The following is a 72089-nucleotide window of genomic DNA, read 5'->3' as shown; positions in this document are numbered from 1 at the left end:
TCTAAGTACTATATCATAACCGGAATTATAATACATTCAGTTTAATTGATTATCTATTTATTTGTTTGTTTATTCATTTGTTTGTCAATTTATCATTTACTTGTTATTTATTTCACTTATGTCTGTGTATGAGTGTAGGGGTCACTTTTTTCTGTATCTGGACATCTGTTTGTATTATCTACAGGTATAGACTTTAAAAGAAGGAACCACATGTTGCTGCTTTCATTCAATTCAATTTAATTCAATTTATTTCCACAAATCTGATAAAAGAGGCAATTACATTGTACATGACAGCATACAAAGGACATCATAAAGGCAAAATAAAAACATACAAAACATAGGCGTTATATCAAGAGAAGTGGAGGAATCAACATAGGCTTAAATCAGCCTTTCAAGGTCAATCCACAAGAAATATACATTCAATTATACATTGACAAGACAAAACACACATCATAAAAACTTAAACAGAAGACATTACAAAGTGCAAAACTGACAAGAGACAGAACAACCAGGCAAGTTAGCATAATATGTTAAACCTTATACTTGTACATAACAAATTGATTAAAAATCATACAAAAGCAGAAAAATTATTGACTTAGTAAATGTATATTATATCTTTTCTTAAGTAAATTCAGACTGTTGATACACGTTAAGTCATTTGGCAAGGCATTCCATTAAAAAGGACCAGCATAACATATTGTTCGTCTGGAGTGATTATATCAATAATTTGGGATATACAAATTATAAAATTGCCGAGTATTATATGTATTTCTAACCCTTAGTAAAAGTGAAATAATTACCGAGAAATTTGGGGAAGATATTATTAACGTAAGAGTACATAAAAATACAAACAGCAAATTCATTAATATCACACACTGTTAATAACCTAAACTTTTTAAAGATGGGCTGTGTATGAGTTAAGGGTTGAGATTTTGTAATAATTCTGATTGCAAGTTTTTGAAGAACATAAATACGTTTAAGTAGATAATTGGCACAATTTCCCCAAATAATGTTACAATACTAAATATGAGGTAAAATCATAGTATAATACAAATTTGAAAGAACATTTGAAGGTACTATTCCACTTATTCTGTTGATTGCACCAACAGCTCTAGATATCTTACAGCAAACTTCATCTACGTGATTCTTCCAAGTCAAATGATCATCTAGTATTACTCCTAAGAATCTAGCTGAATGTACAATGGGAATAGTAGTGCCTGCAATACATATATTTACATGTTCCGTATCAATTATTCTATTCTTGGTTCTAAAAATCATACAAACAGTCTTATCAACATTCAATTTCAGCTTGTTAGCTAAAATCCATTGGGTTACTTTATTCAATTCAGTGTTTAATATTGCACTTGTGTCCCTGAAATCTTTCCCAGAAATAAGTAAATTGCTATCATCAGCATATAAAATGGCTTCTGAAATGTTACTAGCATATTGCAAATTATTAATGTACAATATAAAAAGCAAAGGGCCTAAAACAAATCCCTGAGGTACAACCTACATTGATAGACTGTTATAGGAGAGGAATGTCCATTAACACAAACATACTGCATACGATTCTGAAGATAGCTCTTGAACCAGTCTAAGGTTATCCCTCTGATACCATAGTACTGTAATTTCATTTCATTCATGAAATAAGAAAAAAAATCGAGTATCGGTCAATAGCAGAGAAAAGAAATAAGTTCGGTGTCCACCATCAAGTAATGGTCTTTTGCTATTGGACATGCGGACCTCAACACTAATTTTCGCTTTTTAAAACTCCCTTGACGGGGAACTTACCCGTGCACGTCATGTGATCACCTTAACTTGTGAGTTCTTCTCTTATATACCGGCAGTTGTGACGAATTACCAAAAGGCTGTTCGTCATCAGCTCATGTTCAGTTCAGTTCAGGTCAGTTCAGTTTATTTTCATTCATCATAAAATACATAAAAATACAAAGACACATACAACTACAAACTTAGACACACTTGTTTCACGTGAATGGGGATCAACAAAAAGAACTTTAAAGTCTTATGACACGTTAACCCCGGAAATACAAAATATTACACTAAGAAGGATACAAAACACAAACACAACCGTACGAACATAAAAAATAGATAATATTACAAAAGCAGCCTTCAAACAAATCAGTGACAGGAAGAATACAAACTCATACGATGATCTTTATATGCACGTTTGAAACCATTAAGGAAGGGATATTTTGAAGAAGGAAAAAACTATTCCAAAGGATTTTACCTTTAAAAAAGATAATGTTTCTATAAGCCTTTGTTCGGACTAATGGAAGGTGAAAATGACCGGAGTTTCGCGCATGATAATTATGAATACTATTATTTAACTTAAACTTTCTTAACATAACTACAGGCAGCAAACCTGTGGAACATAAGTACATAAACATGGCCGTGTTCAACATAATAAATTTCATATACGTTTATTGTATAAATTCACGGAAAATTGGCAATGTACATAATATAAAATGTGCACATTAACTTGGCAAAATCTAATGACTTTTTTCAGTTGGTTAGGCACTTTACTGGTTATCAAAGCGACATATTCATGTATATAAAGGAGGACTTTTGTGGAATTGATATTAACATATCGACCACGTGCCTCACAAGAAACATTGAGGTTAAAATGCCTGTTGGGATTTGGGAACATCACATTTCTGTATTCCATACAGGGTATACGTATCTCACATTACAGTTTTTAATGATTTTCCATTGACGTCGTTAGAATAAAGTAAGCCTTTCGTAGGCGGTGTGAATTTGAAGAAAAAAAAAACTGTGCATCCGCACTCATAATTGTGTTGTGCATTAGATTGTGCATTCATAATAATCATGGCTTGTCCATTTCATTGTGTCAAATTCTGAGTGTTCCCAGTCGGCTTGAAGTTATGATTGATATGTCAAGACAGAACGTTGTGTATTTTGATGCTGGTTGTTATATCACGGAAGAACGTGTATAAACTATCTGATTGCGTTCTCTCGTCTTTTACTCCCTCATTTTACAGCTAGGCAGGTCCAACGTTTGAGCATTTTCGTACTGTAAGTTACGTGAACCTTGTGTAAAATGTTGATCCATCAATCTGTTATTAACAACAAACAGAGAAACGAACAAAATAAGTAAATTTCTCTGGTTGGTAATATCTTTATGAGTTTATTTAATGCCATATCAGTGTATCTCAAGGTATATACAGTATAAGAATTGCAACTGATTGACAATTAGATTGCCCCTCATCGACATAAATAAACAACGATAATCAAAGTTTAAGTGCTGCCTATGATAAAAAACAACAACAACAACAACAACAAAGAAACATTGGCACACATACTCGGTTGGGAATCGAACCGACGACCTCTGATTGCTAGACAGGAGTTAATCCATTTATAGGCTACCAAGCTTGCGCCCTATAGCCAATGTTGGTTCGTATCCTCTCTCACAATACCGATGGCAGCGGGTTCTGCATATTATATATATATATATATATATATATATATATATATATGGGTCTAGGGCAATTACCCCCTGGGCAATTACCCCGGACCGTTCTCCTGGCCCTAATCCTAATCCTAATCCTGAACCTAATCCTATTCCTAACCTAAACTCCTAACCCTAAACCTAACCCTAACCCTAATCTTAACTCTTACCTTACCACTAACCAGTATTTAGCCGGGGGGTAATTGCCCTCTGGGGGTAATTGCCCGGATACGATATATATATATATATATATATATATATATATATATATATATAAAAATAAATAAATGAATATATATATATATATATAATATATATGTATATATATATATATACATATATATATATATATATATACACAAATTTTATTTGGGATTGCAGGTTTTGATAACTGACTCCGCACTAGAAGTGATCTCAAGTTGGGCGGTTGTCTTTAGGAATGTAGTGGGGGTTCCCCGAATGCTGCAGAAAGTTGGGGGTCAAGCTGAATGTTTCCAAAACCAGTTACCAAAACCTGCAATCCCAAAAGATAACAAGAGGTGAGGCAAACTACGGTGACAAATTTGTAACCACCTGGTGACGGAACCAAAGGTACATAGAAAAGTCTGCGAGTGGTTGGAAAAAGTTCTTTCATTAAATACAAAGGAAACAAAAGTAATGTTAGTAGGCTCCAAACGGAAAACAATGGGCATTTCACTTTCAGTGAAGCATGGAAACGAACCCATTGAACAAGTGCATTATTTTAATTCTACCTTGGTGTGATAATAGACAGTCATTTGAAATGGGCCAAGTATACATTGACCACACCGTGCAGAAAATTTATAGTACAATTTGTTACCTTTCAAGGACAAAAGGTTGTTTTCCGCATGAAATGCTTAATAATTATGATATATGATTATACTCCACCTCGATTACTGTAGACATGGGAAAATGCCAATTACTGTAGGCATGGGAAAATGCCGCCAGTTGGTACATAACCAGGTTACAGAAGCTCCAGAACAAATTCGCACGATTAATACTTAAGGCAGATTTTTTTTTTTTTTTTAAACCGGCACAAGATAATGTTTCAGAGACTAGCAATCAGTGGCCCAAAGAATCCAGTACCAATATTGTGTTCTTGTTTACAAAGTTGTTAATGGACTGCCCCAATGTATTTACAACCTTTAATAACAAAACGATTTTTTTTTTCCAAACTAGATATACAATTAACTGTCCTCCTGAAATCAATCTCCCTAGAACAGAATATTACAAGAAATCTTTTCATTATCATGGACCTAAAATTTGGAACAATTTACTTGATTTTATTCGAAACGCTACCTCCGTTAACTCATTGAAACGGCATCACAAAATGCTTAGTTTGATTTATAGACTTTAGATACTATTCGCAAGCATGTGTGTGTGTGTGTGTGTGTGTGTGTATGTCTGTGTGTGTGAGTTTGGGTGGATGCTGGTGTACTGGCGTGGAGGTGAAAGCGCGCGCGTGTGTGTGTGTGTGCGTGTGTGTAGTTTTTTTTTTCATTTCTCCCGGACTTTTTGATTGTATATTTTTTCATTGCCTTGTGTACAACCGTTTCTCGTGTGCGCTCTTTAGATTTGTATAATCTGTGTTTGTGTTTCCTCTTTGTTTACTTGTCTGCAAATTTGTTTCTATGAGGTTTGTTTTTTGTTTTTTTTTAAAACTCAAATTGTATTTTTATATGTGATGCAGGACCCCTTGGCAGAGCAGATCAGTGTGAGCTGACAGGTTTACCCTGCTGAAAGAAGACGGAATAAATATATAAATAAATGTACAAATAAAAGGGATTGCGCATAAGTCACACTATGTATAGGCCTAGTCATGACTTTTTAGTTTTAGACACATAATGAGGAAGACGGATTAAAATGCCAAAAATTTCATCCCTTCTCCAAAATTGATACCACGACCCCATTGCAATTGCTCCCAGGCTCAGTTTTTTGTAGCCATGTCTACAGTTTTCGTGTAGGCCTACGTTACATGTGATGGGTGACCACTGCATTTAGCATAGACTATGCATGTATAAGGTACAGTTGGTATACTTATGGACGTGAATGTGGGTCTCGCACAGCAACGCTAACACCGGTATTGTAGATTTATGCGATTGTACCTCAGATTGTGTGCGCAAAGTTTGCCGATTTTTGTTAAGATTTAGAAAATCATGCACGGGAATATAAAGTCCACGATTGTAATGCATTGGTGCTGAAACTACACGAAGACATAAAAAAGAAATGTAAGCCAGTCCCCCGGTTTCAGCCCTCGTCCGAATAATAGAGAGATTCCAACAAGTAATGGCCGGATAACTGTGGTCAAACTGTAACAGTCATCAGTATCATTATTATTGTTACTGTCATTGTTTGTACTGTCCATTTTATTTCTTTCCACTCATCATTTTGAACAAACTTTCGACAAGAATCACGTCTGTAGTTATCTCACCAAATCATAAAGCCTAGATCGAAATTGTTTAGGATGTAGTCCTTATTTTTTGGAACTACAGTGTATGAAAAATAACTTACTTTGATAGCTAAATATGGAATATACTGTCAGATATATACCGCAACATCACACATGATCAATTCATTTGTGAAAAATTTGTTGTTAATCTCTCTATCCAGAATGTTTGAAGATTTATTTTACTTTTAACATTTCTGCAGGCGACATAAACATTTTTATGCTCGGCTGTTTCCTCAAATCACGCAATATGAGATATGTGATCATCAGTGTATTACTGCAGACAACAGACTTTTAAACCTACCCCCATAGTCAATTATAAACTTCGCCTAGGTCAAATAAGTCAGGAAATTGGATAAGTCAAAGAAAAATTCTGCCAAAGATGGATACAAGCGCGATAATTGTATTGTGTAAGTTAAAATTCACGGAAATCAAGGTTTTATTTTTCTTTTGACTTAAAATCCGACATTACCGCATCTACTGATACGAGTTTTGTTCTCTACCGGTAAAGTAACTGGTGATCCATGAGAGCGCACTCTCACTATAAAAGCCATACAGTTTATCAAGCAGAATACTATAACTCACCGGATCGAAGGCGCGTTTAAGGTCAAGGAAAATTGCACCGGTCAGGTACCCCCCCCCCCCCCTCAATATTTCTCAGGGGAAAAAAATCATTCAGATCAATTAATGCATCGTGTGTGGAATGCATAGGTCGAAAAACACAAATACCAGTCACTTTAACAGACTATCATTTTCAAAATAAGTGTGTACAACTGACCATGAACAAGTTTTTTTCAAGAACTTTCATTAGAATATGTGAGAGTACTGAATTAGGCCTGGAATTACCAACATTCTTTTTGTTTCCACTTTTATAGATTGGCGTCAGGCTGCTCTTTTTCCACTCCTTCGGTCATTGCCCGTTTTAAGTGAAGTATTTAGAATATACGTAAAAGGGGGTACTGTAGCTTATAAATACTAGTACTATACCTTCTTTAAGTATAGGCGTGGGTGAATATCATCAAGTCCTGGGAGTTTATTCTCAATTAGATTTCTCAATGCTTTTATAAAATCGTCTTTAGAAATATCATCAAAATGATATTGCGTATCAGTGTTCTGAACAACTGCTTATCGAACATGTCGAAGAAATGGGTCCAGTCTCTTTGCACAATGAAGTAAAATGTTCATTGAATAGATTAGCTACATCAGCTGGATTGCAGACATCTGTTCTTTCCTTGTCAATTTGAACTCGTTTGTTTTCATGTAATCTCTTTCGTAGTTTTCCATGTTTTGCTTGAATTTCCACTACACGACTTAAACTGTTCATAATGATAACGCTTTTTTAGCATTTTATTTAGTTTGTTTAACATGTTGCGTTTTCTTCGATATTCTTCCCAGTCATTTTTTTTTTTTTTTTTTTTTTTTGGTCACCTGAAGCAGCAAATCTATTTTTCAAGAAGTTTCTCTCTCCTGCGAGATCTATGTAATTACGGTGCACATTTCATCTTTTGCTATTAAACTGATATTCTGGGGGTATTATCATACACACGCGCCACACGCACACACACACACGCACACAGGTACAAAATCAAATCTAGTCACGCAAATAGAGCATATTTTTGAAGTATGCAAAATACAAACGACTAGGGGGTCTTGCGCTCACCCGAGTATCGCAAGTTTACCTTCCACGCATTCTTGCAGACTCTTACCCGAGAAAATTGGAAACTTGGGGTGGGGGCCTTTGAGCACTGGGGGCATGGTGTCCATTTGCACGCTGGTAAATACACCTGTCAAGTACACTATACATGTACTTTGAAAGTTGGACTATACAGTTTGGAAAAAAAAAAGATTTAAAGCTCTATCACTTTTTATTGTAGAGAAGAATATTACTGAATATTCTGTAATTTGGGAGGTTTGGGCCCCCCTGCCTTGAGCACCAAATGTACAATCTAGGCCCCCATTAGGCCCCCCCCCCCACATCCCCCCCCCCCCGGGTCTCAAGGGGGGCATCCCTGATTCCGCCATGAACAACCTTGAAACTACAGTCATCAATGTACTATTCAACTCACAGTATCAATTTAGCTCCATCACTTCTGGTTCTAGAGCAGAAGATTTTTTTAAGATTCCTTAATTGGGGCGGGGGTGGGGTTGGGCTCCCCTGGGGCCCCAGGGTAGGACACGGTACCAATTTGAACAAATTGAGATCCTATTCCCCTAGGGATGCTACCTGCCAAGTTCGGTGAAAATTAGTCATGGGGTTGTCAAGAAGAAGATGAAAATGTAAAAAGTTTAATACGCATGACGCACGACGAACGCCGGATGACAGACGACGCACGCCGGACGCCGGACGAAGAGCAATCACAATAGCTCACTTGAGCCTTTGACTCATCATAGGTGAGCTAATAATCACCGCACCAGACAAAACACCAAAAAACTCATTCCATTTCATGATTCGCTTGCCGAGTTTTATTAATCTAAACAATTGTGCACAAAATTCACTTCTGACATCAAGCACAGTACAGTACCAAGTACCAAATATGGTGTATTCGCATATCATAGCATTTTCTATGCGTGTAAAGTTGACACAACTGCATTATCCTAGTGGACCAACTATACAACTGTATGTTGAAACATAGGTTGTCTATAATATTGAATGTATCCTTTCCCATACTGTGTGTTTTGAGGAAATATTTGAACAACATATTTGTTGCATGATGTAGTGTTGCAAGGCAGTAGGAGGCTTCACAAAAATTCTTGATGTAGGAATTAACAGACCCTCTTTTAATACATGATGTGGTCATTCTGTGCAAAGTTGTGCTTATGTGTATCAAGAACTGTATTTCATGCTTTGCTAAGTACATTTTCAAAGCTGCAAAATTTACAGGATTAAACAAATTTGATGAGTGACTTAGTCTATTGATTGAATATGGATTTCATCACAGCTCTGGAGGTTTATTAAAAATGACTGAAATAAATAAATGATGGAGGAATTCAACGATCATAACAAAACTGATGGTGATTATTGTTACTATCATTTCCTTAAACCAAGATTATCATTCATTACTCCTGCATACACCATTTTCATTTTTATGACAAAAACTGTTTCAATATCCTTATTCAAACCAATGACAGAGTTTTTGAGTGACAACTTCATGAACTCATCTGCAATGAGGTAACGTGACACGAAAAACACACTCTTTTTTTTTTTACTTCCTTGGTGATGATGTGGCAGTTGACATTTCCCACACTGTCCACACTACATGTCCTATACACAAGGTTCCCACAAAAATTTGAAAACAGAATTCCATGACTTTTCCATGACTTTTCCATGACTAAATTGCTGCTTTCCATGACTTCCTTTCTGGCACGGTTTCCAAAATCAGACACGTTATGATGGCCTCCACCTCCCCTCACAGCCATCCATTCCACCCACTATCTTACTCATGACATGTACAGTACATCTATTATCATTAGTATATGTCCCGGGAGTTATGTAGAATTTGGGATGTCACAAAACTGGGAAAAATGGAAATCATGAACACCAATTATAATAGCAGAGTATGATTACAGAGTATGAGAGTTGCAAGACACGACAAACTGGAAAGCTGCCATAGCCAAGAGTTAAATGCAATTCCATGACTTTTCCATGACTTTTCACAAATTTTCCAAATTCCCTGACTTTTCCCCGACTTTCCATGACCACAAATTTTTCCAGGATTTTCCAGGATTTTCCAGGATTTTCCATGACTGTGGGAACCCTGTATACATTAACTCACTTTTGGAATGCTCCTATCTGATTGCTCAACTGCCAGAGCAGATGGAATCTCCTTACACTGAAAAATATCTCCTTGCCACAGAGAGAGAGTAAAAATATACACTCAACCTTGCTTAAAGGACAAGTTCACCTTCATAGACACGTGGGTTGAGTGAATGCAGCAATATTAGTAGAACACATCAGTGAGAGTTTGAGCAAAATCGGACAATCCATTAAAAAGTTATGAGTTTTTGAAGTTTCTGCTCAGTCACAGCTGGATGAAAAGACTACTATAGCTTGTGATGTCACATGAGTACAACGATATAAGGAAAGAATAAAGAAAATTCAACATATTTCCATTTTTCTCGCATAACAAAAGAACACTCGACTTCTCTCTTTCAGAAGGCAGGGGGAATAATATTACCCTTAACATACGTCACTAGCGAGTCGAAGAAATGTGCACTTTATTCAAAAAGTAAAGTTTTGTGAAATTCTCTTTTTATTTTCCTTATATAGTTGTACGCATGTGACATCATACACTGTAGTAGTCTTCTCTTCCAGCAGTGACTGCACAGATACGTAAAATATTCATAACTTTTGAACGGATTGTCCAATTTTCCTCAAACTTTCACTGATGTGTTCTACTAATATTGCTGCATTCTCTCAATCCTTATGTATATGAAGGTGGACTTGTCCTTTAAGTCGACCTTGCATACTCATAGTCCAGCGGATATAGAGCACATATAGGGTGAATCATGCACATTATGGTAAAAGCACCATACTTGGTACACATGTACATGATGCCAATACAAGTCATTTCTGATATGGAAGCCACTCTGATTCTGCCTGTGGCGGCCGTGGCGGCCATTTTTCAAAATGGCCGCCATGTGATATAGCAATGATGTGTATTTTGGAAACTTCAAGTCCGATTGTCGTGATTCTTGTACCAATGTATAGGTTTTGAGGGTCAAGGATTCCAATAAAATAATTTTTGAGAGGATAAAACCATGGTAACCTACTTATTAGCGGCCATTTTGAAAAAAGGCATGGCTGCCGCTCTACATTCCATTCATATATCTTTAAAACCAATGGATGCATCTTCATGATTCTGGTACAAAAATATGTTTTTGAGGTTCAATTATTTATATGGATACATCTTTTCGTGTATACAACCATCACATCCTATATGTTTTGGCTGCCATTTTAAAACATGGCCACCGCAATACTATACTGTACGTCTTTGAAACTAATTGGGTCAATGATTTTAAACAAGCATTTGCTGATGAATAGAACTAACACATCTCGTTTTCAGGTCCATTTTGATAAATATGACTGCGACACTACATAGAGTATACACACACACACACACACACACACGCACACACACACACATTATAAACAGTGTGGCATAGAATTAATGGAAACGCGAGTTTTCGCAAATAATTTGCACATTTGCATTACTTTATGCAAAAATGAATGACATAAAGTTATAGAGAATTTATCTAGAAGAAGAATGACACCAAAATCATCCGATTTGGTTGAGTAGTTTTTATTCTACAGATGTTTTTGTAAAGACGGGTTGAGCGTAAATTTCTTAGCTCAATTCAACAAATTTCAGCATCGAGCAAAAGCCACTGCCTTGGGAGACTAACAGAGAATTGAGGCCGCACATCACAATGTGGAATGCTTGAATAGGATTATTGTCGAAAATTCACCTTCAATTGTTGGGTAGTCTCCGTTGCTGAGCTTTGATAAAATAAAGTAAAAAATTAATGATCAACAAAAACATGTCTAGAAAGAAAAGAACTCAACCAAATTGGACAATTTCGTTTTGGTTTCGAAAAAAATATTCCTTTCCGTTTTCTGAGGGGCCACCATATATAATTATTATATATATATATATATACATATATATATATATATATATACACCCTCACTTGCCATATGTATTGTCCCATTGACAAGAATCGTTCACCTTTTATTGGTAAATGAACCTCCTTTGTTGTTGCGGCGTTTAGTTCTTTATTGTTCATTGATTGTTGTTGATTGATCATACCTCTATCACATTCACTATTCAAGTATAGGTATTGAACATCACATAAGTACAATTGTTACATAACTGGAATACTATAAAGATAATTATGTTGAATATCAGTTAGGTAGAGTAAATGGTGAGAATGGAATAGAAGACTTTCCCCCCAATTTTGGATGCATAGACAGGAGAGCACAATAAGTATAATGTCATAGTTTCCAGCCACAAAAACATGATTATTGCAGTCTTATAAGACCTATTGATTTCTAAAGTTCTCAGTTCTTTTTCATTATTTCATAGTATGACCTTGTCAAAACTGTTACACAAAATTATAAGGAATCATATAAAGGAATCGAATGAGCTCTGACAATCCAAAACAATTATTGTTCCTGATCATCCATTGATGAGCAGTGATGAACGTTAATGCATAATTACGTAGATGCAGGTGCGCTTTGGAGAATGTCTTAAGTATTTCTACTGGTGCTGATGGTAAGTAGAAAGATCGATATACTGAATATTTCATTCTGCAGTTTTATCTTCCAATAATTATGAATCCCAACATTTGTATTTCTTTGAGGTTTTCCTTAAATTCATAAATTAGCATAATTTTTCTTGTAGTTTATATTTTGGATGGGTGCTGTTACGTTATAAAATTGCGTTGAAACGCCCACTGTCCATTTACCTGTAGAGGTTGCTTTTGAATTATGAAACCTTAATCCTTATTCCATATGAGAATGGCAAATGCATGAAATATATATTTGTATAGTTTCTTTGGGGTTAGGGCAGGGTGAAATTCAGTTCAAGAGGCTAACATCATTGATAAAAATTAATGCATATAGATCAACTATAACAAGTAATGTATTCAGAGTAGAACTACACACAGAAACAGATGATTTGATTTTTCCTTGTTCTTGTTCTTTACAAATTACTGTACATCAAAAGGTAAAATTCACAACCACAAATCCATTTAACGAAAATGTTTGTCACATTTCTAGAAAAAATGTACACATAATTTTTTTTTGCTTTACCTCTGTGAAGCACATTTACATAAAATGTTATCTTTTTAAGTAATTGGTAATTGGGTTTATTTGTAGGATAACATGGCTTCAAAAACAAAGCTCATTTCAACCGAGACAAACCAGCTCCCAGGAAAGAAACAGATTGGACCAAGTACATCATATTCATATGTCAAGATGATGACACACAAAAAAAACCTATCATGTACAGCTTTGTCTAAAAGAAATGATGTTGGTATAGGATACAAAACTTTGGCAGAAGATCTGATTTCTTTTCATGAGGCTGATTCTTTACCCACTACGCTGCAAATTACAATTAGATGTAAACCTATAAAGATGTATTGTATACTACCTATTGTATTTACTTTATCGTTTGATGTATAAGATTCAGTGTAGTTGTAAGTATCAGAACAGCCTGGTCAATCATGAATTTTACAGGCATACATAATTGTAGTGTGTTTACATTTTATGTAAGTGACCCAATAAGCTTTAGAAGTTTTCTCACACTTAGTGTCATATTTCCAATGGAAACAGATGTACTATATTGGTTGGAAACTATGATTTTCATTCCATGGTCCAGGAACCAGAGAAAGCGAGAGTCTATATTTCTAGAAACTGTATAGTTGTGAGAAATATGTACTTCAGACATGAAATTGTGAAGATCACAGGCATACATAATTGTAGTGTGTTTACATTTTATGTAAGTGACCCAATAAGCTTTAGAAGTTTTCTCACACTTAGTGTCATATTTCCAAAGGAAACAGATGTACTATATTGGTTGGAAACTATGATTTTCATTCCATGGTCCAGGGACCAGAGAAAGCGAGAGTCTATATTTCTAGAAACTGTATAATCGTGAGAAATATGTACTTCAGACATGAAATTGTGAAGATCATGTTTTTCACATACACTGTACACACATAAATCCTATAAAGGAAGTTGAGCATATTTTCCAAAATGCTTCCAAAGTTAACTATGCCCAGATGTTCCACATTAGAATACTAAAAATGAGTGAATAAGTAATTGTTGAACTCTAAGACAAACGCTTACACCAGAATCAATCCACAATGGGCATCCCGCTTTCATAACACTCGTACGCTATATAACTGGAGGGAGGCCATATTTATCAAATGGCCGCCAAAACAAAGGATGTGATGAACCTATTCACTTTGCTAAAACATCATTAAATTGAAAACCTTCACCCCAAAATTATACTTTTACACTTGAATCGTGATTATATATCTTTTGAGTTCGAAGGTACACAATATTCATTTTCTGTTGTATGGCAGCCATATGCATTAAAATGGCCGCCAAAACGAAGGATGAAGCGATTCATATTCACTTACAGTTGAATTTATGGGAGTCCTTGACCCCAAAAACATATAAGTTGGTACCAGAGTCATGACCCTTTGTCCATACGTTTTAAGGATATGTTTTTATCTAACATGGTGGCCATATTTTTTCAAAATGGCCGCCAATAAGTTGGTTGCCATGGTTTTATCCTCTCAAAAATTATTTTTTTTGCAATCCTTGACCCTCAAAACCTATACTTAGGTACAAGAATCACGACAATCGGACTTATAGTTTCCAAAATACACACCATTGCTATATCACATGGCGGCCATATTTGGGAGGTTTGGGCCCCCCTGCCTTGAGCACCAAATGTACAATCTAGGCCCCCATTAGGCCCCCCCCCCCCCACATCCCCCCCCCCCCCCCCCCCCCCCCCGGGTCTCAAGGGGGGCATCCCTGATTCCGCCATGAACAACCTTGAAACTACAGTCATCAATGTACTATTCAACTCACAGTATCAATTTAGCTCCATCACTTCTGGTTCTAGAGCAGAAGATTTTTTAAGATTCCTTAATTGGGGCGGGGGTGGGGTTGGGCTCCCCTGGGGCCCCAGGAGGACACGGTACCAATTTGAACAAATTGAGATCCTATTCCCCTAGGGATGCTACCTGCCAAGTTCGGTGAAAATTAGTCATGGGGTTGTCAAGAAGAAGATGAAAATGTAAAAAGTTTAATACGCATGACGCACGACGAACGCCGGATGACAGACGACGCACGCCGGACGCCGGACGAAGAGCAATCACAATAGCTCACTTGAGCCTTTGACTCATCATAGGTGAGCTAATAATCACCGCACCAGACAAAACACCAAAAAACTCATTCCATTTCATGATTCGCTTGCCGAGTTTTATTAATCTAAACAATTGTGCACAAAATTCACTTCTGACATCAAGCACAGTACAGTACCAAGTACCAAATATGGTGTATTCGCATATCATAGCATTTTCTATGCGTGTAAAGTTGACACAACTGCATTATCCTAGTGGACCAACTATACAACTGTATGTTGAAACATAGGTTGTCTATAATATTGAATGTATCCTTTCCCATACTGTGTGTTTTGAGGAAATATTTGAACAACATATTTGTTGCATGATGTAGTGTTGCAAGGCAGTAGGAGGCTTCACAAAAATTCTTGATGTAGGAATTAACAGACCCTCTTTTAATACATGATGTGGTCATTCTGTGCAAAGTTGTGCTTATGTGTATCAAGAACTGTATTTCATGCTTTGCTAAGTACATTTTCAAAGCTGCAAAATTTACAGGATTAAACAAATTTGATGAGTGACTTAGTCTATTGATTGAATATGGATTTCATCACAGCTCTGGAGGTTTATTAAAAATGACTGAAATAAATAAATGATGGAGGAATTCAACGATCATAACAAAACTGATGGTGATTATTGTTACTATCATTTCCTTAAACCAAGATTATCATTCATTACTCCTGCATACACCATTTTCATTTTTATGACAAAAACTGTTTCAATATCCTTATTCAAACCAATGACAGAGTTTTTGAGTGACAACTTCATGAACTCATCTGCAATGAGGTAACGTGACACGAAAAACACACTCTTTTTTTTTTTACTTCCTTGGTGATGATGTGGCAGTTGACATTTCCCACACTGTCCACACTACATGTCCTATACACAAGGTTCCCACAAAAATTTGAAAACAGAATTCCATGACTTTTCCATGACTTTTCCATGACTAAATTGCTGCTTTCCATGACTTCCTTTCTGGCACGGTTTCCAAAATCAGACACGTTATGATGGCCTCCACCTCCCCTCACAGCCATCCATTCCACCCACTATCTTACTCATGACATGTACAGTACATCTATTATCATTAGTATATGTCCCGGGAGTTATGTAGAATTTGGGATGTCACAAAACTGGGAAAAATGGAAATCATGAACACCAATTATAATAGCAGAGTATGATTACAGAGTATGAGAGTTGCAAGACACGACAAACTGGAAAGCTGCCATAGCCAAGAGTTAAATGCAATTCCATGACTTTTCCATGACTTTTCACAAATTTTCCAAATTCCCTGACTTTTCCCCGACTTTCCATGACCACAAATTTTTCCAGGATTTTCCAGGATTTTCCAGGATTTTCCATGACTGTGGGAACCCTGTATACATTAACTCACTTTTGGAATGCTCCTATCTGATTGCTCAACTGCCAGAGCAGATGGAATCTCCTTACACTGAAAAATATCTCCTTGCCACAGAGAGAGAGTAAAAATATACACTCAACCTTGCTTAAAGGACAAGTTCACCTTCATAGACACGTGGGTTGAGTGAATGCAGCAATATTAGTAGAACACATCAGTGAGAGTTTGAGCAAAATCGGACAATCCATTAAAAAGTTATGAGTTTTTGAAGTTTCTGCTCAGTCACAGCTGGATGAAAAGACTACTATAGCTTGTGATGTCACATGAGTACAACGATATAAGGAAAGAATAAAGAAAATTCAACATATTTCCATTTTTCTCGCATAACAAAAGAACACTCGACTTCTCTCTTTCAGAAGGCAGGGGGAATAATATTACCCTTAACATACGTCACTAGCGAGTCGAAGAAATGTGCACTTTATTCAAAAAGTAAAGTTTTGTGAAATTCTCTTTTTATTTTCCTTATATAGTTGTACGCATGTGACATCATACACTGTAGTAGTCTTCTCTTCCAGCAGTGACTGCACAGATACGTAAAATATTCATAACTTTTGAACGGATTGTCCAATTTTCCTCAAACTTTCACTGATGTGTTCTACTAATATTGCTGCATTCTCTCAATCCTTATGTATATGAAGGTGGACTTGTCCTTTAAGTCGACCTTGCATACTCATAGTCCAGCGGATATAGAGCACATATAGGGTGAATCATGCACATTATGGTAAAAGCACCATACTTGGTACACATGTACATGATGCCAATACAAGTCATTTCTGATATGGAAGCCACTCTGATTCTGCCTGTGGCGGCCGTGGCGGCCATTTTTCAAAATGGCCGCCATGTGATATAGCAATGATGTGTATTTTGGAAACTTCAAGTCCGATTGTCGTGATTCTTGTACCAATGTATAGGTTTTGAGGGTCAAGGATTCCAATAAAATAATTTTTGAGAGGATAAAACCATGGTAACCTACTTATTAGCGGCCATTTTGAAAAAAGGCATGGCTGCCGCTCTACATTCCATTCATATATCTTTAAAACCAATGGATGCATCTTCATGATTCTGGTACAAAAATATGTTTTTGAGGTTCAATTATTTATATGGATACATCTTTTCGTGTATACAACCATCACATCCTATATGTTTTGGCTGCCATTTTAAAACATGGCCACCGCAATACTATACTGTACGTCTTTGAAACTAATTGGGTCAATGATTTTAAACAAGCATTTGCTGATGAATAGAACTAACACATCTCGTTTTCAGGTCCATTTTGATAAATATGACTGCGACACTACATAGAGTATACACACACACACACACACACACACGCACACACACACACATTATAAACAGTGTGGCATAGAATTAATGGAAACGCGAGTTTTCGCAAATAATTTGCACATTTGCATTACTTTATGCAAAAATGAATGACATAAAGTTATAGAGAATTTATCTAGAAGAAGAATGACACCAAAATCATCCGATTTGGTTGAGTAGTTTTTATTCTACAGATGTTTTTGTAAAGACGGGTTGAGCGTAAATTTCTTAGCTCAATTCAACAAATTTCAGCATCGAGCAAAAGCCACTGCCTTGGGAGACTAACAGAGAATTGAGGCCGCACATCACAATGTGGAATGCTTGAATAGGATTATTGTCGAAAATTCACCTTCAATTGTTGGGTAGTCTCCGTTGCTGAGCTTTGATAAAATAAAGTAAAAAATTAATGATCAACAAAAACATGTCTAGAAAGAAAAGAACTCAACCAAATTGGACAATTTCGTTTTGGTTTCGAAAAAAATATTCCTTTCCGTTTTCTGAGGGGCCACCATATATAATTATTATATATATATATATATACATATATATATATATATATATACACCCTCACTTGCCATATGTATTGTCCCATTGACAAGAATCGTTCACCTTTTATTGGTAAATGAACCTCCTTTGTTGTTGCGGCGTTTAGTTCTTTATTGTTCATTGATTGTTGTTGATTGATCATACCTCTATCACATTCACTATTCAAGTATAGGTATTGAACATCACATAAGTACAATTGTTACATAACTGGAATACTATAAAGATAATTATGTTGAATATCAGTTAGGTAGAGTAAATGGTGAGAATGGAATAGAAGACTTTCCCCCCAATTTTGGATGCATAGACAGGAGAGCACAATAAGTATAATGTCATAGTTTCCAGCCACAAAAACATGATTATTGCAGTCTTATAAGACCTATTGATTTCTAAAGTTCTCAGTTCTTTTTCATTATTTCATAGTATGACCTTGTCAAAACTGTTACACAAAATTATAAGGAATCATATAAAGGAATCGAATGAGCTCTGACAATCCAAAACAATTATTGTTCCTGATCATCCATTGATGAGCAGTGATGAACGTTAATGCATAATTACGTAGATGCAGGTGCGCTTTGGAGAATGTCTTAAGTATTTCTACTGGTGCTGATGGTAAGTAGAAAGATCGATATACTGAATATTTCATTCTGCAGTTTTATCTTCCAATAATTATGAATCCCAACATTTGTATTTCTTTGAGGTTTTCCTTAAATTCATAAATTAGCATAATTTTTCTTGTAGTTTATATTTTGGATGGGTGCTGTTACGTTATAAAATTGCGTTGAAACGCCCACTGTCCATTTACCTGTAGAGGTTGCTTTTGAATTATGAAACCTTAATCCTTATTCCATATGAGAATGGCAAATGCATGAAATATATATTTGTATAGTTTCTTTGGGGTTAGGGCAGGGTGAAATTCAGTTCAAGAGGCTAACATCATTGATAAAAATTAATGCATATAGATCAACTATAACAAGTAATGTATTCAGAGTAGAACTACACACAGAAACAGATGATTTGATTTTTCCTTGTTCTTGTTCTTTACAAATTACTGTACATCAAAAGGTAAAATTCACAACCACAAATCCATTTAACGAAAATGTTTGTCACATTTCTAGAAAAAATGTACACATAATTTTTTTTTGCTTTACCTCTGTGAAGCACATTTACATAAAATGTTATCTTTTTAAGTAATTGGTAATTGGGTTTATTTGTAGGATAACATGGCTTCAAAAACAAAGCTCATTTCAACCGAGACAAACCAGCTCCCAGGAAAGAAACAGATTGGACCAAGTACATCATATTCATATGTCAAGATGATGACACACAAAAAAAACCTATCATGTACAGCTTTGTCTAAAAGAAATGATGTTGGTATAGGATACAAAACTTTGGCAGAAGATCTGATTTCTTTTCATGAGGCTGATTCTTTACCCACTACGCTGCAAATTACAATTAGATGTAAACCTATAAAGATGTATTGTATACTACCTATTGTATTTACTTTATCGTTTGATGTATAAGATTCAGTGTAGTTGTAAGTATCAGAACAGCCTGGTCAATCATGAATTTTACAGGCATACATAATTGTAGTGTGTTTACATTTTATGTAAGTGACCCAATAAGCTTTAGAAGTTTTCTCACACTTAGTGTCATATTTCCAATGGAAACAGATGTACTATATTGGTTGGAAACTATGATTTTCATTCCATGGTCCAGGAACCAGAGAAAGCGAGAGTCTATATTTCTAGAAACTGTATAGTTGTGAGAAATATGTACTTCAGACATGAAATTGTGAAGATCACAGGCATACATAATTGTAGTGTGTTTACATTTTATGTAAGTGACCCAATAAGCTTTAGAAGTTTTCTCACACTTAGTGTCATATTTCCAAAGGAAACAGATGTACTATATTGGTTGGAAACTATGATTTTCATTCCATGGTCCAGGGACCAGAGAAAGCGAGAGTCTATATTTCTAGAAACTGTATAATCGTGAGAAATATGTACTTCAGACATGAAATTGTGAAGATCATGTTTTTCACATACACTGTACACACATAAATCCTATAAAGGAAGTTGAGCATATTTTCCAAAATGCTTCCAAAGTTAACTATGCCCAGATGTTCCACATTAGAATACTAAAAATGAGTGAATAAGTAATTGTTGAACTCTAAGACAAACGCTTACACCAGAATCAATCCACAATGGGCATCCCGCTTTCATAACACTCGTACGCTATATAACTGGAGGGAGGCCATATTTATCAAATGGCCGCCAAAACAAAGGATGTGATGAACCTATTCACTTTGCTAAAACATCATTAAATTGAAAACCTTCACCCCAAAATTATACTTTTACACTTGAATCGTGATTATATATCTTTTGAGTTCGAAGGTACACAATATTCATTTTCTGTTGTATGGCAGCCATATGCATTAAAATGGCCGCCAAAACGAAGGATGAAGCGATTCATATTCACTTACAGTTGAATTTATGGGAGTCCTTGACCCCAAAAACATATAAGTTGGTACCAGAGTCATGACCCTTTGTCCATACGTTTTAAGGATATGTTTTTATCTAACATGGTGGCCATATTTTTTTCAAAATGGCCGCCAATAAGTTGGTTGCCATGGTTTTATCCTCTCAAAAATTATTTTTTTTGCAATCCTTGACCCTCAAAACCTATACTTAGGTACAAGAATCACGACAATCGGACTTATAGTTTCCAAAATACACACCATTGCTATATCACATGGCGGCCATTTTGGAAAATGGCCGCCACGGCCGCCAAAGGGAGAATCAGAGTGGCTTCCATATAAGAAATGACTTATATTGGCATCATGTACATGTGTACCAAGTATGGTGCTTTTACCATAAAGTGCATGATTTTTTCTAGATCCGCTGGACTATCAGTATTCAAGTTGAATGATCGCCAAAGTCGAAGGTCCTTTCAAGGTCTCTTCGCTTTACATTCTATTGATTTTAATCCCTCAAGTCGAATTTTCTTGCGAAGCTATTTCTGCAGTCCAAATCAATTCGACTTTGCCATGGTTGACTGTATGTACAAATGCCTGGTTACCCTGGTATTGCTTTCATAACAAAGTTCCTAATTTTGTTCGGTATATAAGACAAATATTGACTACTTGTCACTCTGGTGACAAGGTTTGTGGGTTTCACAGCGCATCTCCCAGAATCAACTTGTGTCAAGGATCTGAATTCAAACCTTACTGCGATTAATATTATGTAACACATGACACTCCCCATTAGGATCTATACGTTAAGGTTTTGAGAAGAGAGATATTCTAATCTTCTGCCACCCAAGATATGGTAATTTCTCGACAGATGCAAGACACAGCACACCACTTTAAAGGCATATGGGGGTTAAATACCGGTAGTAAGCATGCCAATAATAATGATAATTACCACAGGAGTATTGCCATGACAACAGAGCTACGATGTCATGCTTTTTGTGCAGTCTGGTTTACTAATGATTGCTTTGCACGATACCAGAATTTATTAAGGGGGAGTGGGGTGGTAGAAAGGAGGTGGGGAGGGGGAGGCGAAGGGGGAGGGGGAGGGGGAAGAAGGAGTGTCATGTCACGAGAAGAGAGATTCCTGAAATGTGTGTATCCTCAAACTTCCGTCTGCACCGCAGCTTGCCAACTGAAAGCGGTCTTTTCGCTGGGGCCTCTCTGAACAGGGCTTGTCCCCTTCTCCGTGCCGTGGGCGCCACCTCAGTCTCTTGACAGTCTGCGTGTGTGTCATACTGCATTGTGTGAAGAATGGGAAAAATTTAGACCGTCACCTTTCCAACATCACAACACTGTGTTGCAATCCATTTTGATGAACTGACCAGCCACACACTGATGCTTACCCTTTCACTAACAATATATGTACATGTGAATGACAGCTACTACATGTACATGTATATGAGCAATATATATAAAGTCAACCTTGCTTAAGTCAAATAATTGCTTTTAAAGTCGAAGGTCTTTTCAAATCCTCTTTTCTTTACATTCTATTAATTTTTATCCCTCATAAGTCAAATTTTCTCTCAAGTCAAAGCTACATCTTCAGTTCGAATAGATTCAACATTAATAGGTAAGGTTCACTGTATTTTCTTTTTTTTTTATCAAAAAAAAGAAGATAAATAAGCAATATCATATTGCAGCACGAGTTGGCCATCATGGCCTGTTCAGCTGGTACTTGTGTTTCAATGGAATGAACTGACTGACTGCACATGATTACCCATGGACAGGAGACTACATACAGTCTGTACATACATACTTATCCAGGGGCGGATCCAGCCATTCCATAAAGAGGGGGTGCCTTTACAAAATTAAAGGTGCCCCCCCATTTTTTCTTTATATTTCTTTTGTTTTTGAAAAAATAAAGGGCGCGCGCTCAGTGTGCTCCCCCTGGATCCACCACTATTATCGCAGAGTCACCTGTTTCATGCCAAGGGTAGTGAACATGGACACATGCCTATATACAATGCTGGACACTAAGTTTTTGCTCTGGTGGCTGGTCCACCAAAATCATCAAATCTCATTTTTTTTTTTTTTTTTGTGACCCAACGATAAAATTTGGTGGCCCCATAAACTAGAGAAAATCAGTAAAATTAAAATAATTTAACTAAACATCAAACTAACGCAATAAACTCTGATAATCAAGTGAAATTGGCAGGTATGAAAAAGTACTTCAAACACCATATGTTGTTACATTTTTAAGGAGTAAGGAAGAAAAACATTAAAAATGAAATGATCTAATATTAAGATATTTAATAGTTATGAAACGTATGTGAATATTGGCAGGAATGATGAAGGATTTCAAATACCACATATTTTGACAAAATTCACTCAGTGTAACCTATCATGCAATATTGTTCTGAGGCATTAACACAATTTTTAAACAACACCACACATTCGTGAAGTTATATTCAACATAGGGGTATACCTACCTCTATTTTAAGAAAGATAAAATTTGACCATAAGAAAAAAACAAGAATTTGGCCGAGTCAGCTGGAAAACATTGGCCATGATGACTATTAACAGATAGCTGAAATACATTGTATGTGCACTTTTCAAACACTGAGCTACGAGTATTCTCTCTCTCTCTCTCTTTTTACATGAAATAATACATACAAACAATGTACATCGGCACATTTTTGGTGGCCTGATTGAGCCACCAAAACATATACAGTGCACTCCTGTTATAACGAACATGGTTATAACAAAATTCCGGTTACAACGAAGTAAAAATTCAGGCCGCAACATCATCCGTTCTATGTTATTTCTTGTTTGTTTGTTCGGTTATAACAAAATTTTGATATGATGAGCTGCTGGTCCCAAGCACTTTGTTATGATGGGAGTCCACTGTAATTCTCTAAATAAGGGTGGCCTAGCATCTAGTTCAAGTGGTCATCGGGCTACTGTTAAAGGGAACCCAAACCCCAAGAGAAATGTGGATTGAGTGAAAGCAGCAACATTAATAGAACATATCACTGAAAGTTTGAGGAAAATCAGACAATTGATGCAAAAGTCATGAATTTTAAAGTTTTGGTGTTGGAACCGCTGGATGAGGAGACTACTAGAGGTTATGACGTATGTGTAGACCACAATATGAAGAAAATGTAAAGGGAATTCCACAAGAATTCACTTTTCTAGCATAATGAAAGAACACTTGACTAACCCCTTTCAGAAAGCAGGGGGAATTATTGCTACCCTTAACATATGTCAGTATCAAGTTGATGGTATGTGTAATTTTCATGAAAAATTAATTTTTGTGGAATTCCCTTTATATTTTCTTTATATTGTTGTCCACACATATTTCATAATCTCTAGTAATCTCCTCATCCAGCAGTTCCAACACTGAAACTTTAAAAATTCATAACTTTTGCCATCAATTGTCTGATTTTCCTCAAACTTTCAGTGATGTGTTTTACTAATGTTGCTGCTTTCACTCAATCCACATTGCTCTTTGGGTTTGGGTTTCCTTTAATGCTGAGTCAAATGTTTATCACAAATTAACCTGAGGCTGTCACCCTGAACTGATTATGCCATGATGGCCTAGCAGATAAAGTGAAATTTAATGTCTCCCTCAAGGACTTTATTATTCAAATGATACATAGCAGTAACGGCACTAGGAAGAATTACCCACACAAGGTACCCTCTGAACAGTCTTACATGCCAGAGGTGATAGCTGAGGGCGTTTGGACTATCTTAAAGGTACCATGTGAAAGTGAAAGATCCATATTATTTGCTTTATAAAATGATGAAGCACATCGTTGTTGTTTGAAAAATCATTCTCATCGCGAGGAAATAAAAGGATATATCCTGTAGACAGAGAGAGAGAGAGAAAGAGAGAATAAATGTTGACATATAAAAGAGCACAACATGGACAGAATTACGTATGATGTATCTATTTCATGAACTTGAATTAGATTGGAGATCGTTTTACTCACTGTTGTGGAAGTGAATAGAGATGTCTCCATGACGACGGTCTAGCAGGACTCCATGCATGAAGTGATATGTTCCCAGATTCCGTCCCAACTGCAACAATGTAACTGCAGCCAGAAGCCAAAGTGACGCAGAGTTGATGTACATGTATGCACCCAAAGATATAGATGATCATATATAAAGAAAAAACAACATAAAGAAAAAAAAAATCCCAATGTCAAAGCCTAAAGAACTAAAAAAGCACTCTTGGGCCCGAATTCACGAAGGTGGTACAAATGAAAACATGGTTTAAACCATGGACAAAAACCATGGAGGGCCAAGTGTTGCATGGAATATTTCGCTACAAAATCAGTCATTTCGTTGATGAAATGATTATTTTGTAACGAAATTACAACATTTTGTAACTAAATGAACATTTCGTCCACGAAATGTTAATTTCGTTAACGAAACAGTCATTTTGTCGACAAAATGACCACTTTCGTAACAAAATATTCCGTGCGATACTTGGCGCTCCATGGTTTTTGTCCATGGTTTAAACCATAGTTTAATTCGTACCACCTTTGTGAATTCGGGCCTTAGAGCACAGACCTCCGCCATTTCCCAATATAGAAGCCTTTTGTTTACAGCTGTTTGTCATTAGCTTCCAGCTGCGCAGCACCGCTTTAATGCGTGTATGTAAACCTCGAGTACACACAGCTTGAACTTCCAAGTTCATTGACCTTATATGCGAAAAGAAAAAAAATCTTACAAAAATCTATAAAATTTCCTGAATCACTGTTAAAATTCAATCATCTGTTCCTTGCGTCATTAGCGACTATTCCTGCAAGTTTCATGCAAAATCCATTCACAACTTTGTGAGTTATTTTGCAAACAGACAAACTAACACCAATGATAGCTTAACCCCCTTCCTTGCCGGAGGTAATTAAGAATATCATGCATCCATCTACAAATTTCAGCGTAGAACAGAAATTTCTATGGAAACAAGAAACAAAAGCTCATACTCACTTTCATAGCATAAGAATGATTTAAACCTATAGTCTATGGGGATTCAGCTGAGACAGTTGACAAGTCTGTCGCGATTTCAAAATCTCACAGAGAACAGTTATAAAAGTAAAATGGACTGTACAGTATATCCCCCCCCCTTAAAAAATTACAATCGGATTTGCACATTGATGACTTTCAAAATGATTAAACAATCTAAATGCTATTTCAGGGTATTAAACTATAACTCCTTACCTACATCTTGAAATGTGGATCATTGTACAGAATGTCATGGGTCCATTCTTCCAAGTTTAGCACTTGGATGCTCTTGGCATTTTGTAAGGTGTGAGCACAATGGACAAAACTAGGAGGGAAGGAATTCCTGACATGCTCTACAAAGATCCCAATTTCTCTGTGACACTGAAGGAAATCAAATGGGTTTTTCTGTAAGATGTACATATCAAGTTATAGTTTCATACCTTGAAATTGCATTTTTATTGATTCACCATTTTTGAAGTTATCATTGCAGAAAGTTCAATTGTTTTTTTTTTTTTTTTTTTTTTTTTTTTTTTTTTTTTTGGGGGGGGGGGGGGGGGGGGGAGGGGGGTTGCATAAGATTTATTCTCTTGATTCCACATAAGACTCTACATGTACCTCTTGTCATTGCTCATTTGTCTAGCAAAGTCCACTGCTGTGACTGCATCACCAATGTTCAAGGGAGATGAGAAGGCCTTGTAGTTTCCCATGCCACTCATTGGAGCAGACTGGTCCAGGGGTGGTGGCTCCTTCCCCCAGACAATCACCTGTATGGATCACAAGATCGACGCATACTTTAAGGAATGTGACAATCAACGTTTTAAGCTGACTTTAAAGGGGGTGGTATAGTTTTGGTTGAGATTGGGTTTCAGGTCTCCAACTCTTTTGTGAGATAATGAGAAATCTGATATGAAATATGAAATAGCATACACTTCTTAGAGAAATTCAAAGTTTATTTCATGAAAATTGGTTTTGAAATGGCTGAAATATCCAAAAACAAAAAGGTCCTAATAAAAGGTGGGACCCACCTTTTATTAGGACGACTTTGTTTTCCCCTGTTTTTTGATATCTCAGCCATTTTCAAACCGATTTTCATTCAATAAACTTTGAATTCCTCTTGTATTGTATGCTCTCTTAAATAATTCATACATGGTGTCTAATCATCTCACATAAAGTTAATATCTGAATCCCCCATCTCAACCAAACTATGCCATCCCTTTAAAGCATTTGGCTTAAACCAATTTAAAAAATACCAGTGAAAGACTCATCGAAACTGGTCAGAAATTATAAATTATGAGGTATTATTACATGTTTTCCAAAAAGAACACAATTGGCAACACTTTCAGTCGCAAATTAGAGGTGAGGTGATGAAATAATTGTGTCAACAGTGTGCCTCTCAATTCGGTGCAATCTACATCAAATTTGCCTTTCTGAACACAAACTCAAGAGGAGAGTGTAGTTATGAAGTACAATTGTAATGATGTGTGGGAGGTGAATAATCAACAACCCAAGTTTTCATGCACAAATCAATGGAAGCACATTGAGCCAATAACATTATGGCTGCACCCGTCTTTGCTTATATCATTGTCATTTTAAAATTCCATAATTTTTCTTATTTCTGATCAAATTTTCATGAAAATTGCACTGTTCTGTTTGTACGACTCGACACTCAAGTTATCTTGTACATGGTGTAGGAAGGGCTTACAGTTTAGATTTGATTTCATGAGGTGCCTACCTTACTCTTTAAGGGCAAGAGCTTCCGAAAGGAAACCGAAACTTGAATATCATAATGTGGATTGAGTGAAAGCAGCTAGATTAGTAGAACTCATCAGTGAAAGTTTGAGGAAAATTGGACAACGATTCAAAAGTTATGGACTTTTACAGCTTCGGAGCCATCATCGCTAGATATGAAGACTACTACAGTTAGGGCCATTAGGGACAACAAGTACGTGCATTCAGTCACAAGACCAACAGGGTGACATCATAACTGATTAGGGAAGCATACAGGGGTACCAGCAAACCGCCTGTTGATATTCAACTGACTGTATCTAGTTGCAGGAAGCTATTGGATCCTGGTGTATGGAACATCCTCTGCAAAATATCTGTCTCAACACTAACCAATCACAGAATTGGATTTGGACCCCCCTCATATAAAACAACAACAACAAAATAAACAAACATAGTATGAAAGACATCATTTACAAGCACTTTTCCCGCTCCTTTCTTTTCAACACTTGATAGGCAGAGGAAGCAGAACTCTTGACAAGGCTTCACTCTGCTTTCAGAAAGAGTGTTAACATCAACTTTTTGTACCATTAAAGACCCTGTCAGACTATAATTGTACATGAAATTATGTCCCTCACAAATCATTTCTTGTCCTCTGATTGGTTGAGGGCATTGAAAGTGACAAAACGTATTTCCACCAGCAGCACAATGAAAATCCTAGTCCAACTATTTCCCTGGGGAAATAGTAAAAAAAAAAACAAACCAAAAACTATATCATGCTGGCATGGCAATATTTGTTAAGCGCATGCGAACCACTCTTGTCACATGCGCGTATTTTAGTGCGTGAGACATCACGTCACAGTAAAGTTTTCCACCAAATGCACGGCGTGTACACTTTGCAAGATAAATGGCATCGCGCAGTTGATGCATACATGTGACATTGTAAAATGTTACTTTGCTGTTACTCTTAAAATTCATTGGGAGGGAAACAAAAGAATTATACTAGGCCATTGTTCAAGGTTCTGGTTAAACTATGTGTCTTTGGTGACTTCTGTAGCACCTACATGTACATTGTACATTTGTACTACTGAAGTCACCTCATGCACATATTTTCAACCAGAACCTCTCAGGCCTGATATATATGCATAGTTTACATTTCAATGACATCCTGTAATTTGCGCAGGCTATAACACTGCTCATAAAACTTCCTTTGCACGTTGTTTGAGCCATGTGATACTACCTGCAGTTTCGGTTTCTCACATGCATGCTCAACTTGACACAAAAATTGCATGCCTCACATAAAAATTAAAAATGCACAACAGGGAGCAAAATAATACACCATGTGTGCAAACTTCCCAAGTGCATGCAGAAAGTTTCTCATGAAGTTTTGCTAGTAAGCTCTTGAGAAGTTTTGCTTGTAAGGTCTTGAGAAATTTGCAGTCAGACTGCCAAAACTACCCGGTACTGAAACTGACACTTTGCCTGCTACGTCTTTAAAAGCAAAGGAGCAAGAAAGAATTTCTTTCATACCATATTTTCTTTTATTTTTTACACATGGCAGCATTTACATACAATTTTCTTCGTCAAAAAGTAATATTTGATACTAATTCAGCAGCTATAACTCTGTCATCGACAGGTCATCATCATCAAATCATGGCAGCTCCAAAATATGGTGACATAATTATAGTATATAACGTCTACTTTTTAAAATCATTTCATATCAATTTCCCCACAGAAATGATTTCTTGGTGAGCTGTTTAGATGAGATTTTGATGCCACTGACATTGTGCCTCATCTAACTTGTATACATTACAACAAATTTTATGCATTTAAATATAAGCGTTGGGATGCGCGCTCAAGCTTGTCCAAGTGTAATTGAGTGTATGGAGTCTGCGTGTATGAGTGTGTGCATGTGTTGACTTCATTTCTGGGGATTAAGTGCATTTTTTGATAATAATATGAAAATAATTTTGAAGAGATCATTGCATACACAAAGAATTTTCACACTTTTATTACTATTGTAAATAGTTTGTAAGTTACATTTTGCTGTGAGTTTCTACAAAAAAAATGATACACTATATATTTGAAAAGAGATGCTGAAAACCCATAATGCGTGAGAGGATCGCAGCATTCAACAGCCTATAATGTCTGTGATAATGTGAAATGGTGACTATGCATTAGCACCTGCACCTTCACCCCGGAGGACATTCTCAGGACCATCCCGTGCAAAATGCGATCGATCATATTGACTATAAAAAGATATACTATCCCCACATGCCGGTAACCTGCAAAGATTCGGCAAATACGTCACGGTCGATAACATCCATGGGCAAACCTGAACTGAACGTTGCCATTAAACAATAACACTCAAACAACTTTGTTTGCACAGAACTGCTGGCTCAAGTTGAAAGCCACACCATTCAAATATGGATTCCAATAAAGCAAATGCCTCCAGGTGGCACCCAGCATGAAAACGGTGGCTATCAAACGTGAAACCCAACTGCTGTAAAGTACCAGCATGCTGCCCATGAAAGAGAGAAGTAGGCGAAGGTTTATAGGCATGCTCTGTGGAGCTGGGTCTGCATGATGGCAAATCAGATCTATCTTCAACATCTTTTTTTTTTAGATATATATTTAATGTTATTGTATTGCAATGATGACGGTAATGATGATGATGATGAAAAAGTTGTTTGAGGGTCCCATATCATACAAGCTTTGCTTTTTAGTGGGACCCTCCATTTCCATTCCCATCTTTAATTTGCCTATACTATATGCATTGATAAGTATATATTTGAAAAAAAATACAATCATGTTTTCTTCAGTGTCACTCATTTTCACATGTTTTTGTAAAATCACATTTTTGCAATTACTACAAATATGTGCTGCTTATACATTGTATATGATTTCTCTGTTTATTATATGGAAATGAAAATAAATTTGAATCTTGACTCTTGATGATGATGATGATGATGATGAAATTCAGACTGACTGTCACTAACATTGATGCATCATGCCATGATGGTCACAGTCATTTAAAGCAGAGTTACTACCGTTACCACTTGAAATCTAGCACTACTACAACCATGGCTATCTTACCATATTTACATTCTGTTACATTCATAATTATCATCCCATTATCATTAATCAATCTAATAATGCTAAATGCAGCTGGTATCACCTTTACATTACTGTGCAACCCAGTATCATCATTACTCTCACCATTACCATCATTATCATTTTATAATCTATGGAAATGATATTAGCAATGCAAGTCTAATCAACATAATCTTAACGATGAACTGCGCCCTTTTTCTGTTTACACAAAATGACGTTACCTTCTCCACACAAAAAAAAATTATAATCGAGCAGTAGATGCTATATTGGACTGTGCATCACAAAATTATCACAAAGTTGCCAGACATCGATTTTTAGTCAATAAGACAGAATGGGTAATTCACTGTAAGTCCTGAAATATTTTGCCCAATTGACTTACCACTGGTATTCCATTTGGATTTTTTTGTTACATGTCATGAATTTTGCAGATTGTGACTATAAGACCAAGTGCGGTATCAAACACACACATACACACAAACACATGAAAAAAAAAAAAAAAAAAACCCACACCTCATTCCACCATCTTCACTCTGAACCAATCTCCTGTGATGATTTAAGTCTCTTTGGTGAAGGAAAACTTAGCACTGATTGACAGATTGCCTTTTACTGACATAAAAACCACAACAATTATTCAGTGCATTGAGTAAGAGCCATGAGAAGAATCATTAATTTTGAACAAATATGCAGTTAGCTGCTGCTACAAGGGATCAAAACCATCACTGGCCATTGGGTTTTAGTGAAGCTTGGAAGTCTAGTTGATATGACGTCTGTCTAATGATCAAGAGGTCATAGATTCAAATCCCGCCTGAGTATATAAACCATTGATTTTCATAATGGCTATTACTCAAATACTAAATAAATAATCACTCTTTATTTACGTCGATGAAGGGTAACTTGGCAATCAGCTGCAACAAAAACAGCAAAATACAAAAATTCTTCAATTTGAGTAAATGAAATCTGACTCGGTACCTTCTTATCGCGGGATGCCGTGGCAAAGAATTGGTCGTCATGAGACCATGAACAGGCCCAGATAATGCGGGCGTGAAGGGACGTCTTCTTGTCCGTGTGGGCGATGAGGCGGTATGGACAACCTGACGGGAGATAGAGATAGATGCGGAATTTTACATAAATATACAGTGTATGGCTGCATTGATAACTTGGTGAGTTGCAGACCCGGCCATTTCAACAATGTCAGGGCAAATTAAGCAAAGTTGATACGACACATATGATTTATACAGACATTATCAACAGTATGACAGCTTGGCTTAGAGCATGGTGACAAACACACACACACACACACACACATACAAAAGAAAGCTGACATACTTAGTAGTGTCCTGCTGCACACACCTGTACACACACACACACACACATATGTACAGACAAAAGTTACGTTCAGACGGTGATCCTTAACCTCGAGGATAAGCTTGCAGTTAAATATGGGGCGCCAAGTGTCGCATGGTCTCTTTCGTCACAAAATGACAGTTTTGTGACAGACTTGTTTTTCCATTGACAAGTGACAACATCAAATACAGTGTATGTCAACAATATGACAACTGTTATTTCGTCAAGAAAATGACAATTTAGTTTCAACATTGTCATTTCATTGACAAAATTGTTATTTCGTTGATAAAGTTGTCATTTTGTGACAAAACTTTTATTTCCTCAACAAAATTGTTATTTGGTTACGGGACTGTTATTTCGTCAACGAAACTGTCATTTCGTTAATGAAATTGATGTTGTCACCTGTCAACGAAAAAACAATTTTGTCACAAAATTGTTATTTCGTGTGATCATGTGACACTTGGCACCCCATACACAACTTGTACTTGATGGCGAGCATTTCCTTGAGGTTAAGGATCACCATCTGAACATAAATAACTAGGAACTTACTCAGAATTTGATGATGATGTAATGACAAAGATTTTTTTTTTTGGCATAACTCTGTTGTAGCTTTAGTTGATTTTTTTTTTCTGATGATGTACATGTACCAACACATATCACAGTCTTTACCTGATTCTCACTCTGTTCTTCCTTAACAAATGTCCCTGTCCTCTCCTCTCTCATCTCTGCTACTGCAACCTCAACTTTCAGCTCACCGCTGCCCTTCAACTTTCACTATTTGCCTTCTTTACACCCTCCCTACATCCCTGTCTTCCTCCACTCTCCTCTTATCAGGTCTTTTTTTTGCCAAACAAGTCCTTTCAAGGACTACTGTATAAGCTGTCAATTCGCGTACAGATATTTTTGCAAATGAGGAGGTCACAGACACTTTTTGCGAGATGTTGTCGCGAATTGACACCGAGGTTACCATAAGTGCACTATAATGCCTTAGCACAAGACAACATTTTCATGTTTTGTCAAATTCGCAGTACAAAAGTGATATGCAAAATTCACAAAAAATAACCCTCGCGAAAATCATAGCTTATGATATTACACATGGTGCTACTGCAAACCTCTCTTCCTCATTTACATCACCATGCAGTCTTTGGAACAACAGAAAATCTTCACCAAAAGATGCAGATGAGAGTCAGTACTACTTTTGAGTGGAAAGAGTGGTGGAAAAGGATCCTACTTGGAGGACAGGACAAGCCTAAGTCTCCATTCCAAGTCGGTGGCTGGTTATAGTTTGACCACTGACCTTCAGAGGGGCTCTCTTCGAAGAGTGACCACGTCCTGTCCCGAGAAACTGCAAGGAGCCGGCTGCCGTCGTGGGAGAATGCCAGCTGTGTGACAGTCAGCGAGTGGACCATCAATTGCCCCAGCTGTTGCCATGACGATGTGTCCCAAAGAAGAATGGCTGCATGCTCAGGTTTTGCTGCCTGTGAAAGGAAACAGGAAAATTGGGTGATAAGCACCAAACTACTTCTATACAGAGGAACACTTCTTTCCTTTCGTTTTACACCTAATATACAGAATATTTGAATCGCTGTAAAGTTCTGCACCATATTCAAGTTGGCTTTAACCCACTGAAGACTACCATTAGTATACTGGATGTCTATGGGAAATGAAATAGCAAAATATGCTTGTCCTCAATGGGGTAATAACATAATAACAGTAACAAAATGGACGCTAGAGGTTTTATCAAACCTGGACCTGAACTGCAAAAAGCTTTGGTATATCAAAGTTTCATGTGAGTTAGTGCAACAGTGAAATCAGAAGGAAGAACATTTACATATTCAAATTAGATAAGGTGAAGATGTCACCATTTCACACATCTCCCTATGACTAATATGCAAATCCTCATTTCCTTTTTTTTAACCTAAAACAAAAAACAACAACAACAACAAATTGTACTCTGTGAACAAAATCTTTCTTAGCTTGTAATAACCTAGAAAAACTTATCTTTGATTTTGTTTGTCATGTCATCTGTATATTATTACTATTATTTCTTCTTCTTCTTCTTCTTTTTTTTTTTTTGGGGGGGGGGGGAGGTTCCACCAAAAGCATAAAATTTACAAAACATTTTTTGCACAACCAATGAGAGAATTGTGAGTTAATGACATTGTCACTTTTAATTCATGGTAATATTACCATCAGTAAAAACATATGATACCTAGCACTGTGTAGATGTTTTAGTTTACATGCATTTTGTATGAAACTTCTGTCATTCCATTTGTCTGAATTTATTCTATTTCGCAAAGCCAACAGAACTTTCCACTTTTCTTTTCCCCTATCTGTAGCACATAAAGACCATGAAGACCTAGATAAAGTCACCATGTGCTATATAAGAATGGTCAAAACATTGTTACTACCATTACAATTACCATTATCACATTCATCGTTGTCGTCGTCATCATCATCATCATCCTCATCAATGTCATTATCACTACCATGCTCATCAACATCTTTCATCATCATCACCATCATCCTCCTCCTCATAAACATCATCATCATCATCATCACCATCATCCTCCTCCTTTTCCTCCTCCTCATCAACATCATCATCATCATCATCATCATCATCAGTAGCAACATCACCACTCATCACTATCGTCAATTATCATTATCATCATCATTATTATCATCCACATAATCGATCACCATCACTGTCGTCTCCATCATCACCTCTCTAATGTGACACTGATCACCGAGTGAAATCTGTCCCATTTGATGCATACCTTGCACGCCGATGCCACAAATTTCCCGTCGGGACGGCTTGCTACTGTGAAGACCTCGTAGCCGTGCCCGTAGAGCTTTTGCGTCTCCGGCCACAGCGTGTTCTGCAAGAGGTGGTCTTCGGTGGGTGGTCCTAGTTTAGATCAAATACAAGCATCATCAGTAAATGCTATTATAATACACCATTGTACATTTCCCTTGGAAACTGTCGGAGAAGTCCAAATGATTTCTTATTTTCAATGTGGTCAACAAACAATACCTGGGGGGCGTTTCATCAACGAGTTCGTCGGAGGTTTTCACCGACAAATTTGCTATCAGCCAATCAGACGTAAGGATTTCAGTAGCTTTTAACAGTTGTCAGTGTAAATCACTGACAAAAAGTTTCATGAAACGGTCCCCTGGTCCACTGAATTGGAAAAAAAACAACAACAACAAACAAACATACTGTTAACCTAAAGAGGAGGAGTATCAAAAATGAATATCAATAGATACTCACTGCTGAGCATGACTGGAGCAAAGTAGATTTCTGCGTACTGCTCGCTGGGGTGATTAATCTCTCGGTCGGGTGTTGGCATGCCCCCCTCCCCCTGATAGACAGCCTTGTTGGAGAGGCCCAGGGCGGGCACACTTGCCCCTTCTGGCACCTGTTTTGCTTCCTGAAGATTTCAAGAGAAAAGAACGTCACAGAATCAAAGAAGACTATGATAACTTTTGTTAGTGATATTTCTACCTCAATTGCATGACATTTCTTTTCTTCCATTCTTTCGGCATTCGTGTATCATATGTGACCGTGCACCTCAAAACGAACATAAAGTCGCACACACTGATTTTGCGTGAGGATTGAAAATAAGTGAAATGGGTCAAAGTAGCCGAACTTGACTTTTTCATACTTTCTGAAAGAGCGGGTCTTCTAATACATTATGCTAAAATTTGGTATCATAAAACGGGAAGGAAAGTGTGTTTTTTTAGCAGTTTATCTCGACCATTTTTGGTAGAATAGTGTGATTAGGTGTTTCTTTAGAATCCCTTTTTCATTTCTGAAAAACCTTGTCCACACTCTTCACTTTCAACTCTAATAACTTTTGAAAGGATAGTGCTACTGCTTTGAAAGTTGGCATTAATTATGGACAGAATGTGTTAATGAGGCCTGCTTAATTTCAGTTTAATCTAATAATCCCTTCATTGTTGTTACTATGGTGGTTTACTTCCTGTTTTTTGTCCCATTCATCGCACAGCCAGCACGGTTTGGTAAAGATTAAGCGCTTGAATAGACACTGTACTTTAGAGCCTCTTTTCTCAGTTCACACTTTTCCTGAGTTTGTGCTTTCTTCCCAATATTTAGATAGGTTAGGAGAGTCAATTTGATTTGAGTTATACATCATTTTAAAGCTTAAAGTCTGTTCTTTCAGAATATGGTCTTAACTAAAAATTCATGTCTGGCGACTTTTTGTTTGTTTTGAGGTGCAGGGTCACATATGTTTGTGAAAGCTTTTACAGGTTACAATCTTTATAATTTGACCCTGAAAGTAGATCAGAGGGTGAAACAGAAATATAGAGATGTAGAAAAAACTGTGATGACATTGTCACTCAAAAAATCTGCAAGCGGCAAGCATGTTTACGAGGAGAAAAATGAACTCTTAACGTTTGTACCTGAGCCTTCTGGGCAGCTGACGTGTCTACGCAAGAGATGCGAGAGAGATTCCCCAGGAAGTTGGATGGTGCCTCAAACACTCTCAATACCTGCAAGGTGACAGACAGACGAATCACCAAAAACAATTGTCATCTGGTTTTTTGTATCTTTTCTCATCTCAACCATACTGACTTCACTATTTAATGGCACAGATTTAAAGTCTTTTTATCATGAAATTTTATTTAATGGCTCTGATCTTTGACACCAAACTTTGTTGCTATGATCCCAATTTGCATATGATAGAAACTTGTACAGTCATGTACACAATATTGACATAAGTGATTCAAATCACGTCAAAAACACACTTTTTGTTCACATGTAAATTGTGTTTCGATGAGCGATAATAGCATAGTCTACTGGACAGCACAATCTTTTTGGCAGGTGAATGTATATGTCTGAGGCTGTATATGGCCAATGTTATAATGAAATAAACATCTGCAAAACCTTGTCTAAGTTATGAAAAAAAAAATCTTGTTGTTTGCTGATGAGACTCTCATTTACCAAACATTGAGGAAATGTTTGAAAAAAGCCAAATGCTATGCACTTACAAAAAATATAGAATGATGTAGACAACGTGACAATCTTGAAACAATCAAAGGAGATTACGAAGACTTTGAGTAATGTTTCTAATTTCTAGTTGCCTACAGTACATTGCAACTAGACTGCAATCAAATTTGAACAATGTAATCTATGAATTGAGTATATGAATATAAGAACGACCCAAGTCCATGGAAGACCATTTCGAGTAAACAAAAAAAACTTCATATCTTTTTTATTTGTCCAATAATATTCTATTTAGTGACGGGAAGGCAACATGGTATATATACAAATTAGAACATATATTATTATGACAATTAACATTTACATTAATTGTGGAGAGGCCATTTTGTGTGGTGGACTTGGGTCGTTCTTTGATTCATATACATGCTATTCTGCTATAGAGATGAGAGAAGGATGAGAGAGGGCACTATTATATGAATGTAAGAATGACCCACGTCCTTCATTCTTACATTGATATAAGATTTAACTCATTCATTTCAGGCACTTCCGGGGGTAATTAGGATTAATCATTTATACACTTGTACACAAAATGAGTCCATGTATAAGCTACAATTTCCCATGTCAAACTGAATTTGGCCAAAAATTGGACTTGGGTCGTTCTTATATTCAAGTCTTCAATTATCACTCTTCTTCATATAAACTTTGATGAAATTTGCAAGGATTGCAATATATATAAGGAGGCTTTCTAACAGACACCAGTGTTATAGCTCTGGGGCCACTACATGTAGAGGCCTAACATATTTCTGAACTGATGCTTGATTTATATACCAGTGATAAAGTACTGAAACCATGGCTACCTAGATTTCCTTTAGTTTTCTGCTTTCTTCTCTGTTTGTTTGTCTTCTCATTGACACTTAAGGATAACAGCAATGTGGACAAGATAGATGACGTTGATTACGTGAGTAAAACTGTCAAATGACTAGCTCACCTTTTCGTCAGCCCCAGAGACAAAGGCAAACTCGCCAATCATGGCGAGGCACTGCATGTCGTAGCCATGGACTTGGGGTCGTGCTATCTCATGCCATGTCTGGGAACAACAACAACGAAAAAAGAACAACAACATCCATGCTCAAATCCATGTCTGGGGAGAAATGCATCGAGCACTCATGCATGCATACATCCACATCAGTTAATAAGAGAAACAAAATGCATTCAGGTCCACCTTATTTCTGACACTCTCAGGTATTGTAGTAGCTAATGATGGAGGAAATTCTGTCCCAACTGGGGATATAGTCCCACATATTAGAAATCCATTACCCTTCCTTTTTCTTCCATCCATCGTTTGTAGTTCTTGATACAGTCTCCTCCCTCCCTGGCTGCAAGGCTGCCCAATGAACCCTAATTCCTTTTCCTAGCCCATGTCCCTTCAATTGTTGTCCAACAAAAAAACATTGTCCCTGCTCAACAGTTTCTGCCACCTCTTCACTGAATCTTTCAATATTCAGACAGGAGTTTGATGCTTCCTTTAATAAAAATTTTGCACTGTAACTGCCCCTGATTTCTTTTCTCTCCAACAGACAATATACAATATGATCATACATGACTTGATGACAAATGAAACATGTCATTTGTTAGAGTGGTGTCAAGTCATTGTAAATCCAGGCCCAAAGAATGTCTTCTTCTTCTCATTTTGTAGCCTTAGGTTTCATCAGAAGACTTTGGACTCGGCTTCGTTTTTCCATAATCCTACAAGCAGCATTCCATCACTCTAAATTTTAATTCTGAACAATTCTGAAAAGAAAGATTTGCATGACCAAAATGATTTACAATGCAATTTTTACTGAGCAAGCTGCATTACCATACAACTTCAAATTCTACAGAGTGAAAGAAAATGTTGGTTATATTCTAATTCAATGGCAAGAATTCAATCACAAAATCATCATCGATCATTAAAGTTCCTATGATTGTAAAAAAAACCCACAACACACAATGACCCAAATATGGAAACAGGACTAGGGGCATCAATCAGCTTGACACCCAGTGGCAGATCCAGGAGGGGGTACACCAGGCACATGCCCCCATTTTCTTTTCTTTTTTTCTTCTTTAAATCAAAGAAACAACACAAAAAACTTGAAAGGGGGCACATGCACCCCCCTTTTGATAATTTTTTATTGTGTTGCGCTTAAGCCCCTTTTTTTCAGTTGAAGAAATCGGGAAGTGGCACAAGAAAATACCTGTTGGGGAGTTTTTTGTTTTTTTTTGCTTGTCAGCTGATTAAACCCAGAAGTGGTAAATGAACTGCTTTGCACCCCCACCCCCTTCCTTTACAAAATTTCTGGATCTGCCCCTGACACATGTGTGTGCAGACAGTCTCTGTGCCAATTTCCCATCACATATCATATGGGTCAAGGGATTCAAAAGCTCACTTTGGGCTCATCATCAAAAATTCTATAATTATAACCAACCTCCTTGTTGTCCCGTCTCCACGGTGCATGCAGCCTGGTGGTCTGGTCCAGTCCGACACTGAGGAGAAAGTCACCACTGGGGCTCCAGACCAGGTCCTGCACCCCTGCAAAGTGACCACTGACCGTCACTGAGGGTGTCCATGCATTCTCTCCCTTGAATGGATGATGTGATTTAAAAGTAATATACTTTGGTGCAAAGAGTTGAAATTTTTGCAAAAATTAGACAAATAAGACATGGGCAACAATTTGTTCTATCAGTCTAAATGGGGCACCCCATCCACACTTTAAAAAGGCCATCATGATCATTTGACTATGACATTATTCCAGAAGCACTTTGTCATGGCTTTGTCCATGATACAGTGACCAAATATCTCACTTGGTTTTTTAAAACCTACAAAGGAATCTTTAAGAGCAATATGTACATAAACGTATCTCATAAAATTGCTTCAAAACCGTCACAACAGATATATAAATTCAAAACGAATCTAATTCTAGTGACATAAATGTATGAAATAAAATCTAGTCACTTGGAAATGGAATACCTCAACAATCGGTGGCAAAATGCTTTGGCATGAAATGGGTACATAAATCATATACAAACTGGGCAGAGTCTGAATTCATCTCATGGACACTGGGTCACACACAGAAACAAAAAGCCACATGAAGAAATTCAACAATGTTTTAAATGGACATGGGTACTAACATCACAGCTTGACATATTCCACATTTGTAAGAATGGACTTCTAGGACTACACAATCCATACAAACGTACCCACCTGGGAGGTGAAGGCATATTTTTTTCCTCTCCCATTGTCCCTTATAAAAAAAAAAAACCTACTGATCTTGCAAACTTACTTATGACTTGAACAGGTATACATAAAGAAAATATCACTGCAAGAATAAAGGACTGTCATAAGCCCTAAGTCACAGTTACAGTTGTACCTCTGGACTATTGGTCTGGTCAGGTTCGGTTTTGGTCCAGACGTGAAATGCACCTTGGTAGCCATGGCCCAGTATGGCCTTGCCGTCGGGACCAAACTGGCACCCATAGAGGCCCAGTGTGTTGCCGCCTACTTCGCCAACACGCACCTGAAATAACGGAGAAAACAAACACCGTCGACTGCACAATCACGACATACACAACATATGGTTGTTTAGATTAGTCTGACAGTTCATTTAAACTGATAATTTTTGTCATGTTGTTAATACAACATTTTGATAATAACTACAGGAAATTATCACAACACTTCCCAGCTGTTGAAGCCAGATCTTTCTCAAAAGAGCTGGACATTGGAAAAAAAAAATCTTTCATTAACCTGGATGGCAATTTGGGTAATGGCAACACACTTCAAGATGGCATTCTGGATCATTTAAAAGTTAGTCTGAAAGAGAAATAATACAATTTTATAAGCACAACAGTGTGAACATTTGATAAAAAATCAGATTAAAAGTAAGGAAATCACAAAATTCTGATGATTTGTCATTATCTGCAAAACAGTTCTTGAAAGTTGATGTGAATATACATTTGTACATAATAAAAAGTAGGCTGACATTATCACCTCACCATCATCTCTCTTCTGTACCTACATCAACATCTTCCGGCTACACAGAAACTTGGAGAGGGGTCATGATATAACAGTTTAGTTTGTTTGTGCTGTTTTGTTTTGTTTTTTGCCTGTTTTGTTTTTTGCCTGTGAGCAAGACATATGCAGAATGAAGGAACTATTCACCAACAAAGTGAAAGTAATATCTATTAACATTTGTCTACAAGGATTTTTTTTGCTGTCTAAAACTAGCAAGCACGCACACTTTCTATTCGAGGAGATACAAGCACATTTTGCAACATTTTTCTTGTGTTTATTTCCCTTTAAAACTATAGCAAGGATTTAAAAACAAAACCAAAAATGATCAGTTTGATGTGATGCTGATACCATGGCAACAATCTCAAAATGCACAAACTGATCGGTCACTGTGAATAGTATTCGCAAAAGCAGTTGTAATGAACCGAAAGGCATCTTGCACACACACTTTCAATATGTCCTGTCCACTTTTACCTCATCAAGCCAAACTCCACTTGCTTCGTCAAACCTCCAGACAATCATCGTCTTGTCCATAGAAGCTGACAGCAGACAAAGGGGCTGGTGCCATTTTCCTGCTTCTGTGGAGGGGGCAGAGAAAATGCACTATTTCAATTCTGAGTGCTCCTTTTCAGGACAGCCCTTCCATTATAAGCATTCCTAACCCAACACACAGCGATCTTGATTTCATAGCTCAGTATATACACTATACAGTAAGTCCCCCCAAAAAATTACAATTGAATTTTTCCATTGATAACTTCCAATATGATTAAACTGTTTGAATGCTATTTCAGGGTCTAGAAATATAACACCTTATCTATATTTTGCAGAAAACCCCATTCAATTTGGTTAAGTGGTCACAGAGAAATGTGAATCATTGTGATGCATGTCTTGGATGTGATTCTTCCAAGTTTAGTACATGGATGCTCTTGGAACTGCATATTAATGTGTGAACACAATGGACAGAACTTGGAGGGAAGGGATTCCTGACATGCTCTACAAAAAACCTCATTTCTCTTTGACCACTGAAGACAATTGGATGAAGTTTTCTGCAAGACGTGGGTAATGAGTTATAGTTTCATACCCTGAAATTGTATTTGGATTGATTCACTATTCTTAAAGTTATCATTGCGGAGGTTCCCGTCTGTATTTTTTTTTTTCGGAAATACGGTTTAGCTAATGATAGAAACACAATATCAATTTACCAAGCTCTAACAGATCATATTGTAAACTGGGCATAGACTGACAGTGTTGCTGACATACATTTGAACATTAGGTGACACTGTACATAATCATTTGGGGCGCTCCTCTACCGATGTGTCTCACCTACTTCCACCAATCTCTGCCAATGCACTGCATAGACCCACTGCTCATGGCCCGCCAGTACCGACTCCAGGCTAACTGAATACTGGCACTCTCCACCTGTAGTTACCAGCCATGTAAGAAGGCATTGGGGGGGGGGGGGGGGGAACAACAACAAAACAAAACAAAATAGCAAAGTAGAAACACTTACGGATGAGGTAACATATATAGAAACCACATTCACAGATAATTAAGATTAACACAATAAAAAGCACATTAACATGTAACAATACACAAAGATTTTCAGAAAAAAAGAGGTCTATACACATGGAATGGCAGGTCTCATAGTGCAACCTCAGTTGAAAGTGCAAGATCATAGTCTGTTGCAACTTGAGCAAAAGTGTTGGAAATTAGTCTGAATTGCAGAAAAAGAAAAGGAATAGAAGAGCCTGATGTGGTAGGACATATTTCTGTCTGCAAGCCAAGATGTGTATTTTCAGTTGTACCCCAAGCTACCTTCTTTCAAATTTTTTTTCTTTATAAAACAGCTGTTATTAAGAATTATGTTGTGTCTTGCTCTAACTATAGAGCTTTAATGGTAACCCTTCCATATGATATACACAGATATATTTAAGATAATAATCACAATATCTCATAAAGGTATAAAGGTAATGAACGAATGAAGTAATGATAAAAGTAGGGGTGTAGCGGTAAAGTAGGGGTGTTTTCATTCATCAGCTAGGACTGTGATGCAAACCTTCATGAGAAATGGAGAATTTATTCTTCTTGAGTTGAATCTCCTGGATCTGGTCAGAGCTGGTTTCTGCTTGGGAACTACTGCAAGAAATCCTCCAGAGTCTGATGAAACAGTCTTGTGCACAGGAGGCGAGGAGAAGGTCGCCATTATCTAAATATCATGGGAGAGGTTCAGGTTAACTTAAGTATGACATATTTCTAGAAAGAACTTGATCAACAAGTGCAAGTAAATACACACATTGAAATTCAACCCGATGAAGGATCAACTTCTAATATGAATCTTAACAAACCAAATATTATTCATTTTAAATAGATGTATAATTCAATATTTAGTCTTCAATATACACAGTGAGGGAAATGTTCAGTGTCCAATAATTAGTATTAATAATATTCATGTGAGTGAAATCTGTTTACTTGCAAACATGGATGATATAAATCTGTTGACTTGTGATCATCTCCATCATAGATCTTTTATATCCATTTTTTTTTTTCAGGTCAGCATTAACACCTCTATATACTGATATCTCTTGTCTGCATGAAACATAATGCACCTTGCAAAAATACATTTACTATGAATCTGTGCATTCAGTGAGTTTCATGATGCTTTAGAACACAAAATCAATTTATGAAATGCTTTTGCAGAAACAAGCTTTTTTATTTAAAAAAAAACATTCTGAGAGTGGAATGTTGTACCATCACAATTAGTTAAAGGGAGTTCGTCATCAGATAGCATAGCTCTTTGATCAAATAAATTTTGTTTCATGGCAAACTGCTGCATTTTCCAAAGCCACGACTAGCGAGGGCTTGCTAGAATAGAACTGACCGTCATACAGCACCAAAGTACACTTATTGGTAATGGTCAACTCCAGTGGAGCAATATTCTTTAGCTGCATATAAAGCTGTACACAATTTGTTATGAGGATGACGAGCCAAGCACAAGTATACATGATGGAGATGTATACAATGCTCGGGGTTCAGCCAAGCAAACTTTGCACCAGGTTGGGGCAGTCGGAAACTGACAGTGGATTATTTGTTGTTCCCCACAGTTTTGTTTCCCAAAAGTTTTGCACAGATATGAACTCCTTTGCACTACTAATATAAGTGCAGACAAGTGAACAAATATGGCTGTGCAGATAACATCCGTGCCTGTCAGTTTGTGAAAATGTGCTGAGTAATGTCTCACCATCATATGCAAATTCCAGACAGCGAATCCAGTCTTCATGGCCATCAAGACTCTGAACCTTCACAAACTTTCCTTCAGAACTCTCCACATACAGGTGTATCCTACAGTCATCTCCACCCAGGGCAAGAACTGGAACTGAAATCAATTTGATGAAATGAGACTACATGTATGTAACACTAATGAAGAAAGTGGATATGATTATAAAAATCAGACATACACTGCTCAACAGTTGTGTATTCTCTAGTATCCCCCTCCCTCCCTCCCTCCCTCCCCCCCCCCAAAAAAAAAAAGGAGAGAAAAGAAACATCCCATTAAAAAGCAAACACAAAAACACTACAATTTTAACATAATATATTTTCCAAAAAATTATGAATGAAATCTTCCTAGGGTATAATTGTCCCAATCTATACTTAGGCATACATATGCAGCATACAAATGACTGGATACAATTATCATAACACTTGCACCTCATTTCTATAAATGATTCTGAACACACTTACAATATCTCTACATCTAATTTTAGCACCCATAATCTCTCATTTGTGTGTCTTCAACATTAAATGTTTACTTTATAAACTAGTATTTTTGGTCAGTTGTTTCAAGTTATCAAAGTTTGGAAATGTATCTGTATCCCTGGCAAACTAAGACATACAATGCTAATGAGACACTGATAGATGCTTACTGCAAAATGTATGAAAATTGAAGACAGTGACAAAGCACTGTTTATGGCTTGAGCATAGTTGAGAGGAAATTACTTTTCAATTGAGTGTAAAACAAAAGTAATCAATAATCTTGTTTAGCAGTATCGATAGAGGACATGTCTACACTAGAGGACTGGTGAAAAGTTGACGTACTGAAAAGATAATGCATTAAATTTTACTTCACAGGGGGGTTAAAATGTTGGAAGGATATGATGACAGTTTGGAAAGATATCACAAACAAAAATTCCATTTCTGACTTCATTGGACAACATATTCAAGATGTAAGCATTCCTGATTCAGGTGAAGTGTATAAGTGAGGTAATGTGATGCACCCCCAGAGCTTCAAAAGCGATACACTATATTGACATGCAAATTGAAAAGACTTTGATCCATGCATTCTGATGCCTAGCACTTGCAAAAATACATGATTTGCTGTTCCACTCACCATTGCTACCTAGCTCGCCGAGAGCGACATCCAAGGCAAACCCTGACCCAAACGAGATGCTCTGCCACTCCACAAATCCTCCTCCTCCTCCTCCTCCTCCTTTTCCATCTACACCTCCTCCTGTGTTTTTACCTGAGCCTGTGTTCTCTTCCCTTCTGTCTACCCTTTTCCATATCCTGACCGTGGAGTCTGTAGATGCACTGACAACTAATGTTCTCCGACTGTGGGAGTTTTTCCCACTGGCGACATAGCCAGCATCAAGAGCTATCACCGATCCAGTGTGTCCACTGAGAGATGCTAATGATGAAAACTGTGGTAACAAGCAAACAAAACATTGCATAAATAACACACCAGTAATCTATCACAGTTCATAGTGGTATTTTGCTTCTTACCATTTCAGTTTCTCAATTTCTTCACAGTTAGTTTGTTTAATATTTTTTGAGAAGGGATATCCAAAATGGGAAAATAACATAAAAGGGAATCCTAGGGAATCTCACAAGACCTACAAGTAAACTTTACCACATGGTGATATCACTCACTGATGCAAAGATTGGTGTAAGAAAGCACGGAATTGGAAAGTCAACTTAAAAGTTTTGAAGGTAAAACATTACCAAGAGCAAAACAGCATTCTAACATTATATGTCAACTCACATTTTGCTATAAAAAACTCTGCTAATCATGAAAAATTAGCACATTAATCAAGTTTCATCATACAATTACAAAGTTTATCGAATAAATCTGTTTACTGTACACAAATGAAATGGAAGGACTTTTAAATTCCAACACCTAATTAACAGAGCACAACAGCTGCACAATCGACATTGTATGCATTTTGATTACGATCAAATACTTTCTTATTCTCTTAAGTTGATTCATTCCCAAATCCTTGATATGAATCATCACAGCGTGCAGCAACTCCTAACCTTGTTCCCCTCGCCTCCCCACAGAATGATGGCACCATCAGTAGATCCCGACACCAGTTCATCCCTGTGTGCCCCTTCCTGCTGCCCCCTGCATTGTTGGCTCCGGACCTCAATCCACTTCACACAGTTGACTCTGTCTTTGTGCCCTGTGAGCATGGATGATATGGGGCTGGTCACCCCATCCTTGATGATAAATCAAATAAAAATCACACAGAATGTAAATCAGATATAAATGTGTCTACCACAATGCCTCATAAATATTACACCATTGCTGCTGATATTTCAACAACCTCTCACATGAGAGCACAATACCATTTACCATCAAATTTCACTTGCTATAAACTACTGTATCTAAAGATAAATATCAAGGTTTTGATTATTTAAAAAAAAAACTGTTCTGCTAGTCTTGAATTTACCTTGTTTGTTTTAAAAGGTCGAGGTCTATTGACTAATAATGGTATTTTCTTTTATACAGTCTATTACTTAAATTTAATTCTATGTCAGACATTACAATTCAGAGTAAATTTATGGATCAACAAATGTCTAACGCATGAGCCATGCCATGCGTATTATAAACGGAAATTTTAGTTATGAAATCACTGATGATAATACATATTGCATATTCATAACATGCCATGCCAGAAGCCTTATAGGAAGAATAGCAGACTATTCACATGGTTCAGTATTTCATCGTGTTCATGTACGTACTACTTCAAGCACGTGGATCCTTCTATGCACTGTTTATGTGTAACTGTTACTAGTAATACTAATTTATTAGTCAGGCTATGCTAGAGCCCGGCGAATGTAATTGGTAACATGTATTGCAGTATCTGGGACTAAACTAAAACACCCTCATCGTCCAAATGATATTTATGACATCAGATGATAAGAATCATGTACATACTTACAGCAAATGTAGTTACAGCAATGGAATTAAACGTCCCGAATGCTATTTTCCCATTATTTCCCCAGTGAATGCAGTGTGGCACTCGATTACATGCCACACTGAGGTAGCATGAATTAAAATTTTCGTCAGCCATTCTTTCTATGGAATGCTAATAAAGCAACTCCTATAAACTGTTGTTAAGCAGAATATTTTCATATACAACAGTAGTTTCTATATCAAAATGAAATCAACTTGTAAATTAAAATTGATTATTCCTTGTGAATACAAAATTTGTAAATATTTTCTGTCAAGTTTGGTTTTATACTTCCTCTTTAATACTCAAAATAATTAATCAGACAGCATTACATATGAGGATGATTAGTCTTACTTCTTACTCCTTGAAAACCCCTTCGAAAACTTGCTTTAAAAATTTGCTTTTATTTATCTATTATTCATCAATAAATACCTATGGTATAAGTCACAATTCCAATTTCGTAAGTGAAACCAACATAAAATTCCTCTATAAATCTGTAAAGTGACTGTTAAGTGATTTCTTTTACAAAATATCATGTGACAAATTTCAAGGGGTCTTCATCGAAGGATTTTGTTATCTGCATAGATAAAAATCGATGAAAACAGAAGAGATGTGCTGTGTGCATGTGTGTGCTGTCATGTACTGGATGATGATGCGGAGCCAGCGATAAGCGCTGTCAACATCTACCGGAACTCAGTTCTGCAGGGACAGGATGACGCCGAAACGTCACATTTACATCATTTCGATTATAATTTCCATCAACTTCTCGTTGACTAATCAGGCGATAAGTTCAGGTGGTACTGAAGAAAATGATACTGAAACTATTGAGCCTGGTTATTTCTTCGCCAAGTTTGCCTCAAAATTATCTGCACTGAATTTCAGAGTTGGTCGCCGAAGCAACACCGTGTATAACACCAATGACCATCGTAGTGCCTGTCCTCCACTGCGAGACGGCTCGCCCGAGGAGATCGGCCCCTGGCCAAGCCGCAGGAAATCCACAAGGGTACCGGTGCCAAGATCACAGGCCAAGGTAGCACCCGTGACAGCGAGACCGTCTTCTTTATTTAATAATTCTGACTTCGGAAATGTGATGAGGTCAAGGTGTTTTGGCCAGGTAGGTTTTCCTGCCTGTTATAGTGCCGAGAACCATGGTGATGTAATCTTGAGGCAGGTCGTCGCAGACTATGCAGAATTTTCCAGCAAATGGCTGCCAAAATGCAGAGTGACAAAAGAATGTGCGAGAGTTGCTGAGAAGGGAAGGGCACAGCTGCCCTGGGTTAGGTCAAGATGGTCGCGAATTTCCTCCAATCGGTCATCAATTTTAGTTTTACCCGTTTGCTACGCCATGGATGACCTGAAGGAGTTGTCTCCGGAACGCATGGAACCTTGGTGGTTTGACTACTGCTGCTTTACCGGTGCCATTTGTGAACCTTTTTCAACCATGACAGGGTGGGGGAAGGTAAACATTAATCACTCATATTGTCAGTCTTCCTGTTTGTTGTGGGCATGTACATCCAGTAATGACTATTCATCTGCAATGCTTGTGAGAACTAATGCTGTGAAATACACTGTAGAGATCTATGTCATGATGTTGTATGGTGACCTGATCAATAATTTATATGCAAATTTTACTTCATTTTGAATTGTTTGCAGATAATTTACATCTTTTTGTCTGTTTTTCCAGATTGTGAAGTAAATTGGTGCTCAATAAGATGCCTCAAGCCAGGACACAAAAGTAGCTTATCTCAGATATGATGGCAAATTTCACAAAGACAGATTCTATCTCCTAATTTTTAGTTTATTTGACCTTCTTAGAACATGCAGTATCAAATGGTTCATGGTGGGAAATTATTTGTGGTCTTAAACATAACTTGTATCAAATGGAAAGCAAAAAGAGCCCACTAATCCCTATAACTACATTTCAAAGTGGATTTACACTGTCATGCAGTTTGCATGTTTTTAAAGGAATTACATGTAGTATCAAAGAACTTAATATGTGCTATTAGAGTAAGATGTTTAGATTGTAGGTGGCATCCAACACAATTGTTACATAAAGCAATGTACAGTATACATCACTCCTGCTTCCTTTTTCACTGTTCCCAGCTGCTAATCCAAGATGAGGACTCGGCAACCAGAGTCTCAGGTCATCTTCAGGTCCTGCACAACGCCACATGTCCAACTGCGGGTGAAAATACCACAGAATCTGGTTTGGATAGCTGCATCATCAGCACCATCACAGCATGGAATGTTCTAAGTGGGCCAACCTCTTCAAAGGTATTCAAGGATAATGGGACTTCGCTTGAGTGTTCCTCATCTGTACAGCTTTGTGGGTAGTAACAGTCACACATGTAGGCCTACTTTTGCAGTACTGGTGAATGGATGAAACCATGACATGGTTCCCAAAATTTTGTCTGAAATCAATCAAAATACTCTATCCGGAGGTCTTTTTGAGAGCCTGTATGACAGGAAAAACTAGTAATCAATGACATTTTGAACAATTCCTTAGATGAACATCAATTCTTGTTTAGCACATGCATTGTATTGGCAGTTTATATCAGTTGTGCATTTATGGTGCCCATGGTAACAAGCATTACATACAAGGTTTAGATATTTATTTCTTAGTTTCTAGATCCAAAAAAATTTGGTTTCATTTTTATGTTGGATTTAGTCAAATGTGCTGCAATATGTACTTTTCTCCCTACAAACTTATTATTGCTCTTGTTCAGTTTTGAGGATAATATCTGATGTTGTATCCATTTCATGTGTGTTACATGAAGCCTGGTGGCTCGACTGGACATCAAACAAAGTATTATGGAGAATCAAATTTGAAAACTATGTACCTTATTTATAGATAAGTGCACAAACCAACTTCTTCCCATAGATGTACTTATGTGTAAGTACACACCAAAATTTTTGGTGTCAAAAATGTCATTTTTACTATCAATACCCATAGTAAAGAAAGTTATTGATGTTTTGACCAAAGTTTATCTGTGCTGTCTTTTGCAAATAAAAAAAAAGAGTAGATAAATAAATGACTTTTTGAAAAGAAAGCAGAGCTGTACTTGAGACAATGGAGGTAGGACATTATAAATCTTTACTGAAATATCTCTGGTAATTCAAAAATACACAAAATAAGAGTACATGGTCCATATAACAATTCAGGATTGGTGATACAGTATCTAAATGTACCAGGGTAAGGGAGGAATACATACCGGTATATGAAGGCTAAGGCATGGTAAAATTATCTACAATATGTGACCGTGCATCACAAAACGAACAAAAAATCGCACCCTTGATTTTACGTGAGGACTCAAAAAAGGTGAAATGGGTCTACCAAGTCAATCTTGGGTTTTCCATATTTTCTGGGAGAACAATTCTTCTTCTATAGTATGTGTAAGTTTGGGATCATAACATGAATGGGAAAGTGTGTTTTCAGCAGTTTTTACAAAACCCATTTTTGGGGGAGAGTAGAATGATTAGGTACTTCTTACAGTCCCCTTTTTATTTCTTGAAATCCTTTACACACTCTTCACTTTCATGTCCAAGAACTTTTGACTGAATAATTCTACTGCATTGAAAGTTGGCAGTAATCATGGGCAGAATGTGTTGATAGAACATTTTCAATTTCAGCTTAATCTGATAATCCCTTCATTGTTGTTGCTCTGGTGGTCTACTTCCTGTGTTTTGTCCCTTTCATTGCACAGCTAGCACGGCTTCGTGAAGATTAAGTGCTTGAATAGACCCTGTACTTCTGAGCCTCTTTTGTCAGTTCACTCTTTTCCAGAGTGTGTCCTTTCTTTCTAGTATTTAGATAGGTTTAATAGCAGAGTCCATTTGAGTTGAGTTATACACGTGTACATCATTTTATAACTTAGAGTCTGCACTTTCAGAATCTGCCCTTAACTAAAAATCCATGTCTGGCAACTTTTTTGTGTGTTTTGTGGTGCAGGGTCACATATAGTATCTAAAGACACTGGATGAAAGACACAAGTGTGAATCATTGTATTTGTTCTGATGTACTGCGTTGTTTCTTAGTCGAGTAGATTATAATGATTATGATAATACACTGAAAGTTTGGGAAACAACTTTTCTTCATCTGAAGAAAAAAGATGAATAGTTAGTAAACATTTCTGTAGAACAACAATCCATGAAAAAAGGTGCTTAGAGGAGAAAAAGGAACGGAACAAGAAAAGAAAAAAAAATAAGTATGTGAAAGGAAAACTTTTATTTGTGTGTTTGTGTGTTTCTTTGTTTGTTTGTTTGTTTTTACTGGCAAGAATTTGATACAGTGTGCTATGAAGGAATATAATGACACAACTCCTTGAACCAGAGGATTGTAACATTCAAATTTTAGGAAAGGCAGTCATACTAGAGGTAGTTGTCATTTAACAGAGTATTACTACTGGATGTCTGTTAAAGAGGTGGTATTGTAATGTTTGTTTCCTTCCAGATGCAGGCAGATGCTCTTAGCACACTGGTAAAATGCAGCCCAGATCTGTGGGTGGATCCAGTGAAGTAAGTCCTTTGACATGTGTATGGTAGTGATAATGATTACATACCAGAGACTTATTCCTAGTTTGTTTTTGTTGTTGCTGTTGTTGGTGTTGTTGTTGCTGCTGCTATTGTTGTTGTTTTTAGGAAAGAGGAAGCTTTATTAACCTTATGTTCCTGTTTTCATGAGCATCTCTATTAAAACAGTGATGGATGGATGATATGTCCTCTTTCTCCCTGCAAGGTGTTATTTTCTCGTTCATCTGTTCACTGAGATGCTTTGCCTTGGGTTTTGTGGTTCTTTAGCGGGTTATGGAAAAATCAGTCAATAATTTTGAAAGGTGATACTCTGCTAGGTACAATGTTTTTAGTGCCCCCCCCCCCCATTTTCTTTGTTTGAGACAATAGTAATACACAGTACTTTTTTTCAGTTCATTGGGGGGGGGGGGGGGTCTGCTATTCTCAGTTTATTTTTATTTTTGTAAGCGGCTCTTGATAATTCTGAAAGGTGAGACACTGTGACACACTAGTGCAATGTTTGTAGTTTTTTCCCCATTTTTCTCTTCTTGTTCGTTATGATGGCAGTTTATATCGGGGCACTGCAGGGGGGGGGGTCTGCTAATCTCGATTTATTTCTTTGTTTTAAACTTAAAGACATACTTATTTTTATTCAAATTCATGAAATTCTTCTGTTGAGATGTTTTCATTGCAACTGACTGACAAATTGCCCTACATCGACATAATTAAGCACTGAATTGATCAGTGTTTTAGTAGTAGCCATGACAAAAAATCATGGGCGTGCATACTCGAGCAGGATTCGAACCTATGACCTCCTGATCACCGGACAGGCATCAACTCCACTAGACCACCGAGCTTTCACCCGACAGCAAGTGTTAGTCTTAATCCTTATAGCATGCAGCGATGTAGGGCAATTTGTCAATCAGTTGCAATACCTATTTTTATTGTATGAATAACAACATTGGAGAGCTGTATACAAGGCGCATTAAGAACAGTTTTAATTGATTTTGCGCTGAATAAGTGTCAGTCTGTTATTATTATCATTGATGTTGTTGTTGTTGTTTTGGCATCACATATCATTGAATGTTTGTTGATGTTGTCTCATCAGAACATTTGAGTCTCTGCTGAACAAGCTGGAGATGTCGGAGGCGCAGGCTGTCCGTGCCCTCTTTGAATCTCATCTCCCCGCCCGAATGGGCACAACATCCGAGCAGGTGATGAAAACTCACTCCAGTGGGCCCATTATGGTGAGGATGAACTTGTAATATAAATATCGAACACAATCCTAATCATTTTATTGGCCAATTCTCATCATGTGATGGCCAAAGGGATATCTTGTGCATTTACACGAGGGAGCTTTGCATTTTTTTTCCTGTCTGACAAAAAAAAATTACTACATTTGATCAAATATCTTTAAACCACAAATCTTTGCAGTACTGCTCACTCTAATCATGTTTCCAAAATGTTTGATCAGCGATCATTGTAATAAAGAGAGTCAAATGCAGAGGCTGTGTTTGTCGTGCCTTGTGTAAGACCTCATATTCTTAATACTCTTCATTCAGACAGATACATCCAGGAAAATCTTCACTGATATCATGATATTGTTGAACCTTCTATGTTTATGGTGTTTGACACTGTATTATGCATGCATTGAAGGATTACTATCATAAATGTTAAAGTCACAGGCATTCATCTGGAGAAAAAAAAATGTAGAAAAAATCTTATTTTGCTCTCTAATTTCAAGGTCTATTATTTCCAGAAGGATATTTTGAAATTTAAAAATTTGGGATATTTCTTTTGCAATCACTTCAAGCTTGACTCCAACTACACTTCAAAGGTGACTTTCTTCGTTTGTGACTACTGTATGGCTTCCTTATCTTTCTATGTTTGCCTGCTGTTTTCCTGTGAAAAATTGTGGGACAAATTACGTTTTGATTGAAAGCTAAGAATCTGGAGAAAGAAAAAAAAAAATGTCAAATTCATGAAATTACTGACACTAGAATGATAGAGGTCATTATCTGACATTCATGGTGAAAGAATACTTACAGATCACTGTTAAATAGTCCTTGTGCACAAGTCTTGATTTCCAAATACTGTACACATACCAGGTAGTATATTTCGTAGTGATTTTACTTTCTCGAACTTTGCGAGTGGAACCATATTCACCAAATTACATACTTGTGAAGATATAACTTCCTTTAACACAAATGCATCGTATAAAATTGTCGATTAAGTGGGAAATATCTCACATTTCTCTTGAAGAGTAATAATACTTCTTTCTTTATTCCGCAATATTGTTGTTGATCGTGAATTCAACCACTCGTGAAATTGTCTTATGAGCTGCAATTTGCAATGTAGTACACCCATGAAAAAGTGGCAAATGTGGCAATGTTCTGGAGATTATGTGATGTGCCAAATATAATGACTTGAAATGAGTCAAATGTAAAGAAAAGAATGTGTCCTAACTCACCTGTCTTTGCACCCAGAAACCGCATGAGTTTGAGATGACGCCGAGGGCCGTCTCCGGCATCGTCGTGGTGATCATCCTCATCTCCCTCAGCATCCTGATTGGCGCCTGGGCCGTCTACCAGAAGGTGCAGTCCTGGCGCCACCCGCGCAACCACATCCAGTACGCCCCCATCTTCATGCAGGACGACTTCCTGGACGGGAGCCAAGAGGTACTGGAGACGGTCGGCCGATGGAGCCGGGTGGAGGATCTGGGACCCGACTCAGATGCAGCCACGGAAGAAAATGGTGATGCAGGTGGTGGTGGTGGTGGTGGTTAATTGAAGGAAGGTGCTGATACAAATATTGGTGATTTGAGCAAGAGGTAGGTGGAAGGAATTTCTGTGCACTCCCATTATAATGAACACGGTTACAATGAAATTCTTGTTGCAACGAAGTAAGAATTCCGGTCCCAAAATTATCACATTCTTTTTGTGTACTGTAAAAGTGGATATTTTCGCGCTTGGCCGAGTGAGAAGAGTTTCGCATGTTTTTAAGTCGCGGAATCAAGCCATCAGCTACTGGAACACATGGCAAGCAAAACTATTTGTGTGCTTTTATTTTCGCGCTAGTTTCTGGTTGCGCGAAATGCGCGAAAATTTCAACACCGCAAAAATTTCCACTTTTACAGTATTATATCATTATAAATTATGCAGTACTGTTTGGCTATAAAGAAATTTCAGTACAACGAAAGAAAACTGCCCGTCAGGAGGACGTCGTTATAACGGGAGTCGCCTGTACTATAGTTTGTATAAAAGGGATGGTTAGTTGAGAAGGATGCTTGTGGTAACAAAAGACAGTGGAGGTGATGATGATGATGATGATGTAAACAACAGGCTAGCACAAGAACTGCTCATTCTTTGATTGTAAACTTTATGTAGGAAACAGTGAAAGGAATGGTTTGATATCAGGAAGAACATGTTATCAAACTGTCTATTTTTCCACCAAGACACGCTCCACAGAAAAGAGCTCAACAGGTCGTCAACATTTGTAACGGCAGCACATGAATGTAGAACAAATCAGTGTAGAAAAACCTGAATGAATTTTGTTGTAGTATGATATTGATATCATTTTTTCACTGAAGACATGTCTAAGTTTGTAGCTATTTTGATTTTAGTCTAGATGTCAGCTTAATATGTTGATGTTTGTATAGCCTATGTATGATGTTAAAGGAACACTTGATTTGAATGAACATATGAGCACAGGTAAATTACCTGTTACCTGTACATGTACAAATATCATTAAATAGAATAATCCTCTGATCAGACTTGAGTCTTCATACTTTATGTATAAAGAATGTCCTGTTCTTTTCTGTTCTGTTTTTGTATGTGAATCCCCATTTCAAACATTCCACTAGTTAGATGTTGTTATCTGAATGCATGAATAGACTATATGTATGAATAGATTATACACCATTATGATCTCTTCATATTATCTGAAAATATATGAGTTGCTCACACACAAATCAAATTTAATGGAAAATGTTGGTAAACAATTTGTATGGAAAATGAGTGGGTCAAGGTAGAGACCTGATTTAAAAGAGAACATCAACAAAAAATATCATTGATATGAAGTAATGTTTTTAAGATTACCTTAAGAGCTGATTATACAAATTGTTCATGAATTCAATGTGAATGCATTTATGACACAGAGTGATTTTTCTAATGTACAACAAATGTAAATGTTTATAGCAAATGCTATAAACCATTACATACTTTGACTGTAGGAAATACACCTTGTGATTGAGATGTGTTATGTGAATTGATACAAACACCACATGCTATGGAAGGTTTTCTTTCATTATGTATGTAAAGTGGCGGTGTTTGCAAGTTGCTTTTTAAATACATTATAGTACAAGTACTATATTTAGTCATCCAGATTTTATTTTTTCTCCATGTGAAGGCTGAATTTTATGTTTTCCTGGCTTCTGAAATAAGGCAGTGTGTAAAATATGAGATCTGTGAATTTCAAAATGCACTAAGGAATGCTAAACAGGTTTATCTTTTCATACACATTAGCATGATGCAGTGCATATTAGAAGCACATTGAAGAATATCAGTGAATTACAAAACTTGGACCATGTTTACTTGATGTACGCTATGTAGGCTGAAAGAGGCAATATTTGACTGTCCTGCTCTATAACATAGAAATGATTCAGTGCGTGCTGCCCACTATGCAATATCATTAGCTTTAATATTTTCTTTTGAGATATGCAGCATTGGAGACAAAATTGTGACCAGTTACTGCCTCAGGAAAAGTCTTGAAATGTAAGATATATATCTAGAAAATATACAGTGCACTCCTGTTATAACGAACATGGTTGTAACGAAATTCCGGATACAACGATGTATTTTCATTTTATATTTGTTAGGTTATAACGAAATTTCAATATAACAAAAGAAAACTGCCGGTCCCGAGGACTTCTTTATAATGGGAGCCCACTGTATAAAGTTTTGTTAAGGTTTCCTTTCATGAAGTGCTTATATGCAAAAGTGTGCTGTATCACTTACAATTGTATAGAAATGGCAATTGATTTATTTTCAATGGTGCTGGCCAATACAAGTCCCATCAAAAGTAGCAATTTTATAGTATGTTCAAGTGCAATCAATCATACCAGGGAGAAAAAATGAAGACTGCCACCTTTGTTGGAATGAAGTAAGGCTAAACTGGAGAGTCTGGGCATCAAAGAAATCAATGTGGGTTTAATAGAAGTTTGCCATTATGACATAATGCCATGCCAGCACCTGCAGTGCTGATGTTAAATGCTAAATATTTCCAAGTGAAATGCATGCGTGTGTGTCTGGCAAAAGATTGAGAAGCTTAAAATTGCAAAGTCTTTGCGATTTTTTGTTGTGTGGTTACACTAGTGGCCAAACTTCTCGATCTTTGGATTGAGAAGTTTGGGTCATTAGTATGTAAAGAAAGAAGAAAGAGCAAGCCGTCTGTGGCTAGTGATTGGGTCATAACAATGTACACCTGCATGTGACAATTTAATGACCTTGCACTTCGGAGACACTGCCCACAAACAGGTGGTGGACTGGTCACGTGAAAAAGATCGCGAAGTTTCAGTTGCTAGCAGTCACACTGGCAAAAGATCGAGAAGTTTTTTTTTTTTTTTTTTTTTTGGGGGGGGGGGGGGGAAATCCCTAGTTGCAGTGGGAAGTTTCGCAAAAAGTTTGGTCTCTCTGGCAAAACTTGATGATCTTAAAGATCGCGATCTTAAACTTCTTGATCTTTTGTCAGTCTGACCGGGCCTTGTGATTCTGCAGGAGGTTTCCTGAAAACGTCAATATGTTTTCACATCTGGGTAAGAGAATATCAGACTCTCCCTTATTTGGGAAATGTCTTTGCACACTGAAATGCGTGTGACATGCAAGTATCTTCTTAATGAATGCTCTGTGGAGAATCTCTTTGGTTTGGAAGTGTGAATATTGGCAGCCGTATATGTACAACAATGTAGCAAACAATTTGCTCGTGTTTTGCAGACATTGGAATTGTTCATACATGTCTTCACCAACAAGAACGTCTGTGTAATCGTGATTCCATTACTGGGAAAAAGAGTATGGCAAATTATGACCGAGAATGTGCAATTTCAACATACATGTATGTGCCAAGAAAGAACCCATCTACAACACCAACATAATTCAGCATGATGGTTGGGGATTACGAGCACTAGCAGTGACCTGCCTTTGAGGGGGTGGTACAGTAATAAGTCTCTATCAGCGCACTCTGGGCTTGGCTCATATTTAAGATCCTACATAGTATGATTAAAAAAAAGTCATTTAAATGATGATTTGTGGAGGATTTCTTCAGGTTGTAAGTTTTCTTTGTTTTGTATTTTCCTGACCTAATGACTCATTTATTCATATTTTTCCCACTTGCCAAAGATCTGTCATCCTAGATTGTTGGGTGTTTATATATATATATATATAGAATTTTAAAAGTTGTGTTTATCCCCTCATGAAAACAGGAGGAACAATAACTTTAACACTAACACATGGCTTTGCAGTATTGATAAGCTAGACACATTCTCCAAGTAATTTTATCTATCCATGGAATTGCACACATGAAAACTCATGGTTAATAGTAATTGTGCACATGAAAGTTTATTTGATCAGCTGGGGAAGGCATTGCATGATGAATAATCTGTTTGTAACAAATTAGAATAGTTGGCCTTATTTATTTTGCAATTAATTTTCACTTAAGGCTGATCTTCTTATGTTTCTGAAACTGGATTACATTGATCAAAATGCAGTTTTATTTATTCATTCATTCATTCATTCATTCATTCATTCATTTTGCTTTGGTCTATGATACTGTTTAGATTATTTCTGTGATTCCTACCAAGTAAAATGGTAGATTGACAATGCTGATTTTTTTTTTTTTCATTTGGAAGCACATTCAGGGTAAATAGTTGGGGTTGTAAATGTCATTATTGATTTTTTAGCCATAAGGTATTGTGAGTGTAAACATTACAAATACAATGTACATGGCAACAGCTGGCTGGTCTGACCCGTTGCCAGGCAACCACATGGTCTCATGATGATCTTTTTGTGGGGGGTGGGGTGGAAAGTTCGCTTAGTAAATACAGCAGTCAACATTGGTGACTCTCCTGCCGGTAATGAATTGGTTCCAGCTTTATGCATAATAATAAACTGTGTATGTGAAACATTCACTTCCAAAAAGAATACAAAATTACAGCAGCATTCAGCCTAGACACAATGAAGTATGAATTCCACAGAATGTAAGTAGCATGATGAAATCCTTTGGAAAAAATCAAATGATACACCAGTTTTGATGCAATATGATTTTTGCTACAACACTTCTGAAAGTGTACTGTAAAACCAAATACACTGAATGTTTTGTGAATCATCAGTGCCATTCAATGCTTTGTGTAGACAACACTTTCATGGGCATTTTTACTATCGCAAATCTTGGCTCCTCGCAAAATTCACACAATTTTTATGCTCATAATAACTTCTGGTTTTACAATATCTTGCACTGTGGCTGCCCTTGAAAAATGTTGACATGATGATGTAAAGAACTATAACGAAAGGCATTTCTGGTGAATATGAAGTGGAACAAACAAAAAAAGTGCAGAGAAAATAGAATGAATTGGATAGAGAAATTCTCAATTGTACATATACCCCTGTGAAATTGCAACATTTATCCAGCTGGATTATAACTGATTGAACATATAATAAATTGCTTAAAGGGTGTGTACAGTTCTGGTCGAGGTGAGGATTTAGCTTTTAATGTTTTGCAAGATATTCAGAAACCACTCTATGAGATGTCAAAGAGCATGCAATTCTAAGGGGTATCAAAAGTTTATTTGATGAAAATCGGTTTTGAAATGGCTGAGATATCCAAAAACAAGGTGAAACAAAGAGATCCTAATAAAGTTGTGGCCTGTCGCCTTTTATTATTATCACTTTTTTGGATATCTCAGCCATTCGAAAACCAATTTTCATCAAATAAACTTTGAATTCTTCTTAATATTACATGCTCTTTCATATTTCATAAGAGGTTTCTCATCATCTCACGAATCCCCACCTCAACCAGTACTGTACAGTCCCTTTAAAGCTATACTTTGGTTAAAGTCATATAATCATGTGTAAGTTATTGGACATTTTAAAACAAAGTTGCTACATTGTATACCTTGTTGATTATTCTTTAGTTATGCAATGTTAGGGTATGTATACCATTCCATCTGTGCATATATGTATTTTATGTAACTTTTTTTTTTTCATGGCATACTTGTATTCAAGCACATTAGTATTTGTGCATTACTTTGGTTGGAAAATAGAAATGTTTCAGTACTTGATTCATTGTGAGTCCAGGAAATATAGCGATTAAACTTTGCAAATTTGTCACTGGCAGAAAAAAAAAAGTTCTTTATATGCACCATGCACTCAGGTGTAACTTGCCAAGCCATTTCATTATTACGTCCCTTCAAACTTGACCTAATACATAATTATAAATTCTATATGAAACAGTAAAAATGGTAAAGCATAAAAAATAGAGGAAAAAACGGATGGGTGATTTTGTGCAGTTCAGTTACTAATGGGTTAAGCTTTGCTTGCCAGTCATTTATATAAGTGCATATTTTAGTGCTATTGTAGTTACCACTAATTGTATCACTACCATTACTGCATGCTGAGACACTGTTTCATCTACTGAAGATGTGAACTTTTGGACCTCCTCATTCAGATTACGTATTTTCATTGATTTAAGAATATTATGATCAGACATCTATCCAACATAGGAATTTCTTTTCTTTGCTTCTATGCTGTTTTTTTTTTTTTTTTTTTTTTTTTTTGGGGGGGGGGGGGGGGGAGGTGGGGAGGTTGCTAGCATGCTAGTCAAGGTGAAAAAACCCCAAAACTTGTATAACTTCACAAGTGTTTGCCGACAGTTTGAGTGGACATTTATGCCTGCACATGTGCTTAAATTAATAAAGGATTGGTATATAGTGTTTACTAATTTGGCTTGCTGTCTTGGTAGTGCATAATGTCTGCAGAATGGCAAATATCATGGAAAGAAGGGTAGTGTGATGATTTCTTCAGCCCTCAAGTTAGGTATCCAACCACAGAGAAAGTCAGCTGAGGTGGTGGGCAAACTAGATGTTAACCCATTAAAGACGAGTCCAGAGTATACTTGGGCAAGTGTCTATGGGAAATGTGTGTTGTAGCACAATCAGCCCGTCCTCAATGGCCCGAATTCACGAAGGTGAAATGAAACCATGGTTTAAACCACGGACAAAAACCATGGAGCGCCAATTGTCGCCAATTGTCAATTTGTTACGAAATTGGTCATTTCGTCGATAAAATGACCATTTCGTTAACGAAATTATCATTTCATGGACGAAATGTTCATTTAGTTACAAAATGTTGTCATTTCGTTACAAAATAATCATTTCATCGACGAAATGTCCAATTTTGTAACGAAATATTCCGTGCGACACTTGGCGCTCCATGGTTTTTGTCCATGATTTAAACCATGGTTTCATTTGTACCACCTTCGTGAAGTTGGGCCAATAGGTTAACCCTTTCTGTGCCAGGGACTTTGGACAGTGTGTTCAACAGTTTGGGGTTTTCTATGCTAATAGGTGTTCAAAGCACGCAATGGAATTCAATATTATGATGTACAAGCATTATGGTCATGTGAACATCAATCAGTCTCACAATCACACACAGTGTATGCAATACATTTGTACATTGCCATGTACTTTGAGCACCATATGCTATTGATGTTATATTCATCACTCGTTAGACACCCCAAAATATTTGTCTTGATCTTAGACATCTGTTCATTTGCACTCCTTTCCTCTATGTTACCTCACTAGCAAAAGCATGATTTCTGGCAATTCAGTTTTAATTTCATTTATTCAGTATTACATAAAAGAAAAGATACAAATGTACAGAATATATAAGTGACAAGATACAAGATTATACACTATGATCCATGGATAGTAGTATTGAGTATTGTCTGGAAGAGCAGATCCTTATTAGATCCTGTCCAAAACACACATGTGTGCACACACACACAAATATGACACACATACAACCTTTGACATGTACACACATATTCCTGATAGGATGGTAAACATGTCATGGTTAACATGTGTCAATGTTCCTCTTATTTTCATTTTGACAAAGTCCGGCAGATCATTTGAACATTTAGTTTACTGCACAACATTTCATGTTTGATCAAGAGCTTAAAGGAACAATGATTAAGTAATGATATATGCATTTTTCTTGTTTCACATAATGTACATGTGCACTTGTTTATTTTGTTTAAAGTGAGATGTTGCTGATTCAAAATTAAAAAAAAAGACTTAGACAGAAATGTAATCACATACCCAATGAGTGTGCCACATTAGTATGAAAGGTACTTGTCTGATTTTTTCAAAATATTTATGCAATTAAATAGTAGCTTTATGTGTACACAATATACCCATAGTGATGCAGATTTTGATCACTTTCTAAAATAGCATTCAAAAGAATGGACATGTTTTGCTCGTTGTAGATATGTAGCAGTTCAAGTTAGGGCAAGATCAAATTACTACATCGTGAAAATAAAAGATTTACACTTTGTAATAATAGTTGAGTTTTTTTTTTTTCTGTACAACTGTAATTTTGGATCAGAGACAAATTCTTCTTTTACCTTAATTTACCAGAAATATAAAGATTGTTATGATATCACACGTCCTTGAAAATGTGAAAGTTGCAGGCCTGTACTTTATATTTACCTTGGAAACCTTTGCAGTTTCTTGTGCTCTTTCTAAGTTCATTTGCATCCGAAAATGTTTTCACTTTACCTTGTATTCAAATGAGAAACAAAATGTTGATATGAAGACCTTGTGCAAGACACTTAGTCTTGAAATACATGTACTACTTTGTAGTCATGTTGTACTTTCATAAAGAAATTGGTGAATTTCGTTAATTTGAGAAATATATTTGTTTGGAGAGTGCCAAAAGAAATTTCATTTGACTTTCTTTGCAGACACACAGTTTCACAGGTTAGCAATGTGTAATTTCTAAATGCTTGTGATATGAATACATCACCTACAATATGAAACTTTTATTCTTTATCAAAGAAGAACAGTCACAGATAGGTGATTTTTACAGAAGCAAATGTTGGACATTTAATTTTACTGTTCCACTGCATAAGCTTCAGCTTGTCCCATTGTTTCTTTGTCTGCTAGTACCTTGTATTCTTTAAAAAAAAATGTTTTAAATGTGCTGGTCAGATATCAATAGATATTTTGATGACATGAGTGTTGATTATACAGCTGAAGTTTCCCGAGCATCTTGGTTGCTATGACTTTGAGTTGGATTGTTGTTCTTTATGAAAAAAGAAAAAATGATTCTTTCCTTAACATTAACATTGTTATTTATGTCATTTTAAATTTATTGAATTTGTATTTATATGCTTTACATCAAGATTCTGCTGTATATTCAATTTAAAATCCCAAGAGTGTATTGAATATAGAGATAGAGAAAAAAGTGCAATATTGATTACTATACTAAATAGTACATGTACAGCTTCATCTAGACTCTATCCCTCTAAATCAAAGTACTTTTTGTGTGTTCATGAAGGCCACCATAATTAGTGCAACCTTAGTTAATTTTAGGAGTTGTCTTTTTGCACAATGAAAAAAAAAAAAAGATTTGCAGTGCCATAGTATTATTCAGTTTATGCAATTGTGTTAAACTATTGTTGCAATTTCAGGTATCTTTATCATAATTGAATTATGTACTACATTATATATGTATGTTGATGAATTTGGGTTAAATAAATAGAAACTTGCTGTGAAAAATGTGTACTTCCATCTGCATTGTGATTAATAGTGTCGTGTAATATATAAATGTAGTATTATATATATATATATATATATATATATATATATATATATATATATTTATATATATGTATATACATACATATTTTGATAGCTTACTGTATTTTTTTATAGTTGTTGAATTTGATATTTCGTCGTGAATTTTGCAGTGTTTTATTTTCTCATGACAGGACATGATATAAATGTGTGCGCGTGTGTGTGTACAGTAGTGAGTGAAAGCATGTTTGCATAACTCTTCACATGAAAATACATGTAGAAACAAGAGTAATCAAGACACATACAATTGTTGATAATTGTTCATTTCATGTTCATTAAAACAATATTTATTATCCCTAACACATATTCATGCTTTAATAGTTCCAACTCTACAGATGTAATGTATGCATAAACACGACCAAAATTCAGGAAAAAGTCAAATAAACCTGTTCAAAATGACTCTTCTTTTTCCCCTGAGTTTCAACAGTCATTCAAAGTATTGTTAGCTTCCAGGATGTTTGCATTAAAGAGGAGAATATTTATGTATACTACAGTGAAAACTTTGAGCAAAGAAAATGGGTTTCCATCGGGATTCGAACCCGAGACCTCCAGATTACTAGTCCAGCGCTCTACCGACTGAGCCATAGGCAATTGATAGGAAGTTCTAGTTCGGTGTTTGTCACATAACCCTTGATTCTCTTTACTCGTGTGGTCAGAAGCTATAGCGTGTGTATGTGTGCCACACACACTAACCTGACATAAACCCAAAGGATATAAATCAACTTTGGAATAAATGCGAGGGATTGCCAAAGCGATGCAGTTGTTTGTTTGTTTGTTTTTTAGTAATATATTCAAACAAAGAAAGGAAAAACTGACCAGAAACAAGTGATGAAATAGTAAAAACTTTGAGCAAAGAAAATGGAAATAAAAAGGAAAATGGAAATCCATTTTCTTTGCCCAAAGTTGTTACTATTTTATCCCTTGTTTCTGGTCAGTTTTTCCATTCTTTGTTTATATATATATATATATATATATATATATATATATATATATATCGAGGGAATGCAGCAACATAATATCATTTAGAACACATATATTAATTCAAAGTTTGAGGGAAATCGGACAATTCATCTTCAGAAGTTGTGAACTCTTAAAGTGTTAGTGCCGCCATCATTGGATGAGAAGATTACACCATTTGCATGATTAACGACATGAAAAAGAAAGAATATTCGACGTATTTTTACTTTTCTAGCAAAATGTAGTACTCTTCTCCATCAGTGTCTGCCCCGAAATTACATAACTTTACAAAGAAATGATCGACTTTCGTCAAAATTTGCAGATGCGTTCCACAAATACTGCTGCAATCTCTCAATACACATGTTGATACATGTACACTTGTATTTGAGTTTCATTCAACAGTAGAGCACAAACAGATACACATGCATAAATTTTATAAACATACAGCCATGTTGTCTATATACTAATTTGTCTAAAGGCTGCTGAAAAAGCAGTGCATCCAACGTCGTATTTAAGTATATTTCCCAAAGGAAACTCTGGCATAAAAGAAAAAGATAAAACATCAAGTTGATATATATATATATATATATATATATATATATATATACATTCATTATTGTGACTATGTTTTCATAATTTCTTCTGCACCTTTGAGTTTCAGTCCAGTGTTATCACACCAGTGAAAACCTACATGAAACTGGTTAGATTCATTCGTATCTGCATGATTAATCAGAAAGAAAACTGGCTCATTCCAGAAATAAATAATGGTATGTTTCACCATTTTATCGTCTGAAAATTAGTCAATCCAACTCAATAAAGTACAAAGGGGCTAAATTGTGGGATATGTTAAGCATGAAACTGAAAACTGCTAACACATTGAATCTTTTTATGACTCAATATAAGCAGCTTTGTCTTAATCTGTACTGATTGTTTGTTATATATGAATGAATGATGAAAATTGTGCAATTCCCATACAAACCTTTGACAAATACCCTGCATGTTTGTTTTGTTTTGTATTTTATTGTATTGTAATATATTGTATTAGTTCAGTCGTTGTTTTGTTTCCTGTTTCCATCGTAATATATTGTTGATTTTGTAACGGTCTCTAATCTAAGTTCTATTTTGATATATATATATATATATATATATATATATATATATATGTATATATATATATATATATATATATATATATGTGTGTGTGTGTGTGTGTGTGTGTGTGTGCGTGTTTCATTCAAAACTGTGATTTTAAACTATATTGTAAAGGGAATCTCCATTTCCAAGCCTTAGGCTTTTGCGTGATTTCCTCCTTTGACTCACACATTATTTTATGTAAATATTTTATATGTGATTTTATGAAATGAATAAATTGAATTGAATTGAATTGAATTGAAAATAGTGCAAATTCGATAGGGGAACAGGAACTGTATTTTTCTGAAAATGTGTAGTTGTGAATTTAGCACCAATTAACAAGAATTTAAAATTCTGCTACTCGAACAGCAAATGACATTTTTCTTTCAAACTACATTCATGACTCATTAACAAAGCATCTTGAAAGATTGTAATTAAAAGGCAAAGCAAAAAAAGAAAAAGAAATATGGCTTTTGAAATTTAATGAATTATGTGGAACATCTGTTCAAGTACGAACTGCGCTGTGCAAATAACAGAAATTGAATTTTGACGTGCATATAAAGTCCTTCTTTCCCACCATTGACTATGCGTGACAGGCACACATTGAGTGCGTAATTTCTGTAGCTTGCATGCACGTTTAATCTTTCATGCACATTTTGATGGCCAAAAAAAAAAATCTTTACATTTTTTTTTGTATCTCATAATTATCTTTACAATATACCGCGAGAGTTTGTATTGACAGCCATATTTCGCTTAAACCTCAACTGCATAGCAGAAGAATATTTGAAAGGTAAAACTGCTGAAGGTCAAGCTCGGAGGTCAAGTTATTGTTGCTAGAACATTGCACATCTTGGAGGATGAGAACCATAGAAAAGACCAAACCAAACAAAGCCAGCTCGGACCATTCGAGTTTTGGCGCACCAGCGCACACGATGCACTGTGGAGCGGGAAATATTCGACAAAACTTTGAAAGATCTTCAACACAGGCTGTGGAGACAGACTACACTGTACTATATAGTACTTTCAGACTGTCGCCGAAATCACGCGGTTTAGAAAATGGGGAAGAAATCGAAATCACGTCATGAAAAGAAAGAAAACCCAACCCAACCTGCACTCAGTTGTCGTCATATAATACGATGATGATTATCTAATATTTAAAGGGACTGTGCAGTACTGGTTGAGGTAAGGGATTCATGTTTTGAACATTTCTAAGTGAGATAATGAGAAACCTCTTATGAAATATGAAAGACCATTTAATTTTAAGAAGGATTCAACGTTTAGTTGATGAAATTGGTCTTGAAATGGCTGAGATATCAAAAAAAAAGTGATAATAATAAAAGGCGGCAGGCCACAACTTTATTAGGATCTCTTTGTTTCACCTTGATTTTGGATATCTCAGCCATTTCAAAACCGATTTTCATCAAATAAACTTTTGATACCCTTTAGAATTGCATGCTCTTAGACATCTCATAGAGTGGTTTCTGAATATCTCGCAAAACGCTAAAAGCTAAATCCTCACCTCGACCAGAACTGTACACACCCTTTAAGATGTTGGGGTTCTATCTCATTGCTTCCAATGGTTTTGTCCCCCCCCCCCCCCATTGCTAGTATTACATTTTCTGTTTGTTGCTGGTAAGAGGTATTTTTTGACACAAAATTTCCTCGTTTGCTCTTTATTCACTTCAATATGCACAAAAATTTTAATGTTCTATTGTTTTGAATGAAGGCAATACTCTTAAATTGGATTAGATTGAATTCAGATTCAGATTCATATTTATTCAACACTTTCAGTAAAAAACGGAGGAATAATACAGAAAATTGACAACACGTACCATATTATAACAAGAAAAGAATGATCACAATAAGCATCAGTATAACATTACGAATACACAATACATTTGAAAGTGTTCGGAGACAGACAGAAAGGCTATGCCTTATATAAAAGTTCTGTCGCCATACTATTTCATAAATTCATTCATAGAATATCAAATATTGATTGAATATATTTCTTTATGAATTAATGCACACATATCATACGCACACACGCACACACTCACACACTGACATATTTTATAAGAGAAAAGTTTATCACACCATTTCGGCATATAGATTTAAAACATGGAATCCTAATATTCTTTTAAACATATTCAGCGATGAACTCTGTCTTATTTCGACCGGAATAGCATTCCAAATTTTGGGTCCATCAAAAAATATGAAATTATATGATGGCATAGTTCTGGCATAAGGCAATGTAAATTTATCTTTGATTCTCATATCATATCTTCTGTTATCACTCATTTGAAAATAGTTAATCAAACATTTTAGAAGCATCTTCCTAAAACATAAGTACATAAAAAATTGCACTTTAAAAATAATATATGATTAGATTTTAAAATCTTCAGATTAAAAGATATAGGCGATATATAGGCAAGAAAATCACAGTGATGAATAACACGGACCACCTTTTTCTGCAATAAAAACAATCTCCTGGCATTGGTCATGCCTGAATTTGCCCAAGCTATTGCACAGTAGTTTAATGGAGGTAATACGAGAGTATTATAAAGAAGAAGCAACACCTTTCTTGACAGAAATTGCAATTTATAAAATATCCCTACATTTTTTGACAATCTATTGCAGACGACACTAGTATATTCGTTCCAATTAAGTTTGTTATCAATAGTCACACCAAGGAATTGAATCGAACAAACTTGATCAAAACGTAAATCTTTAACTTCAATCTTAATTTCGTTGATATCTATCTGTCTTTTCGTGAATACCATATAGATTGTTTTCTTTGCATTAAGAACAACTTTATTACAGTCTAACCAATCAAAAAATTTCAGAAATTCTTTATGGAAATCATTTTGAAGTACAACTGGATCTCTACCCTTCATGAACATACTGGTGTCGTCCGCAAACATTAACTGCAAAGAATCTGAAACATTACACATATCATTTATATATAATAAAAAAGCAAAGGACCAAGGATAGATCCTTGTGGCACATCACATCTTGTTGTCATCATATCAGATTCAATATCATCATACACAACATATTGCTTTCTTCCACTTGAATAGCTAATTGGGTTGATAGGCCTGAATTTAACGAAACTTTTGTTTAATCTCTCAAACCAGATCATAATATTGATAATTTTTTTTTAATTCAATTTCAGTTTCAGTAAGTTTTATTTCTCCACTTGAAGAGTTTGTTTGCAAAAACCGATAAGTCCATATTGCCAAATGGAGATATTTGCGATTAAAGGTCAAGAAAAATAAAGAGATTAATTAGAAAATTTTTGCTTCTTTTGACCATATAACATCAAAAAATGTACCTTTATATGTAGTGACCAATATATCATTTAAAAGGTATTATTTTGTACTTTATGACAGAGACCGTACTTCAAAATCTTCAAAAATTGACTTAGCGGTTTTTGCAAACAAACTCTTCACTTGTACATAACAAAAATAAGTATAACAATATCGAATATAATATTGTTATTCACAAATCACGAAAATATACACAAATTTCGCATTACAAATATAGTATAATCATGTGGAATAATACATAAATATAATTTCAGATCTTTAAGTGTGCAGGTGGAGGAGACTGGTATCAATAAGCAAAACGCTTGACTTGGACAACGGCCTCTGTACATAATATGCCTTGCATATATGTAACATTTTTTTTTTTTTAGCTAAAGGAAGGAACGGAACAATCATACACACGTAGAACAAATAATGTAAATTTTTATAGTATTTTGAATGTCATTTGACCAAAATGGACAACACAAGGTCGAACGTGTAAAGACGAAAGAAGAACAAAACAAAACAAAACCAGAGAATAAGGTACACGAATAGGAAGTGTAGAGGGAAGAGAAAAGAGAAGAAAAGCGATGTGATACACGGTTTAGGAGTTGGGAACTATAACAAAAAGCGTAATTTCTAATTCGAGTGGTGCATTGCGAGAAGAACGTTTTTATAGGATGATTTAAAACGTTGTAAAGAAGAACTGCGTTTAAGGTCATCATTCAATGAGTTCCTTACATCTGGACCATGATGTCTTATGGAATTTTGAGCTATAATGAGTTAAGGATTTTCCAAATGATAATCTGTTGCATGACGGGTAGGATATGAATGAATACTGTATTTTGAAATATACATATCTTTAAACAATTCAGGGAGCTGATTGATAGTATATTTATACATAAATATTGCTGTTTGAAATGTATGTATATCAGAAATTCTAAGAGTCTTTAAATCATAAAACAAAGATTCAGCGTGTACTAAGTAGTGTGAACCGGTAATAAGTCTTACAGCACGTTTTTGTAATAACAATATCGACTTTATTTTGTTAACACCGCAATTACCCCACACAATATTACAGTAGGTTATATGGGGTAATATGAGTGCATTATAAAGAATGTGAATGGTACGTTTGGTAAGATATTCTCTTACTTTCCAGAGGATTTTTTAATAAACTCGGTGTAGGCCTATATGATCGACCATGTTAGGCGTGAATCGATAACTACCCAAAAAAAATTTACACAATATTTTTTATCCAATTGCCTACCATCAATGTATAACATGATAACATCCATTGATGCATGGCTATTTCTATAGAAAACATAATTCGTTTTTTTCAATATTCAATAATTCATTGCACTTAAACCACTTTAAAACCTTTAATAATTCTGAATTGACAGCTGTAGAGAGTGTGTAGTTTTTATGAGAAAAGAGGATGCTCGTGTCATCTGCGAACAAAATAAAGGTAAATAACGAAGATGAATGCACTAAACCATTTATATATATCAAGAACAACAAAGGTCCTAAAATCGATCCTTGTGGGGACACCACAGAGAACGTTTTGTTTATTGAACTCAGTCGATTGATAAAACACATATTGCTTTCTGTTGTGTAAATAATCTTTAGACCAGTATAGAGCTTGGCCGCGGATACCATATTTCTGCATTTTTTATACAGTAAGATATCATGATCTATGGTATCGAATGCCTTGCCTAGATCCATGAAAATCCCGATCGCATGTTCTTTTTTTCATAAACGATTCAATAATTTGATCATGCAATTGAATGATTCCAATAATCAGTAGAATGTCTTTTTCTAAAACAAAATTGATCAGGAACTAATAATGCATTATCATTCAGAAACCCATAAAGTTTTTATGTACATTAATTTCTTAAACTTTTGATAGGGCAGGAAGCAAAGAAATTGGACGATAATTCTTCATTTGTTATGAGTCACCTTTCTCATAAATTGGTATAACCTTGCCTATTTTAAGTGACTTTGGGAATTGACCAGAAGAAAGTCTGTACGGGGAAAAAAGGTGAACGCCTGTTTTAGTGTTTGTTTTTGTTTGTTTGTTTGTTTGATTGTTTTGTTTGGAATGCCTCATAACGATTTCATTACTTACAGCTATGTAAAAAAAAAAGTTATCCTATTTTAATCAATAATGCAACAGCTCTATAACACTATTACAAACTCACAATTGTTTGATTTTTTTCAAGTCCAGACCTATTTGACACGAAGGATATTCTTCAAGAATACATGTTTAAAATATAGGTTTCAGCGATAAAGTTTGTAAAGAGGAAAATGAAAGACTTCTCAAGCCATGAAATCAGCACCTCGTCTCGAATTCCACTGTGCATGGCCGATATTAGACGATTTGTGATACTCCTGTATTCTTTAATGGTATAATCTGGGCTTCCACTTCTTTGTTCATTTGCTATACATGTACTATTATTATCTATAACAGTCCACTGCCGAGTGGATTTTCACCCTAAGCCAAGTTCCAGTAGTCAAACTGTTGTCATGTGTGAAACATCTGCTTGCAAGGTTTGGTTGAGTGGGAATATGGCGTTCGGAATATGTATTTCCATCATGTGAACGGAAATGATCTATTTCGAGGAGGGTTCAGTCCATACAGGAGGTGGTCGTATGCTATGATTTCGTGCGGCTCCACGTAATGTACAGTGATCAGTTTGTCCGAGCAGCAGTCTTTACCCTGTATGTAGAGACAGAAAAAAATGACTGAGAAACAAAAACTATGATAAAATTATGACCAAACCAAAGTATAACAACACGAATGGGATTAAGTGCTATTATGACGGAGTGTTATAAGGGGTATGATCACCATGCCTATCACAACCATTCATTTGATTTGCCAAACTGGTTCTAAACAACCTCATCTTTAATCTATCTAACCATGCTCACATCTGGTTCCAACTCAAGCTCTATAGTAACAAAAGACTTTGACATCATCATTTCGGTACTCGAAAGTATAGGCCTAACTCTAATCTACTTAATGCAGCCGATCGTCATCCCTAATGGTACGTAAACTCCGAACGACCGAAGTTTCCAGACTCGGTGCTATATCCATAAACGTGTGGGACAATGCTGCCACTGAGACACGTGTGTGTGTATGCATTATACACAAACATTGTCACCGCGAGCTGCTGTGATTGGAGGAGAGAGGCCAGAAGACGCGTGGCTCTTTTGGCCTCTCTTCATGCGCATGCGCACTAAGAA

At 36.3% G+C, this 72089-nt stretch overlaps 3 protein-coding genes across 3 annotated transcripts in view; 1 reads left to right on the top strand and 2 right to left on the bottom strand.

Moving 5' to 3' along the window:
• Positions 1–21746: 21746 nt before the first annotated feature.
• LOC139716600 (elongator complex protein 2-like) lies at positions 21747–47165 on the bottom strand. The gene is made up of 18 exons (XM_071628126.1): positions 47034–47165; positions 46126–46308; positions 45203–45512; positions 44057–44191; positions 42875–43024; positions 42142–42237; positions 41293–41396; positions 40181–40327; positions 39239–39391; positions 37762–37860; positions 36233–36322; positions 35079–35238; positions 34585–34715; positions 33105–33285; positions 31433–31554; positions 26243–26391; positions 24613–24714; positions 21747–21915 (listed from the first exon to the last, which is right to left on the bottom strand). Exons 1-18 carry the CDS (start codon positions 47163–47165, stop codon positions 21747–21749), a joined length of 2613 nt encoding a protein of 870 aa, XP_071484227.1.
• Positions 47166–47740: 575 nt separating this feature from the next.
• On the top strand, positions 47741–54340 carry LOC139716599 (uncharacterized). The gene is made up of 5 exons (XM_071628125.1): positions 47741–48504; positions 49149–49319; positions 51496–51560; positions 52663–52801; positions 54041–54340. The coding sequence occupies exons 1-5, from the start codon at positions 47758–47760 to the stop codon at positions 54338–54340; spliced, it is 1422 nt and encodes a 473-aa protein (XP_071484226.1). The 5' UTR covers positions 47741–47757.
• Positions 54341–71439: 17099 nt separating this feature from the next.
• Positions 71440–72089, bottom strand: part of LOC139716597 (glycoprotein-N-acetylgalactosamine 3-beta-galactosyltransferase 1-like) — a 3674-nt gene continuing 3024 nt past the window's right edge. The window contains exon 3 of the mRNA XM_071628124.1: positions 71440–71565. Within this exon, the coding sequence (XP_071484225.1) occupies positions 71440–71565 (126 nt within the window). The remainder of the gene's footprint in view (positions 71566–72089) is intronic.

Source organism: Diadema antillarum, unplaced genomic scaffold (assembly GCF_040938485.1).
Source record: "Diadema antillarum isolate AM-2024a unplaced genomic scaffold, OU_Dant_1.0 scf00000067, whole genome shotgun sequence".
Lineage (NCBI taxonomy): Eukaryota > Metazoa > Echinodermata > Echinoidea > Diadematoida > Diadematidae > Diadema > Diadema antillarum.
This window is presented reverse-complemented; position numbering and strand designations above follow the sequence as displayed.

Bases quoted from the DNA above. Each gene is read 5' to 3' on its own strand.
- LOC139716600 (XM_071628126.1), bottom strand. From the start codon at position 47,165: ATGGCTGACGAAAATTTTAATTCATGCTACCTCAGTGTGGCATGTAAT. The intron at 40,328-41,292 runs GTAAAAGTGGAC...CCGTTATTTCAG, and splicing joins GTGGAGTTTGGCTTGATGAG to GTGCGTGTTGGCGAAGTAGG. The intron at 34,716-35,078 runs GTGAGTATCTAT...GATCTAAACTAG, and splicing joins TGCTCCAGTCATGCTCAGCA to GACCACCCACCGAAGACCAC.
- LOC139716599 (XM_071628125.1), top strand. From the start codon at position 47,758: ATGACGCCGAAACGTCACATTTACATCATTTCGATTATAATTTCCATC. The intron at 48,505-49,148 runs GTAAACATTAAT...CACTGTTCCCAG, and splicing joins CCATGACAGGGTGGGGGAAG to CTGCTAATCCAAGATGAGGA. The intron at 51,561-52,662 runs GTAAGTCCTTTG...TTGTCTCATCAG, and splicing joins CTGTGGGTGGATCCAGTGAA to AACATTTGAGTCTCTGCTGA.